This window comes from Neopelma chrysocephalum, unplaced genomic scaffold (genome assembly GCF_003984885.1).
Source record: "Neopelma chrysocephalum unplaced genomic scaffold, ASM398488v2 Primary Assembly neopelma1_44, whole genome shotgun sequence".
NCBI lineage: Eukaryota > Metazoa > Chordata > Aves > Passeriformes > Pipridae > Neopelma > Neopelma chrysocephalum.
Window position 1 is genome coordinate 17,852,947 of NW_020897703.1, and position 72,089 is coordinate 17,925,035.

The 72,089-nt window shown below is 37.3% G+C and overlaps 1 protein-coding gene across 4 annotated transcripts; it reads right to left on the reverse strand.

Annotated features, from left to right (window-relative positions):
* Positions 1–8,699: 8,699 nt before the first annotated feature.
* On the reverse strand, positions 8,700–36,498 carry TANK (TRAF family member associated NFKB activator). 4 transcript variants are annotated; one of them, XM_027678761.1, is made up of 11 exons: positions 36,376–36,498; positions 35,692–35,832; positions 33,907–34,006; positions 31,808–31,954; positions 28,883–28,991; positions 27,942–28,054; positions 20,378–20,557; positions 18,990–19,066; positions 16,704–16,822; positions 14,529–15,109; positions 8,700–10,208 (listed from the first exon to the last, which is right to left on the reverse strand). In XM_027678761.1, the coding sequence occupies exons 4-11, from the start codon at positions 31,904–31,906 to the stop codon at positions 10,041–10,043; spliced, it is 1,446 nt and encodes a 481-aa protein (XP_027534562.1). In that variant the 5' UTR covers positions 31,907–31,954; positions 33,907–34,006; positions 35,692–35,832; positions 36,376–36,498; the 3' UTR covers positions 8,700–10,040. The 4 variants fall into 4 exon arrangements, with proteins under 4 accessions (XP_027534562.1, XP_027534563.1, XP_027534561.1 ...); XM_027678762.1 differs by having other exon boundaries at positions 33,907–34,009; XM_027678760.1 differs by lacking the exon at positions 33,907–34,006.
* Between the last annotated feature and the right edge of the window lie 35,591 nt (positions 36,499–72,089).

Genomic DNA, 72,089 nt, shown 5'->3' on the forward strand with positions numbered 1-72,089 from the left:
GGACCTTGTTGTGACCTAGAAGCTAACTATATCATCTTCGTCTACAACTTTATACCTGGTGTAGCAAAGCAATAGCAATTTTAAAATATCACTTATTTGTTTTCTCACTTCATGATTGGTCCTTATTTTGCATTAGTGTGTTTTGATACACCACTGCGGAGGAGGAGGTGGGGAGAAATGCAAGTGTCAAAGTAAATTTAATTGTACGAGTAAGTCACCCACATTGCTGCCGAGGTCACAATGTCTAAACTTTTTCCCTTGTATGTCAGAAAGTTAATTTAGCGAGATGTTGCCCTGATAGTTGAATGTAGCTGCTTAAATATCTTAAAAAGGCATGGTGGAAAGCCTGACTCCTGACGTAGCTAACCTAACAGAAAATAGACTTTGTTTTCCTTTTTTAGTTGCTTGCTTTATTAGATTTCTCACTCTCGCAGATTATCCAAAAACTACCCATTGATTGATCGCCCGTAGAGCTGCATTTGGTGTAAAGAAAAACTTCACAGCTTTATTGGCTCCCAGGAGACAAAACAAACATAACAAGATATTCGTATTAATACAAACAATGCAACAAATGAGAAAACCATCACATTTAAATAAGACGGTAAAGTCAGTCCAGTGTACATTTCAGCCTTTGATATAGCAGATATGGCAGTTCAACTACTCACCAGCGCTCTCAGGCATGGGTCCCCATGGGAGTTGCATTATTGCTCACAGCATCTCATCATTGTGAACAGTTAACCTAAGGAAATGCCACCGAATAAAACTTTAAGAAAGCAGTTTAACGGTATTTTACTGCAGCTTTGCAACTGCAAATGTAAAGGTTGAGATTAGTCTGTTTCTGAAAATATATTTTGAATGGGGTTTTTTCGTGTGTGTGCATGCTTGGACCTGGAAGCTGTTGCTCATTTTTTTAGGGCATCACACATGTGATCTTAATAAGGTGTTTCTTTTGTGAAGAGAAAACGAGAAGATTTGAACTTTCTGCCATTTCTTCTGAATAAAAAAAGGAGACCTGTCCCTTTAGCCTTTGTCAAAAAAAATCCAAGGAACAGTTTTATTTTTAAAGAAAGAAACTTTCCCTCCCAGCACAAACACACCCACGCACTCCACGAACATTTTGTTTAAAAGAAAGCTAATGCCCTCTTATCTTTGTCTCAGAAATGTCACAAAAGGAAACGTACTGGTTTTGAGGACAGCCAGCTAGCAAGTCCACTCTGTTATTTCTTACAAAGTCTTTAGCAAAAGACACAACCAGCCTGTTACATAGTAACATTTTCTTCACCAGCATTTTCTTATAATAACCATTTTCTTCACTCTTTAATGGAAAAGTCACTTAGGCCCAGTGGGAAATACAGACCTTCTGAAATGCTGTGAGAGTCTTATAATCCATATAATCTTGCTACCCTCACTCAAATGGCTAGGTAATTGCTCTTCTGCCATTCTGATGATACCTTTTTCTGGTGATCTCTGTGATAGACTGACTAAATCAAAGTGAAGCTAGATTTGGTGGCCATATGATTCCCTTGAATCCCCTAAGAGATCTGACAAGTCTGAGAATTGCATCACCTTCCAGGTCTTGCATCCATTTTCCACCGGAGGGTAAGGTCGAAAAACACTGAAGGGACTGCCTCTTCTTTCTGTGTTTGTAGTGTCAGCGGGCATTTCTTGGCATCTCTGCTATTCTACATGAAAGAAGGATCAAGCACACAATTAAGTAGTAATAATTTAAAAAGTAAAACTAAACAAACTTTATAAGAATTTGTAAAGCATACAGCATTTTCTTCTCTTAGAAGAGGCATTCACAGGTTACTACACATCTTCAAAGAGTTGCACTTGCAATCATGACATATAATGCCAAGTTATCACTACACAAAGTAAATTTTAAAATGACAACTCTTAATACCTTGCTAAGGTGTAGGAAGATATTTCATAACAAACTGATATAACATTTCATATTACTTTCCAGCTTTGTATTCTTTGCAAATTTTCTTGCCTGAAATGCATATGTGTGTACGCAAAATTATATGGAATAAAAACTTTGCAGAAATTCTGGGAGTAGCGTGGTCAAGGAGATTTTGGAAATCATATGTAAGAATGGAAGGAAGTATTAATGGTGGAAGTAAACCTGCTGTTGCTCTTCCCTGGACAGAAGGGGGGCTAAACCCGGTGGCTTTATGCTGTAAGACTTCTATCATTCTTTGAATACTTAGGGACACAAAACTCCCTGAATAAAGAAATCAGATAAATCTCTTCTAATTAGGGATATTCCTGTTGCTACTGTCTTGTATCACTTGAGGCAACTGGGAATCTATAAGTAACAAGCTTATTTGATCTGTATTAACTGCAGTTAAATGGACACATGGATGAGAACTCTATTAAAAAATCAGTGTATGTGATTTTGGCTGCTGAGCCTCCGTGGGCTTTCACATCTCTGATGGCATGGAGCCCGAGGTTTCTCTCCAGTGATCCTATTGAGCTTGGACGTGGCTTTTACTACGCCCCCACCCTTATGTCCAGAGTTATGTACATGTTTCCACATATTAAAAATGTAGTCTACACTGCTCAGATCTACAACACTATCAAAGCCTTTTCAGAGGTATCCATCACCAGGTCTATGCGAGCTCTGAACGGTATCACTCCAACCAGCTGGTTCCACTGGGCTGGTTCCGTACTGGCAGAGAACTTGCATAAGTCTACAGTGATTTTTTTCGTGCTCACTTTGCGTTCTGTACCTCCTCCTACAATTACTGTAATCCCTTTAACCCCATAGAAACCTCCAGCACTCGACTGTTGATAAATTGGTAGGTCGGATGGCCTTTCACCTGGTTGTCACCGCTGGAAAAAGTGCTAATGGACATTTGTAGAGAGGATTGTCACCCGACCAGAGGCTCAGTTTCTGCTGTGCAGGCAGGGGCTTGTCACACAGTGGCTCGACTCCACACCCCGTCTGTCCGTGTACACTTTTGCACGCGCACTGACCCCAGGAGCAGTTGCTGTGTTTTTCCAGGGCAACTGTTACAAGCAGATGTTCTAACAGTCTCACAGTCCGCAATCTCAAGGACTTGTTTCGTTCCATTATCCCGTGTAAGTGGAGTAACCCGTGCACAGGAAGCTTGTGATGGCGAGAAGGGCAGTTGATCAATTAAAACAAACAAGCAAACAAAAAACCCAACAAACCACCCCTCTCCCCAAACAGAAAAAAAAAAAACAAAACACCAAACCCCAACCATTATTTGTCACTTCTTTGCTGGTGGTCAATTATAAAGAGGAAACTTTGAATGACTGCATGTCGGCAATGTCAGGAGGGGCAGCAGTGCAACTGTACGGGCTGCCTTGTTTCATCCGTCATTACCTAGCAAATGAGCCGACTAGCTTGTGGGCAGGTACAGAAGCACTGGCAGGCAAGCAAGAGAAGAGATTATTTTTGCATATCTTCTGTGAATCTCCAGGGAATGCAGTGGCGTTCCTTATCTCAAGTGCTCGTAATTAAGAGGATGGCATCTTTGGGCTGGAGAATTCCGGAGAAAATCATTTTCACAGTACCTAGAGGGCTTGATGTCGCGCTTGATGACAGATGGGAAACCTTTATGAAGGCTCCGTAACCTTTTGCCCTGAGAGACTGTACTTTTGACACTGCAGAATTGGGAGGATATAGATGTTTTTACTCGGGCGACAGTGTGGTGATTTTTTAAAACAACGAGCCATTTATTAAAGTATTTTAATGAACTATACAAACAGCGAAAACCTAACAAAGCTTATGTCACTGCTGAAAGCGAAAACATAACTATTAACTATAAGAGTGTTTTGCTTATGGGCACTCTTATATTGCACAGAAATAAGACATAGGAAAAGACTAGCAGATAAGATTTCATGTTTCATCTTTTCAGCTCGTAACCGCACGAATGTCATGCCCCTTCCATTAATCCTTTTCTCAACTTAAAGATCCCTGTGAATATGAATAAAGTTGTATTTTAAAAACGAAAGAAAGAGAGAAAGAGAAAACAAGACTCATTCACATTCCGAGTCTGCTTTCTGTCTCACACGTATTACATTTCACAAAACAGATAGAAACAATAGAGCTTATTAAGAAAAACTTGTTTTGAATGGCAAATTAAGCATAATGAAAATACACACGTTTTTACAAGTAGTTATTTTTTCACCAATTGAATATTTTAAACCTTTCTAAACTATACACTTGTCTCTGCAAAACGTTTTTCTTTTAGCTTGTTTTCACCATATCACCTTGCTACATGTGTCTATTTAAAATCTTTAATTTGGTCAGCTCAGAGACCTCTATAAGCATAGCACCTTTTCTGTGGCCGGGCAGTAACCAATAGGGGTGGCCTACCTACCCTGGCTATTTATGAGCAATTTCAGTGTTGGTTTCCAGGCTGAACAGGCTGATACACAGATCAGTCCACACTAGGGCTTCTTGGGCAGGAAGAAAAGTTATTATACGTGAGAAGATATCTCGGCATTCATCTTTGATGCAAATACCTTTGCAGTGCAGCATAAATCATCAAAATAGATATAATACTTTGTGGCCAGTTTGGAAAATTATGTGAAAACAAGAAATAATCCAAGAATCTTTTAATGAAAAGTAAACTTGACCTAATGAAAACTCACTTCCTCCTTTCATCCTTATGTACAGTTAAAAAAAAATACAGATAATAGCAAATGCAAGTCTTTATCTCCATTCCCCGTATCTCTAAATTCAGAAGCACATAAAAAAGGGCACAGAGTTTTTCTCAAATTTTGCTTTATACTATAAATCCATTAAATCAGTCTTTCTGATATGCACCAACTTGTGTATCTAGTATATAAAATCTCTTTAAACATAAAGCACTCAAATTTCAAGCATTAAGGTGGACTACATTTTTCTATTTCTTAGGTATTGCAGCGATCTGGGAATTTATTTTTACAGCCTGAAATGTCAGTATGCCACAGAAGCATGAAAATCTCACCATCTGTATGCTCATGGACAATCTCATCAAGTACACTCAACGACAGACTTAGAATAACAAAATTTAAATGCTATTACTACCACCTAGCCGTACATGCACTCAAATCTATTTTAAATAACATTCAACCTGAGTTATCATGCTGCCTACCTCAGGCCTCAGTCAGTTCATTTCCTTTCAGTGTTTGCTCATCCCTGTGAATCCTGCTATAAACCAGGCACATGCTATTTGAAATAACATTTGTTAAATTAAATGTGGCGTTACACATAGATGCATATAATTTAATTTGGCCCAGTGCTGATCCACAACCCAGTGAAGGTTCAAGAGTTGAGCAATGGCTTCACCTGGCACCTTACCTAATGTGCTGGGCAATGTCCTTCTGGATATGTGTTACTTGTCAGTGCCAGGAAACAAAGATATGTTTCAGTTGGAACTCTGTTATAGCAGACACTACATAGTTTAGATTAACTCCTTTCAGTAGTACAGCATCAATGTGTTATTGCCTTAACATAAAACATACAGATTATGTAAATCTGTAATAAATACTATTTTGAAGTGTATAGTAATCAAAAATCTTTCAGGGCAGGATGGAATGGAAACTGAGAAATATTGGAGAGTAAACATTCCAACGCTCATTCCTCTGCTTCTCCCTGGTAGAGTGGAACACTCGCTGTAGCTGGGCTGCTAATGCTTCAGCCCTAGGGTTTGCCCTGTGAGTCCTGCGAAACATATACTTTCTGGGAAAACTAGGGCCAAAATGATCCCACACAAAGCATTTTTAGTGTCTCTGCAGACCTTGTTGCACTGTTTGTGAAAGGGAATGGTTTTTCCTGGTCTGAGGGAAGGCTAGCCCTTTTTGTACCTCCTCACAAGGTGCACGCTGTGTACGTGAAGACATTCAGGCTTGCAAGGCCAAGCAATCCAAGAGGCAAAAGGCAGTGGCGGAAGAGAGGCCGTACCACTTGCTTACTACATGTTTAGCATTTCGGACTCAAGTGCCCGTGCAGAGGTAAGAGGGCAACGGAGCCCCTGGAGTCCATCAGTAACTGGCACAGCTCTGCATTTCCCTCACCTTTGTGAGCCTGGTCTGCGGTGCGGCAATAGATTGTCTCTTACCGGGCAACCTGCTGCGCTGCCGGCTATCGTTTGTCCTCTGTCGGGGATCAGGGCTCCAGGAGGGCAGCCCAAAGAACCCGCAAGACTTGTACAAAATGCTCCTCGCCTCTGCCCCTTGCGGGGACTCATACTGACGGGCTCCTGGCAGCCTGGGCGCCGAGGGCGAGGTCTGAAATCTGCCACTGATACCCAGCAGCCTGCCAGGTCCCCCCGGGTGCCGCCAGCCCCGCTGAGCGGTCCCGCTGGAACTCTCTCTGGGTTACCACCCATGCCGGGTGCGGTGCCGCCTGCTGCGGAGGGGCCGGATCGCGTAGGGCTTGCCACGCGGCCAGCGAGAAGGAGGGATCGCGGCAGGCAGGCAGGCGGAGGGAAGGAAGGAAGGAGGCCGGGCTGATTAGCATGCAGCAGCGCTCGCAAGCCCGGCTCCATTGTTTTAACACCTCCCCTCTCCTCCGCGCCAATCTGTCACCGTTCAGCAGGCGAACGCTGCTGCCTCGAATGCTGCTCTTCTCAAATGAGACGGATAATTAGCTGCCCCGCACGAATGGCGCACTCTTCTCACCCCTGATTGCTATCACCTTCTTGCTCCTGGCAGTTTTGACACCTCGTAATCAGCCTGCTGCTTTTTCTCTTTTCTTTCCCTATTTCTGATTTTTTCTCCCCCTTCCCTTTTTTTTTTTTTTTTTTTTTTTTTAAATGCAATCCCAGTTGCCATTTGGATTGAGACTCCTCTGTTGAGTTAACCTTGTACGATTGCGGGGGAAAGGGGAATGTACGGTAGGGAGGGAAAGAAATCGCCTCCTCTGAGTCTCATCTGCTGAGTGAACCATGGGTGGGGGGAGAAGCATCTCGGCTTGATCCTCCAGTGCTTTTGTTCGTAAGGGGGAATAGCCTCTCCTGAGCATCCTCTGAATTAATATTATCTCGGATGGGGAAAGACCGTGTGTTGAACGACTCCTCCACTCAGGCTGGAGAAAAGACTGCATTTCTGTTATCTGGTTAAATACAGCCATATGAGGAAGAGATTTTAGAAGTAAGTTCACAGGCCAGGAAGTTCCCTCTTCCTCCCGCTTAGGCAGGGAAGGAAGGTAACTCCTTGAGCCTCTTAGAGTGAATTCACTGTTTCATGGGAGTTGAAAGAGAGATCTGATTGGAGTGCGAGATGGCAGAGGGAACTTCTTCCCTTTTGATTCTAGAGAAATAAGAGATCTCAATTAATGCTCTGGTGATTTCTGCGAGATCTTACAAAACAGAGGACTCGTGGAATCTGTCATAGGAGCGTTTTCCTCTCCTCTAACAAGCACTGACAGTCTAATTACTGGAGCTACGAGCAGCTGTCGAGTTAGCCGGAGAGACAGAGGAGCTACATGTGTTCTACCCGGCCGCCGGCACTGAGCCTTCGCAGCAGGCTGAGGCAGCCGTACCGCCGCAGCATCCCTCAGAGACTTCCCGATAGGAAACGGGAGCGGTTTTTCCTCGCCAGCGCTCGCGCGAACGCTGGCTGTAAGCAGGGGGGGTTCACGCGTCGCGCACCGTCAGCGCGGGGCGGGGTGACAACTCAACTCGTACGGGAGCCCTGAAACTGCTCCAGCCCCGGGGCTGCTCCGGTAGGGGCTCCGCTGGTCCCGAGAGAGGAGGCATTCGGTAGTGCACCTTGGCACGAGTTTCCTGCTCTTCCTTTCCTCTCGAGCTCCTTCCACCATATTTAATATTTTTAATGAAATTCTACTTCCCATTTGGATTCAACCTCCTCTTGTGTGGAAGAGGGAGTGGAGGGGAGGAATACTGAGCCTCCTCTGGTGAGTGTAATAAAGCAGATGTCCGTGCTGGCAGCAACAGCCTCCTCCAGCAAAGCTGTATAAATGGGGCCTACTCAGGGACGGCACTTGCCTCCCACTTCGAGTCGCTCACAACTGCTTAGCGTGAGATTTATTTATTTATTTATTTAAAAACTAGACTGGTGCCCCTCGCAGTGGTCTGATCGGTGAGCCTATCTGGATGCCCTCAGGCAGCAACAGTTTTACGCACGCAGGATTAAACAGCTTCCTAAGACGCCCGCACTAGGCAGGAGCTCTCACAGTGGGAGATGGATTGGGTTCTGCTGGTTGTCGAGACTTTGGTCAACCGTGTTCCCCCCACTTCCTCCCGCCCTCTCCGCTCTATCCCGGGCTGCAGGGGACCCCAGGCTGCCTCCAGCAACAAAAGCCGTGGCCCCGCGCGGGGACTCGGGCTCGGCGCAGGACTCCCTGCTCTGCCAGCACAAGGGCTCTTGGGGAAAACGCATCCACGCTTGGAGGGCGGGGGAGAAAAATAGATGACTTTATTTTCTTCAAAGGTGATTCGCAGTTTGTTCATCTCTTAACAACGTGAGCTTCTGAGCTCGAATTTCACGGTTGAGAAGACGAGTCAGTGTTGTGTGTCGGGCTGGACGGAGATGTGCGAATCCCCTTCTCTCCTCCCAAGCCTGGAACTTCTGCCTCTCCCGGGAACCACCCCCAGCCGTGCTCTCTGGGGAGGAACTTCACACGCCGCGCGGCGAGTCCAGGCCCGAACATCGCCTCTTCACCGCTGGCGAGCAGCGGGGGTATACAGCTCTGAACAGTAACAAACTCTTTCTCCAGGTCATGTAGCAGACATGCACTGTTTATTACAGCACACTCTGTTGACAGCCCGTCACAAACATGACATGTTTAAAATAGAGAAAATAATTGCAGAAAAATCCATTTCTAAAAATTATGCAGGTGTTAATTCTTCCAGAAATTTATCACCTGCGAACGAATCTTTAAAAAGAGAAAATGTTGTGCTTTGCTGCTATGAAAATCTTAATGCTAATTATCAAATATCAGGACTAAACCCTATCTTCAGTTCAAATGCAAAAAGCAAGCACCCTTTATCATTAATTTAAAATACTTGGTACCCCCCTACTTTTTAATTTGATATCAAGAAATCCAGAAAATGTGCAAACTTTATCAGGCTGCAATGTTTCAGCTAAACACAAATTTTAATTGCATTGAGAAAGCTGCTAAGCATATTCAGGTTAAAAATGAAGTCACTGAGATTTGGGTGATTAGGTTTTTGCCTTTGCTTTCTAGTCTGTACCAGACTTGAGCGATCCTTCAATCCTTCGTAGCAGACCAGAAGAAAAGGCAAATAATCTTTGGTACTATTAATTTTAGGGAAAGTTTTACCTTTTCTATCCTTCATACTAATATAATCTTTTTCCTGAAAGCATTTTTAGTAATTATTAATGCTAAAAAGGTACACAAACAAATATTTTTTTTAATAACATGTAACAGATATTCATAAAATCATTACTGTTACATTTTGGCAAAAGGATCATTTATGTGCTGTTTTTGATTACTCTCTCTAGTAAACAGTTCTTCTGGGAAAGTCAACCATTCATTTAGGTTACCAGTGAACAAGCCCATTCTAATTTTGGCACGCCTGGCATTAGGTTACCATGATAATTTTATAAGAATCTGAATTAAGAAGTTCACTATTTTAAGTTAAATTTGGAAATTTTATAATAGAAATGAAAAATGAGAGCCTACTTCTCTTCCTGTTTACTTCAAGGAGAATATAATCACATTGTTGGATACTGTGAAAAAAATCCTAGCATTACATCAATTTTGCCAGTCATATTAAGGCATTAATCCTGCAAGTCTACACTCATAAATATAATCATGACTTTGGGCCTATCAGGCAAAGATTAATTGGGAAAAAAAAGTGTTTGACATCACTCTTGAAGTTAACAGTGAGGCATAGCAAGCAATAATGTGAATTACAGTACTGAGTGACTTAGTTTCATTTTACCTTGTCAAAAGACAACTAAAAATGTGCTTATCTGACAAAAATTTCAGTCATGAGTTCTTGTTACAAGAAGTCTTAATTCTTAAATTCTTAGCGTATCTATTGAATAAAAAAAAAGTATGCAAAACCAGTGAACCATTGAATTCTCATACATTAAGACTGTACTTTAAAGTGGGAATTCAGATGACGAAGAAAATCTTCCTTAGATGTTGGAGATGGTGGGAAAACTTCTCGACAGAATTCACATATTCTACACTGATTCAGTTCAGAGTCTGCATATGCTTGTGCCAGCAAATCATTGTCTTGAGGCTGCCAAATGATCTAAAAGAAACAGAAAATTATTATTGCTGTGGTTTACAATGTGGTTTACATTATGCTGTAGCTTATATTTATATAAAAAAAAATATCTGTCTCTTTAAACTAGGTATCCTTTACACCTGCCTCACCAGGGATGTTAGCTAGAGAGTTCTCATTTAAAAAAAACAAGACAGAACTTAGGTTTTTTTAAGTTCTGTAAACACACTATCCTTGCAAATACTTAAAATACCTTGGTATCTATTAATGATAAATACTGCTATAAGCAATAGTCTGTAATACCAGTTTGATATGTAATAAAGCTTTTCTTTAACTCTGCATTTGAGTATTTTACTGTAGAAGTCATAGTACACAATAGCCATTCAACAGAAATAAGAAAATACATTTTTACCTTAGAATAAAATGTTTCTTGTACAGAGTTAATATCTCCATTCTTATTGACACATAACTAGCTTTCAGTTTACTTACAAAATTATTAAAGCAATATCATGTGGCTTAAGGTACTTATTTGCTCTGACTGTCTTTTACTGTAAATGTGTCTCAAATAATCTGGTTTGGGATTCCTTCGGCCACGACAGCATCAAACTTGCTGGGACCATCTGAATACATACCCATGGACTCAGGCAATTCTGTGAACTGTGCTGTATTGGGTTCAGCAGCTGCATTGCTCTTGGTCCCTGAGCTAGTTAGCTTAAAGCCAGCAACTCTGTTTATCTGACATTGGAATTCAAGGCACTTAAGTTCTGGAGACTACGTGTGCACTATTTAGAATCATACCAACTAGGAACCAAAAAGTCTTCTATCAGTTTTCAAAGCAAAGTTAAAAATTCAATTTCATTACTTTAATATTAGCAACACAAGATCAAATAAATAGTTATGTTATATGGCCAGGACAATCAGGTTTTGAGTAAATTGAAAACCAAATGCATACTGCTGTGACTGCAAAGTAGACAGAATGGCAGCAAGCTGGTATGAGCTCTATGTGGGGATGGAACCTAGAAGAGAAGAGCGCCCTACAGGGGTTTTTTTGGCTCAGTTTTCTTCCCTCTTGCTTCACTCGCACATGAAAAGGCAAGCAAGAATACTCTAGAAAGTAGTTTCTTTAGAAGTTTTAAATTTCTTGCTACTGATACTTACCCAAGATTTTTAATTTTCAGCTCTTCCAATTTCATCATGTCAAATAGTTAGAATCTATTGTTTATTCCTGCCATGGTAACCCACTGTACAACTAACCTGGCTTTCACTGCGGTTAAACCTTCTTTTTAAACCACCCTAAACTTCTTGGGAGTCAATTTCCTGCCTATTTGGTATTTAAACAGTGTTTAGCTTATCACATAGCAATAGCAGATTTACTGTCTTTCATTATGGTCAGCAATCCATATAATTAAATTGACTAATTAGTAATTAAGTGCAATCACACCACTTCTTTTCAGCTCAAAGAGTCTACTTATTGTATATTGCTGGTGTAAATTGCATATTAAATCTATCTAGACACTGACACGCTTAAACATAAGTTAACACACTTAAACACACCACATAATTGTGTTTAGAATTACTTGTTTCTGATACCTTATGATGTAAAGCATAATTTGAAAAAGAGATAAAATAATATTGTAAAAATACTATATCTCATCTTGGAAGCACAACGAGGGGAGGTACTCATCCAGCAACCCACAGATGCAGGCACTTAACTTCCATTTCTTTGAGTGCTAAGCATGCACTTAATATCGTTTTCAGAATAGGAGAACTATTTAAGCAGGTGTTCCATTTCAAAAACATCAATATTCGGATTAAGATTAATAGACTGTTGATTTGCTTTTAAAATCATGAACATACTTAGAAATATTTCTGGTGGAAACAACCCCCTCAAACTGCAGATAAATACAGATAAACACGTGCATCTATATGAAAGTCTCAGTTAAATGTAGTCTGTAAAATCCTAGGTTCACTAATATCCATGTTTATTTTAATCTGCTGCTCTTTTCAGTCACGTTTTTTTTTTTTAAATTACATCCTAAGAAAACAGTACTGAGTTTTTAGATTTAGTATCCACATAGAAGGAAAGAGCTAAATTTATTACACCAACTGAGAACAGTTCCAAGAACTTACTGTTGCCAAATCTACTGCATTTATGGGGTTTTCCATTTTATAAGTTAACATATGTAGTAAATACTTGAAAGTTTTATCTACGCTAGGGAAAAAATGAGGTATGTTATTCCTTCCTATTGGAGCTTCACCACTGGAAGGGATGATAGAAGCCGTATGCAGGATAACTACCTTTAGAAAGGTGGTAAAAATACTAAGAACAAGTTTATACATAAATTTTGCTAAGGTTAACACAATGGAAAGGGCATGTATACAAGTAACTTCTAAAAAAAATTAGTGTTTTAATCTACATATATATTATCTGTGAATCAACTCATTAGCACAATTAACAGTCAGAAAAAATCTCTAGAGCTGAGTCCAATTCACTGGGAAAAATATTTAAAAACCTATTTTGAATGCTGCTGAATAAAGGTGATGGATCTTTAAATACTGATATACACAGATATACATTTAACGGATTCTAAAGTAATATTGGCTTGTTTCAAATAAGCTTGTAGATAAGATGTAACATTTTAATCAATGCAGTGCTATTGTAGATATGACTTACAAATACTGAAACAGTTCACCATTAGCTTTCTTTTTCTCTGAGTGTTAGCATTAGTACATTTTTCTCCAAAGTAGATAATTCACATTTTAAATGATAGCTCCAAATTAATTTCCTTATTTTGCAGAAATACCAATGATCAAAGGCTTATTGCTATTCAACCACTGTTCTGTACTTTTTAAGCTGCACACTCCCCTATCAATTTATAACCACACACCAGCTGTTTCACTTGCTGTAATGTACAATGCAGGGTGCCATCTATTGAAAAATGAATACACATACTAACTACTAAAAGGACAAGCTGGAGAGGGAATTCAGGAAAAGAGGATAGTAACAAGCAATGGAGTGAATGCTTCACAGCTCCACAGCAATTCTGCTGGCAAAAAAAAAATGTTTTAGTTTGTTTAACTCAATCGCAACTTGAACTGAGGACCCAATGAAAAATAAAGAACAATAAAAGTTGTGATTAATAAGTTAGTATAGAATTGAGATCTCCTATATTACAAATAGATATTTAAATACCTTTTGAAAAATCAGGCTTATAGTTTAAAATACAATGATGAAGAACAGCAAACTTTCCATGCTTTAAGATTTTCATGCAAAACTTGTTCGTGATAGAAAATTAAACTAGACTGGGTAAATTTTAGGAGAAGAAAACATCAAAGTTATCACGTCCTACAGACACTTTCCACATGCTAGTTTTGCATGTCATGCAGTGGCCAAATGGAGATGTAAAGCTCTTCTGCTGCACGCACCTTGTCATTAGAAAAGAACACAAAACTACATCAATGTAAATAGTAAAAATATGTGAAATCTAGGCTCAGAGAATTCCTAAATATCACTATTGTTTATTCTTGAAAATCTGTTCTTTCACAAGGTGCGAGCAAAGCCACAGAAAAAAACAACCAACCAACCAACCATATCAGTCTATAAAGCTCCATAATTTTGCCAGCTTTCAGATGAGACAGGATGTTACACAAAAGAAGCAAAGTATTCAAGAGTTGTGTGCCAGAACCTGCCAAAATGTTTTTCTGCATTACAGCAACTGGGTCTTGTTTTCAGAAGCTCCCATGGACTTCAAGCTACAACTGAAATTCAAGCCGAAATTACCTACATAAACCTAAAATAAAGTATTTTAGTGAACTTTCCTTCATTTGAAAAAATGCTTTCCTCCTACGATTAAATAATTTAAGTTTTCTTAGAGGGGAGGAATAGGGTGTTGTTTATACTTCAGATTGACATAAAAAGTAGCATAGTGGAAGTATTTATCTGTTCAGCTTTTTAATTAGTCCATTTTTCATATTTTCTGCTGTACATGAAAAACAATTAAAACAAATTTGTGTCCTATTCAACCGAGAGCAAGGGTAGAAGGAAAGCAATCTAGGGGGCAACTTAGGATTAATGATAGCTTTGAAATAGATATAGAAGCAATTAATATCGAGATGAACTGAAATTTGTACAAGAATCCAGTGCCTACGTCTGCTTAAATTCCTGTCCTTTCACTGGAAAAGTGACTTGTATACATATACCAGTATTAGGAAGAAGAACTGATGAGAGATATTATCTTAAAAAATTAAGACTGATGAATATAGAATATATTAATCCTGTCTCAAAGCTCTTTGCAAAGTGTGTGTCTGAACCATTTTTTGAAATGTACACTATTTATGGATAGATACCTGATGAGGACCTCTGACGGTTGTTCCAGCAGCTTCTAAAGAAAAAATTGCTTCAGGTACACCCTGGTTTGTGTGCTTAGGTACAAATGTGAAACCACTGTCTGTTGTTTTTAAACACGGTTTGTCACGGATATTTTCTATAGGCACGTTTGCATGATCTGAGGGGTTTGTTTTGTCAACAGTAGTTAAGCTTTGTAAAGCTGAGGTCATGAGATCAATGCCATGAGCTTCAAATGAGTTAGGTTCCAATTTACTGAGGTTAGCAGCACGGTCTCTGTGCTCCAGGTTAAAATGATGATCTTGAAGCATGTTTTCAGCTATACCGGTACAAGAAACTGTTGGTTTTTCCTGAGTGCTCTGCAAGAAAGCAGAGTCATTGTCTGTAGGTGGAAACTTGACATTAAATTTAGAAAGTGATTCTACAGAGTTGTTGTCCTCATCTTGGCCCACTCCTCTTGGTGTGATAGATGTGATGCATGATGCACCTCTATTTATATCCTTTATAACCCGAGGCTTAAAAAGCTCTTCTGCTTGTTCATCAGTTTTATCAGTACACTGTATCGGCATGGAAAACTGTATTTCTGTGAAGAAAGAATGAAGAAAACATTAAATAGTCCACTGAAATACAATTATTAAAGATGTGGTGTTGGAGGTATTTTTCCTGCGGGGCTTTTGATCTTCCTTCTTGGTTTTTTTTAATTGTTACTTTTTTATCCTTAAAATCAGATTGAATTCTCTATCACAAACATGAGATCTGACACAAAAACTATCAGAACAGAATAAAAGGAAATAATTATGTTCTAGTAATTCTATTTCTGTTTGATTTATGGCTATAAACATTTTCATTTTATTGAAAATTATGTTGTCCCATACCCTTAACACATACTTGCATATATTTACTGAAGTGTTCTGACAGAAATAGAAGCTGGAACCCAAACCATTTCACACAGTGCCAAGAACATGCTAGGCACCATGAGCACGATTTTAGAAGGTATTCAGGTACCAAACTCCCACTGGTTTCCAAATTAGTTAAATATTTAAACTGAATAACTATTCAGAAATGGGACCACATTTTCACTTGTTTTGAGAATTCTCCCTTCATTTTCAGCACTTTATTAACAAAAATGATAATAATGTACATGGTTAATCCTAATCAGGTGAGAGAATAAATTCAGTACACATTGATTGTACAGCACTCTTCTGGCATCACTCAGCTATTGCAGTAAAGTGGAACACAGAAGTAACAGAAATCAAACAGATTAAATCCATATCATGTATAGCTTTTCACACTGTTGAGTTAGGCACTTCTTCAGGGAAACCAAAACCATCCTCCAAAATTTCCACCCCCAAATAAGAAAGCCGTTAACATATATAACAATACAGTTCAGACATAGCAATTTGAAACCACAAGATACACATTAGCACGTCATGTAACAAAACTTCAGTAATGGATGACCTAAATTAAAAGAAAGCGCTGAAATCAGCATATTTTGCATCAACTGCGTGAGTTTGGCAGGTGTTTATTGAAATCACTTAAGAGTCTGATCCTACTATTCGAAAAGCTAGTAGAGAATATCTACAGTAGCTTACGTTATATTAAACTTAAGCATTAGGAGAACTGGATATCCAGAATCTCTTACAGCTGCAACAAAAATTAAGCCTTTCTTTTGTTTTCAGGAAGTGTCGGATGAAGTTCTTGTCCCATATAACAAAACAGTATTCAAAAGTCTGCACAAGGAAGTCTAGAAAATAAGTTCTCTGACTGTCCTCAGTCCGGCAGTTTTCCTCTAACAGATATGGGGCCAGAGACATTCATAGCAGACATCTTTTGAACTGACAGCTAAATTAAAAGCAAGCAAGTGCTGTCATTCACACAGTATGATGGAATATCACATGTAGTAAGTACCTGCCCCTCACTCCAAGGGGCAAAACAATTACAAGAGCCATTGATGTGATGACTGTCTTTTATAGCATGTGATTTGGAGCATTCGTCATAGAATGCCAAAACTGGCGGTGCTTTTTCTTGGTGAAATACTGAGCACCATGTGAACAGACTTGAAAAAGGCAGATGGTAAACAGTGGAAATACTTCTATGTATGTGTAATTTGCAGTATTTTCAAATATAAAGCAAAGCTTTCAAACAGTTGAATCACAATAAGAGCTTAAGTATATTACCAGTTTCAGGTTCTGGCTTTATCTTAAATTTAATCAGTTGGTCTGTTTGTTCTTCAGCTAGCATACATATTCGATGACATTCTTCTTTCATGTCCTGGAAAATAGTCTCCAGATTCTCTCTGGAAGATCAAATTGTAAATTAAAGAGTCAACCAATTCAGCTTGTTGTGACCTTTAATCTAGTCATACCCAGAACCCAGAGAAAAGCAATAGTATAAGCTACTTTTCTTGCAGATCTTGTTCCTCAACATATGTATACATATTTTTGTTCTCCTCATAAAAGCAAGCAGAAAAAGGAAAAGAAAATGTTATCAAAGAGCTGTTTAGTCATATCATACACACATGTATTTGAACTCAAGAACTTAAGTCCTCTGCAAGGACTGCCCCCAGAAATCCAGCCATTATATTTCTTTCAGTTCCCTCAGGTATTTTGTGGAACAGTTTATCTTTCCCATGGGTACTGTTTCCACCTCATTCTTGGGAAAATATGATTCTGCCACTATGAACATTGTCTTCTGTTGTTGTCTGTGCACTTCAGACTTTGCAGAAGAAGGAACACATAAGCCTTTGTTACTGTTCTTTCCATTTCTGTCCACTTCTCATTTTGGAGAGGGGCTTGTGAACTCATTCCCTCTCTGTTTCATACAATATCATATGAATTTTCCTTTTATTTTGAGGGATTTTTTAATTATATCTTTTCCAGAGTATCACATGGGCATCTGATATTTAGTTATCTGCACTGAGAATGGTAAAAATAGTTCATGCTGGAGTGAGTTTATTTGCCCAAAGGCATTATGTTATTCAGTTATTGATGCATCCATAGAATTCCATTGGGAAATTTTGATAACTTTGCTGAGTAATTTACATTTCTAAGCAAAACATAATGGATTTTATATAATTAACTTCAAGGATGAAAAAGTGAAGTTCGAATTGTGTTCTCTTTTGCATCTTTGTATCAAAAGACCTCAAAAGGGATTTTGCTTTAATTCACTGAATTGTTTTCCTTTTTTATTGCTTATTCGTATAGCAATCGGGCTGTGTTCCTACTTCTGCCGTGCTTCTCTTTTTGAAGAGAATGTCTTACAAATGTCTATTTGTATCTCTTTGGAAAATAAGATTGGCAGAAGGAGTTAAAGTTGCTATTTTTAACATTCTCATTCTGACAATTTGTTCAGATGTTTTAATACATAACAAATTATAAAAGACTCAAGTCTGTAATCAGAGCTTTCAAATATACATAGTATTAGATGAAGCAATCTTAATTTGCTAGACATTTGTGATACTATAATCTTACTAGTGTAAGATTACCAGTAATCTTACCAATCACATACCTCTTTCCAAGAAAACAGTAAAGTAAGCGAGCTATTTGAGAGCAGGGAGACAGAAGACAGGTAAAGGTTTTTCATTTTTTAGATATAAATCAATAAAGACAAACAAGTCTTTCTCACATCACATTCTTATTTCCTCTCCTTCTTATTCTAAAGGAGTAGTGAGCCAGACTAAAGATCCATGCACTTCACCTAGCCTATGTCTGGGAGTGGTCAAGAGAACATCGGGGCAAGAGAATAAGGAGACAGCAAGAATTTACCATACTTTCCCTTAACACTCCCCTAACCTCACCTTACAGAATCTTCTACCTAACTTCAGTAAAATTGTTAAAAGTGGCATTACTGCCTATCCTAGGAAAAATGCAAACCTAAGACTTTGGTCAATACTCTTCCGAAATCACTGGCAGAAGAGGGAATACTTCCTTAGGAAATCTACTGCTTTTGGTCCCTTGGTCATAGCAGGGGCTGACTGGCTTCACTTTACAGATAAATCTAGTTTCAAACTCTCTCATTTAGGATGGATCAGGCCAAGAATTATTTCTTCATACTGACTATCAGACTCCCTCCTGGCAGCACAGCAGCCTTCTCTGCTGTGCTGCCATCAGTTAATCCATTATGGTTGTACATTCCTGTCCTGAAGAGAGTTAATGCAAGGGAGTCAATGCTTATCCAAACTCCAGCATTAACATCCACTGCTGATTCCCAGAGTTTAACCTTCTGCTGAACCAAGTGGCTATTTTTCTTCCTCCCAACTTATCCCTACATACTTGTAAAGCCCCAGCTATGATTCCACATAGTTGCTGTCTTTATTACCTTCCCACATGAGCTCTTTGACCTCTGATGCTCCCCACTTCCCACTTCTCCCCATCCTTTTGTTAAGGTACTGTGTAGAAAAGAGGGCCTTATTTAATGACAGAAAAGACAAAAGCAAATTTTAGAAATGCTGCAAAAGTATTTACCTTTCAGCCATAGGTGAAATACCAGAGATCCCTAGAGATAATTCAGGCTTATCTGGAACAACTTTCCTACTTTTCACCTTGAAGTAAAATATGAAAATATTGAGCACATGTTAGCATATTAATTTTGCGCTTCACCTTGATATGAATAAAAATGTCATGGGGTCCTTCACCTAAGTCCTGCTGGAAGCTATCAAAATATTCACAAAATGACAAAACCAGTTTTTTAATGTTTGTGTGAAATTCCTATTTTTAGTTTAACAGTTTTTAGTTTAATGCAGTATGGCATTCCTCTGCTCATACTCCCTTGAAAGTGAACTGATCCTAAGAATATTGCTTGACTGTAATTCTTTTTCAGTCATGTATAAGGTAAGATTATGTATTTTGTATAAGCTTGTTAGTGAAGTGTCCAGCTATTTTAGCTCTTAAAAATCAATTTATTCACTGAGCATATCACAAGCTAATATGTCAGAAGTTCTAGCAGGTTTTTAAATAAGTTATTAACTTTGACTACCACCGTGTGGTTCACTCCAGTATTACACAGTTTTAAATTTGCCAGGCATTAAGGAAAGTTTTTGTAACAACCAGTCATTAAGCTGCAGTTCCACTAGAGCTGGATTACCAGATGGCCTGGGTAGTTCATATGTGCTCCAAATCAGACATGAACTTGATCACACCTGCCAAATCAGCTGATTTCTAAACTGTATAAGATTAGAAATCTGTATAAGCTGATACATTGCTTATAACCACAGATCCATAGCCTACAGGTGTGTCTTACCTTGCACTGAAGGGCAATTGCAGCTCCTGTAGACACATTTGAGCTGCCTTATACTTAGTAACATGTTTTACAAGTGCTTGCCATAGTAAGTTAACCAATGCCTGCGAAGTCTAATAGCAACAACTTATGCGGTGCTGTACTCCCACCCTTACCTGTGTTCACTTTAAATTAGCTAGCTAAAATATGTATACATGGTTAGATTCACATCAATGACTGCACTCCAGCTATCCCACAAGGACAGAATAGCACTCTGGATGCTATTCTGTAACAAAAATAGGGTGGCAAAAAATGAAAAAAATCAACTCGGTGTTGGTGAAAACTTTCAACTGAAATTTATAAACCAGAAATTATAATCTGGAGTTTCCACAAATATGAACATTTTAAAGACATAACATAAAATAATTAACATACAAACCAACTAATATGCATTTAATGGTATTCCCTGTGTGTTTTATATACTTTGACAATTTCCTAGTAATTATACAGTGCTGAAATTTAAAATGTGCTTATTAGAATAATTAGTATAAATTCCAAACATTTCCTGTTTGAAAGAAGTAATAATTTACAAATGTTTGTCTTTTTCATTTTATCTCCACTTGGTTTCTTATCTTACCTCCCTTTTATATATTGGCATCTGTATACTCTTTTGTGCTTCATTTAATTCTTTCAATTTGCTTTTCAGATTTCTTATTTTATCTTCTTGGTTGGAAATAACAGATAAAAGCTTCCTTTCCTTTTGATCGCTTTTGTCCTCAAGTTGCTTCAATTTCATGCTCTCACTTTCTAACTGTTCCTAAAAAATAATTTTAGAAACACCAGTACAATTAATAGAACTGAGACTCGTGGACTACCACTATTCAGCAGTCTGGAATAAGCTAAATTAAGGTTTTGCAACATAAGTAAGGGTCAGTCTTATTTATTACATTATTGCTTTTAAATTGATAGTAAAAACCTTCTACCACTACACATAGATGTAACTTATCACAAATTATTATTCAAAGCAACTGTATCTTCTGGATTTCTGAAAGTCATATCAGTGTTTATAAAAAAATAAAGACACTTGGTTCAATTACTGTATAATTTACATTAAAAAATTATATATTTTGCATGTACAATACATAAAATAATAATTCATGAATTTCAATCTTAAACCATTTTGAAGATGGTGATAATTCTGCAGCCACCTTAATTTTTGAGCAAACCCAAAAACTCAATAATAGACTCACAGTATATCTCAAATTGGAAGGGACCCATAAGGATAAAGTCCAACTCCCTGGTCTTTGCAGGACTACCTAAAACTAAACTACTAAGAGTGTTGTCCAGACACTCTTTGAATTCTGACAGGCTTGGTGCCATGACCAGCTTCCATGGAGAGCCTGTTCCAGCAATCAACAATCCTCTCAGTGAAGAACCTTTTCCTAATGTCCGACCTGAACTTCCCCTGACGTAACTTCATTCCATTCATTCCTTATGTCCTATTACTGGTCACCAGAGAGAGATCAGCACCTCCCCATCTGCTGCCCCCCTTGTAGAAGTTGTAGACTGGGGTGAGGTCACCCCCCCGGTTCTCTTTTCCAAGCTCAACAAACAAGTGACATCAGCTGTTCCTTGTAAGTTTTGCCCTTTAAACCTTTCACCATCTTGGTCACCCTCCTCTGGACACTCTCTGATAGTTTGATGTCCTTCTTGTTTTGTGGAACCCAAAACTCATCACAGTGCTCGAGGTGAGGCCACACCAGTGCAGAGCAGAGCAGGACAAACACCTCCCTTGACCAGCTGGCAATGCTTTGCCTGATGCACCCCAGGACACAGCTGGCCCTTTTGGCTGCCAGGGCACATTGTTGACTCATATCAACCTGCCCTCAACCCAAATCTCAGATCTCTTTCTGCATGGCTGCTCTCCAGCCTCTCATCCTCCATGAGGATTGTATTGCAAATATTTCAATCCCATAAAGATTTGTGAAATAAAAAGCACTGGCTGTCCTGACTTTAATGATCCATCTAGTAATTAATGGAATTTTTATGTATGTTGGTTTTTTGGTAGAATAGCAAAAAATTTTTTTAATATGCTCAATTTTTTAATATGCTTGAAAATTGCAAACAATTGCAAACAGTTAAAAACTGCTGCTATGAAAACCTTATAGTTGTCAGTTTATGAAATCTATAGAAACACTAATCTTGAGCTGTCTCAAGTGTCACAAAAAGTGTCCTGAAGCCCCATGATTGTCTCTGTGAGAGAAGTACGCCCAAAAGTTAACTCTTCCAGAAGAATGTCAGTGAAATGCAGTGAGAGAGTCTGTAGGTAGGTCGGGCAAGGTTAAGAGGAAAGAAGCAGCTAAGTGCTTTTCCAAGACCATGTTTTATTTTCAAATGGAACCTAAATAGGGTAAGGCTGTGCATTTGGAGATTAGGTAGGTAGGTAGGGCTACTCTACTTGACAATGACAGCAATGCAAGGGTGGGTCCAGAGCTGCTTCACCAAGACATCAGCTTGTTAAGCATGGATGTGTGTACATGTAGCTGACACAACTGTTTAGCCTCTGGATTAAAAAGAAAACAAACCACAAACAAAAACCTGCAGAAAAATACCTTTGAATCATTGGTTTTTAGTCTCAATTGTGACTTTGAATAGTAAACCTGCAGTAAGAGCTTCAATGCAACTCCAGACCTGGGTGGTATCTCAGAGATCCAGATTAAGCCTCTTCTGCTCAGTGACTTCAAAACATTACCTAAAAATGGCATGTTTCTATCACAGCAAAACTCCTTAATCCTAGCCTTTCTTCCACACTTTGCATTTCTGGCAGGTCAAATTCCATTTCTCATTTAAAAAAAGCCAGGGGACACAGTTTCTCCTGTATTTTCTTTTGATACTAATGGAAAATCCAAAAATGTAGGAAAAAGCTTTCCTCAAAGATAACGCCCTTGAAGAACAATTGTATCTTAAGGACAGTAAAAGAACTCTTTCACTGAGCATGTGATACAGCATAATTTACGTTTGGGACTATTACAGCTCCAATTCCCATGTGGGCTTTCAAAAGCCTTTGGATAACTGGAACCACTGCAGCAATGGCCAGTAGTTCTCTTCCATTTCTCCTATATCTCCTGCAGAAAGTGAGGACAAGATTTAAGTAAGCAGGGAGAAAAGCCACATGAGAAGAACCATTGCAACATGTTGCAATGAGGACATATCAGTACATACTGATGGAAATCATTCTTGCGCCCCATCAGGATACCAGGAAAAGCACTGGAGAAACCTTTCAGGATGTTTCAATAATACAACTGTTCATAACTTGATGATCTTACAGTTTCCAATACTGAGTTTGGTGGTTTGCAATGATTTGGTAACACTTATAAACTGGTGGAAGTTTTATAAACTTTATAAGTATGTCACACAGGTCATACCTGCTCAGTTAAGTACTTTGCAACACATTGGATCTTTTAAGCATGCTGGTATTAGCTGCCAGCAGAGTAGTTACATATGTATTGTGAACACAGCAGTACATTTTCTTTTGGAGAGGCTTTATAGGATCAGAGGATAATTGAACTTGGAAGGGACCTCAAGGGTTCTCTACCTTCTAATCAAATCAGGATCAGTTATGATGTTTGATCGGGTTACCCAGTTTGGTCTTGAATTCCCCAAAGATGGAGACTGCACAATCTCTCTGGGTAACCTTTTTCAATGTCTGGCTGTCCTTATGGTGAAATATTTTCCCCTATGTCCAGTTTGAACCTTTACTGTTTCAATTACCCATTGTATCTTATCCTCTTGCCATGCACCATTGTTAAGAGCCTGGGTCCATCTGCCTGCTAACCTCAATGTAGGTATTGGAAAACTATTGGCTTTCCCTGAATCCGTCTCTTCTCCAGGCTGGACAAGTTCAGTTTCTACAGCCTGTTCTCATGGGATATGTACTCAAGCCTCCAGTTATCTCAGTGGAGCCTCTGCTGAACTCTAGTTTGTCCAAGTCTTTGCGGTACTAGAGGTCCCCAAACTGGATGTAGTATTCTAGATGCAGTCCGTGAACACTGAATAGAGGGAGATACTCACTTCCCTGGGTGTGTTAGCTGTGCTCCTGTTAATACAACCCAGGAAGCTGTTGCCCTTCTTTTCTGTCAGGATATGCTGCTGGCTCATGCTCAGCTTGCTGTTTAACAAGATCCCAGCTCCTTTTCAGCAGAGCTGCTTCACAACCACTCAGTCACCAGTACTGCAGTAAAAGCAGGTCCTTTTATTTTTCCCTGAAGTGTGCTATAATGGCCTATTTCAGTGGCTTCCTACAACAAACAAATGGTCATACGGTTTCAAGGGAAACCACTATTCAACTCATGTGAACTGTAAGTGGTCTTAAGGAATATTAAGCGTAACTTCTAACAGTTTATCCGCAAACTCCTCGTTATTATTGAGTAGAGATAGATTAAACAGATGAAGCAATAGGAGAAAAGGCTACCGATACCAGAATTTTTTACGTCTGGTTGCAGGGCCTAATCCTACTGCATACATCATACCAGCAACAGACAACAGTTAAATGTATAAAATTATCAGCTAGCATAAAATCAAGTACAGCTTTCTTTGCATTAAAGATAGGAAACAAACTGACACTAGAGAAGCTGGTATTGGCTGGAACATGCTACTCTGCAAGACTGTTGCAATAGCTGCTCTTAGTTATGTAAGTCATTTTAGGACCCTTATTTAGAATATAAAGATGACTACCATACATCTGCCATTCCTCTGTTTACGTCCTGCACAAAAAAGAAGACCTAAACATTTATTGCAGGATGAACAATTTTGTATAACATATGCATCACTCATTCCTGACACACAGTTTCCTCCTCTTTTTCATGGCACAAAACACTCTGACGAACAAATTAAACAAATCAGTGTTTAATACTGAAATTCTTGAACCAGGAAAATGTGATCATGAGCATGTTGTCTTGTCACAGGTGTTGACTTCAGCTTCATGTTTTATTGAATTTATAAGAATTCTGATGTCTGACTGTTCTAAAAAGTAGAAGCTTGACATTGTCTCATCTCTAAGGTTTTCTGTTTGCTGGGCAGCTTTGGCTCTGAGAGAGTAACTGGATCCAAATTTTTCCTGCTGAACAAAGTCTAGCCAGGGTCTCAAAACCAGGCAGCAATATAGGGCCCTTTAGTCTTCTCAGGCAGGTGACTGAAAAAATCTCTTAATCTTGTATATATTTGGTACTGACCAACAAGCTAATCTGGTCCACTCACCTCTTTCAGTGAAGAAAAATGTGAGCAAAAAAATTATTACAACGTTTTATGACACATAGGCAACAGAACATACAAAATACATAAGTATGACCAACTACTAGAAAACACAGAAAAGACAGCCCCTCCCTCATTTTAAACCTCTGAAATTTAAGCTCTAATCATGCACCTATTACAATCATTTTGGGATTCCTATTCATTTTACTGCAGGACAGAATACAATCCACTGGAAAATCCCACTGAACTTAGCAAAAGACAGTTTCAGAAAGTATCTATAAATCCAGGCACCTCCAGCCATGGGAGAGACTCTGAGGAGGCTGTAAAGGACAATGACTGTAGGCATAATTTATTTGGTTTAGAGCATACTGTGGATGGAGTATGACTAGAAAAATACAGACTTTCAAACAGAATATTTGAACTTCCAAATTTCAATACCTGAAAAAGCCAATACTTTATTGAATTAGGTATAAGACAACCATATTAGGCCAGTGAGAGCATGATGGATTTTTGATCTAACAGACGTCAAAATATGATGTCTAGGGGGGAAAAAAGTACAAGAAAACAGGAGACATGCATGATACATCCTTTAATAAATTCCCAGATCTTCTTAGTAATAGTTTCTATGTATTTACTAACTCTCAACAGATTTTTTGTGCATGAAGTTGTCCAATTTTCCCTTGAAGCACGAACTTCCACTGGCTGACTACCTATTCTGTGGGGTTTTTTTACTTTTACTTCATTTATTGAGAAAGACAGAGAAATAGGAACTCTTGGGTTTTCCCCAACTTGTTTCACACATTCATTCCATGCAGTTTATCCATCATACATCAAAAGTTCTACATTTAAGAAGTACAAAAATTGGCAGCTGTCACAAAGGTATATAAAGCATTTAACACAACACAATTAATTTTCCATCATCTTCAACAGGAAGTTGGGGTTATATGGTTCTTCTCCCTTGAGTTTATTCAATAAAATGAGAACTTCTGTAGAGAGACTGCTGTGTATCTTACTTGTAGCCAGTTCATGAATGGCATGGCCAAGACACAGCCAGAGCTAGTAGAAGCGTGTGTGCCCCTGCTGTGCTGTCTGGACAACTTTGTATCCTTTTGCCAGGTTAGTGAAAGTTTATCAGACACAATATCAAACATTAGGGTCCTTGCATCAGAAGGATAGTGCAAAGATATCGTGTGCCTCTGCAGAAGCCAGCTTTTGTCCAGTCAACATTCTTCCTCAAGCTCCATGCTCTCAACACAGAGTAAGAGAGCTACTACATTCCCCTGAACAGGAACATAGAGTAGGCTGGGTCAACCTGACTTTGCATGGGTTTGACTCCCTACACATCCCCTCTGAAAAGACCTTATTTATATAGCACTATGCTTGGGTTTAAATGCAGACAGACGGTCTAGTTGATTCTGCACTGAGTTATATCAGCAATATTTCTGTTCGTGGCACAGAAAGAGAAGAATCACGATGAAATACCTATTGCTGAGAGGTAGCTGCAGTAAGTGACTACACACAAAAGTATGTAGATAAAGACAAATAAAGTACATTCCATTAAGAAAATAGCTCCTGAAATAACGATTCCAGCTTCTCATGCACTGCCTAAAATCTCCTGTACAGCTCACATAATCTCAGTGTTTGTTCATGACAAAAGCAGATAACACAGCTTCTCCTTTCTCCTACTCATTATATGACTAAGTTACTTTAAACTATTGTTCTTTAGCAAGCATTCAGAAACAACAGTATGAAATATTAGACTTGATCAGGTCTTCATGCATAAGCGTAAGGCATAATTTTTATCCAACTCAAGACAGCGAAATGCAAAAATATGCAAAGATGTTCCATCGAAGAATTAACCCTTCAGCTGTGTTCTAATCCAAATAAATGCAAAGAATAGGAAAGAAATGACATCTTGTGATTACAGATTCTAGTGCAGAAAAATTATATAGAGACCTTTTTAAATAGAAAAGGAGTGTATATATAAATATTTTCTAACAGTACATTTAAAATGTTTGCAAAGGCTTAGTCTCAAATGAGATTCCTTCAGGATAATTAAGCAAGCATCAACAATCCAATGAAATTACTTTTCAATTAACATTTCTGATAAAAAATGCATTTCTGTGCATTAATTAATTTGTTTAATTAATTAATTAATTAATTTGTTTCTAGCTCAGGTTTATGAAATAAATCCTGAAATAGATTCTTTTTAAATATAATGCTTGATTTCACACAAGGATCTTTTTATGACCCTTACAGGGTCCTGCTATGGAGCTATGGAGATTCATATTCAAAAATAAGAGATTTTATGCTACAAGACTGTTCTCAAAAAACATGAAATGACAGGATAAGAATAACGCAACTTTGTGCATCTCTGTCACTGTCTTTTCTTAATACGTAAAATTAAGTCATATTCTGCACTATTGCTTTACTCTTATTCCTGTTACTCTCAATAGGCTGTAGTAAAAATCTCAGTGTTACTTCAGCAAAGAGAGGCAGAAGAGACATTGTCTTAAACCTGGCTATTCAAATCAGCAGCTTATCCAGAGCAATGTATGGTTCACTTTCTACTCCATCACTTTTTGAGAGCAGATTCTTCATTTCTTGCAAAAATACAGAGACTGGTTGCAATGTGAAATGATGTTGTAAGAAAGAAAAAGCCCTTTTCTGACCACTGATTTTGGCAAATTAATAAATAAATAAGCAAGTAAGTTCCTACTTACTTATGATCAAAACTATTCTAGGGAGCTTGATGGCCAAACAGAAATTTCATTGCTAAGGATCAAAGGTAGATGCTTAGTTCACCTAAACAGACCTCAGTGTCACAACACTCACGCACTTCAGGTGTAGCTCAAATGAACCAGTAAAAATCTCACTTACCTCTTAGGGTCTCATAGTATAATTACAGCACAAATGTGAACTTATGTTAAACATACTGCAGGTGACCGTACCTTTAAGAGTTTTTCTCTTTGCTTTGCTATGTTCAGTTTTTCAGAGAGCTGGCTGAAAGGTAAGTTGAATGTTTCAATGTCTTCATGCATCATAATGTAGGGATGTGCACTACCTTAAATTAAAAAAAAAAAGGCGACTATCACTGCATTTTTCACAGCAAGTTTATAAATACAAGCAAAATTACATGAAGCATTAACTCCTTTATTTTCTTTCAGCAAGCCTTCATATTAAACAAGCAAGAGAAGGCAAATTCAGTGCTTGGAGACAATGCAAGACAAATCAGCAATAAAGGATGTACATGTACCCTAAAAATAAAAGTCAGCCACTTTGCTAGTATTTATGAAAACCAGGAGTGTTAGGCTAGTGTGAATAAATATTTAATGAGCATGGCAGATTAACACATGGTTACTTTGACTCTTTTCTCTTATTTGTGTAATACAGTCAAACAGTGAAAAATTATCCATCAATGACTATTTGATTTGAACAAGAATTACCTGCTTATAAAATCTGGTTATCCAATAAGATTAGCATCACAAGAGTCATCTAACACAAAAAACATATAATCATAGCACTCACATCTAGAAGAACCTGAGATAAACTTATTAACAGATAAGTGTAAAATTAATATGAAACATATTTTTATAATTCTAGTGAATGATTTGAACCATATTTTCATAACTTTTATTGGCTTCAGTGTAAGCAGGTTCTACCTCTAAAGAAAATCTCACCATTTCTTGAAGAGGATAAAGAGAGACCCCAGAAGTGTTGCATTTTATAAATAGATCTCGAAACGGCACATTTGTGTTAACTCTCACATTCACAGAAAAGTATGATACTCATTTCAGATATGTATATTGTAAAAACTGAAGAAACAAAGTCAGAACTATTCATCAGAGCAACACAGCATGAAAAGCAATAACGTGCAAACTGGAGTACATACCTCTATTAGCATTCAGAGCAGCCAACTGTGATTTCAGTTTTGCAATAATGCTGTTTTGAAGCTCTATCTTTTCCTGCTGTTCACGTATTTGCTGCATGTAGTTTTCTGTCTGCAAATACAATATAATTAGCATTAATCTTATACTGTTTTGACTAGGGGTCTCCTACTTGGCATATAAAAAGCAGCTCTGATTTTTAAAGATAAGCGTAGTTGTGGTCCTCTACATGAGTCCATATTTTTGGGACTGCACTGATTAGAAAAGGTATTATAGGAAATAAATCCTGAGCTTCAGTAACTGTTTCAACTGTGGGAGTGGTAAAAGGTAACTTTTAAGTTAGGATTCTTAAGTCAGGCTTAAAATTAAAATTTTAGTATGCTTCAGAATGCTGGTCAGTTAGTTTAACTATAGAACGGAGTAATTTTCTTCCTCCATATTTGCTAACAAATTGAACAAAAAAAAGGCTTTTAAAAAGATAGATTTTAAATGCAAAACAACAACATTGCTTATTCCATACAACAGATATTCTGTAAATCATTTTGACTGCCAATGAACAGTTTTGTCCGTTTTTTTAAAAATAGTGGACTTGTTTTTCTACCCCACATGAATGGGACAGGGAGAGAAGGCAAGCAAACAGTCCCATCCTGTATCTCCTATACTCCATCTCCTGCTATAAACAGGCCATAGAGCCTCTAATAATACTGCCCATATTTCACCAAAGTGTATAAATATTGCTAGACAGTCTGTTAATTGAACAACTGGCCAGGTGGTAGGAAGATGCTAATATTCAAAACCATTCTTTCATTAGCACATGCCTAATGCTGAAGTTAGAGCAGTGCTAAAAACAAGCAAGAAAACTTGCAAAATCACAACAAAAAAACACTCAGATTTTTTTCTGAAATTAAGAATGTGTCAATTACTGAACAGGTCAGCACCTGTCACTGCCTGGGAGAAGATGGGGTATTATTCTCATGTCTTTCATAGTTTATCCATATTGCTATCTAATTCTCGAATCTCAGCCACATTTAAATTCCATACTCTCCTACTGTCCAGTGTGTTTGTCTGTAAAGCAGGCAGGAAAAAAATCTAAAAGCAAAATTTATTTTAAAAGGCCAGGTAGTAGTTGTTCTATGAGAGTTTATTAAAAGAAAAAAAAAGTGATCAAAGAGCAGTACACTCCAGCAGCTAGAAGAGACCTCATGAAGCAGAAAAATCACTGAGAACCAAATTGAAAATGTACAACAGCAATGTCTTGTCAACACTTCTGTACAGAGCACAGACATGACAGCTAAAACAGACAGAAGAGAAGATGCTTTTGACAGCCAGTGTGCACAAATTATTCCTTGAGTCAGATGGCAGCAACAAGTTACCAACTAGAAGATCTGCATGACAACCAACCATCCATCTGTATCAAACACCATCTGGCCGAGATGACTCTGGCTTCTGTGTGCTTGACATGGCTCCCAGCTCTAGAGACTGGCAAAACAAGTGGCCTATCGGTAACTTAAGTAGTAAACTGTTAACAACAGCATGGTGGACAATCCAACAGTGTGTGGAGGCCACACAATGAACAGAGGAAGTTGCTAGAGTAAAGCACTGTACAAAGGTCATTCCAAAGCCAGGAGTTTTGCTAAAAAAACCCAAAACCAACACAAACAAAAAACCCCCAAGTAATTACAGTATCAATTCTTCTTGAAAAAATACTTTTGTTCTTTTTTGAAGTCACAAAATTCATCTCTTGAAAGTTCGATTAGGACAAAGATTTAAACTGGTAGTAATCCTTTATCAAAGGCTTTAATTTTTAATTTGTGAAGGAGCAAAAGTGCAGAGAGAAATCTTGCAAGCATTTAGTTCACTTAACACTTATGATCCCACACTTCTCTGGTTTTCCTGCAAAGATTTTAGAAGGGCTATCAGATCTTGTACTTGATGTCTTGTTTCTTGGGCAGAAGTTTCTTTCATGTACTGTTAGACGACTCAGGAGTATTAACTTTAATAGTTTTTCTTCAAATAGTTAATTGTTCATCATATGAGACAGAACTTAAAAGATCCCTTAACACTTTAAAATGTCTTGCCTTTTGTTAAGTTAGTTGCAATTTCAGCACAAAAATCACACTACTTTTGCCTGTTATGTATAGAAATCTCTACAGATTTACAGCAGCACTGCTGCAAGACTATGAATAGAGACAGACTGCACAGTGGATGATTGCACACATGACTGATTTGTTATGTGTTCTGCAATGCCTCAGCTAGTTTATTTTGTCGTGCAAGGAGATGGCAAGATTGGGCCCAGATATCAGAATATTCTCTAGCAGACCTTTCCCTGCTCCCAGTTCTACTACTGCTTCCATAACTTGACACTGAATATGGTTCATCTGCCCCTAAACAAAGTCCCAGCCTACCAGTTCTACAAAGTATCAGAAAGTCCTGTAGCACCAAAACCATTCAAGGCTCCCTGTAACAGAGGTTCCATTGCTGGGAAGAATATGAATGATAAAACTACTATGACAAAGCCAACCCCAACAGCTTTGCAATATGTTGTCCTACTTGATGAGAAGTTCAAGAGGAGTTTTGACTGAACTAATGTTTTCTGCAAATTAAATTTCAAAAAGGTAGGTAAATTTTATATATATCTTTGTTGTTTACATTAGAAGACTTCATTAATGCTCCAAAACAGACAACAATTTTCCCACCTTTAAAATGAAAAAAATTAAATTAATTCAAGGTCAAAACCCAGAACCCACCTACTAAATTCACAGCTTAATGAGTTACTCTGCAGTGTACTAGCCTGGTTTCATAATGGCAATTTCCAACTTTAACAGATGCACTGAAGTGTACATAGCTAAAGTGAAACTGAAATCTATATGTACTACCATCCTCCGTGGGAAGGATGGCTGTAAAGATAGAATTCAGAAACCAACACATACTTTTTGCTGTAGTTCTTTCACAGCATGGTCCCTATCCATGCATGCTTGTCGATAGGCTTCATAAGCTTTGTTTAGCTGCTCTCCAATGTTTTTGTCCATAATTCCCAACGTTGTTTCATCACTGGAAGGATGGTGGAATTAACAGACCTGAAAAGTAATCAGAAAGAAAAAGACAGAATGTTAAGAAACAGAAGTACATGACTAAAAACATAGATCGCATGACTTGTACTAATATCATATTCAAGTAATACGTGCAGTATGTTTGACCGTTAACTCACATAATAGCTTGAATTATAGCTCTGCTCACCTCAACATTTAATTTTATGTCCAGGGATAGTTTTAAACAAAAGCCAAACAAAAGCAGGTTAACTCTGGATCAAATTCTGGATGTACAGAATGTGGAAATATATGTGTAGTTACAGTGTTTAGGACTGAGATATAAAACTGGTGCAGATCACCAGTTACCTGATTTTATGTGATCTCCAAAAATTTCAGGCTTACATAATTGTGAAAAAACAGACAGTATTAATAAACAAAACTAAACTCAGCTTTTGGCATTCTATGCAATATTTGAAAATGGCAACACAAGCTACACTACAAGGTGAATTAAAACATCTTTTATCTAAAAATCAGCTATACCAACCAGTAAGAATTAGCAAGACTTGGACCTTTTCACACAATATTATAAACTTTTTACACATTGTGTACAACTTCAGTAAAACTCCCGAAACTACAGCTCATGAACTTCAACACATGAGTCTACAACACTAGTAAACGTCACAGACTCCAATTTCAAGAACTTTGCAAACACAGGTCCTTTGCTTCTATAGTAATATATGACATTAATTTTAAGATCAAAATTTATTATAACATAAGCACAGTAAAGAATAAGTTAGTGAAGTCTCAAAAAAAACCACCAAAAAACCAATGTACCAGCATTAAGGAAAAAAAACTAATAATTTCATCCCTCCTGGTATTTAAAGCATGGTTATCTCACAGTAAATGGTGTGCCACTACCATCTCTCACTATCTTCTGGGATTATGCATAAACCACAGATACTGTTAAGGAAAGTGGTGCAGTCAGATGAGGATAAACCAAGCAAGAAGGGTACGAGGATAATTTGTCTTGGACCCTGGTCTAAATTCTGAGGATTGCAGCTTGAAGATTTTGTTCATGTTTTCTGGCTTTTGAATATCTTCCCTATCATAGGGCTTGAATACAGAAATGTGGTTTGACTTTCCTAGAAGGTGCAACAGACTACTGTAGAGATATCACACTTTTTCATCCTGCAAATTTTAGTTTAATAGTGTACTGCAAAAGCAATTGTATCTCAACTCTGGCATGGCTGTCCTTTAATAGTGGCAAAGTGAATTCTTTAACAACTTGGAATCATTTGGGGATCCTTTGAAGTAACAAGCATTACTGAAATCCAAGTTTGTAAGTTTCACATAAAACGCCTACATTGTTTCATATGAAAGTTCTGTTTGTTTTGACTTGTTGGGTTTTTTGTTTGTTTGTTTTCCTTAACACCAGTACAGTAGTTTATAATCTTGGGTCCTTGCATACTATCTCAGAGTGTTTTTTGTAACACAGGCTACTTCATCCACCCCCTTCCTCCCCCAAAGGGTATCCCTTCACTAAATGGAATATTCATTCTAATACCTGAGGTACATCTTTAACTAAACAGGTAGGCTTTCTTTCAATTTCAAATGAAGGACTGTTTTATGTAGTTCAGTGAATAAAATCCTGCTTTCAAGGACAGGTGCTAACCCTCAGAAGGCATTGTTATGGCTGAAAGTGTGCTCTCACTTTCTTTAAAACCTTGCAAAGTTTGCATCAATGTTGACTTTGTACTTTTCTGAAATTCTCCACTGACACTTGTAACAATTTACCTAGTAAATGGCATGTCTTGTACATATAAAACATAACTTCAAAAAATGAGTCCAATGGGATTGAAAACACTGTTCAGATACTAAGAGAGAGAACAGGGCTCAAAGTTCATAGATAATGAAGGTATTCATTTCATTCATGCAAATTCAAATCTCCATCTGAAAAACAGTATTTAAAATTTATACCTAATTTCCAGTCTTATACTTACTCACTGACTGAGACTGGGAGCATTAACAAAGAGTTCTGCAGTCATCTGGACTGCTGGTAATTGATCCAACAGGCAGAATTGTAGCACTGCACCTGATTTTCTACTCGGTAGGGAAAAATAAGGAGAATGGTTGCTACTTTACTGGTAGCTCCCTAGAATTCAGACTCCATGCAGTAAGAAAGGGTCAATGAAAGTCATTACTAGCAACATTTTAAGATAGAACGGTAACTAGAAGAATTGGTTCAATATTTGCTCCATACCCCCTAGACACTCATTTCTGCTTCCACCTCACCCTTCCCTTTCTTCCAGCATAAGCAACCTTACAGGAAACCGTATCAGCAAACCGATCCAGTTTAAAACTAAATACTAAAGGTGTTTCTGCTGTGTTAGTTTTAATCAGATCAGATCCACAGAGCACTTCAAATGACATGATAACACAAGGAATCCTGCACAGGAGCAGAAAACATCAGCAAAAGGCAGATGAACCCCTGTGTTCAGCAGCAGCATTGGCTTTGAAACTGTAACGTGAGGTCACAGTTATGTAACAGTGATGTAAGACTGTCCTGCCACAGAGAAGGATACCTGGACCTTACCCGATCTCTGGCCATGTATTTTTGCCACTTACTTGTACCAGTATTAGCATTTCTATGCTACACAGCTGAGTATGCCAAAGTAGCTCCCTACTTCCTCAAAAAAGCAACAACAACCCCCGTAAAAAAACCAACTTCGAAATTAAAACTGGAGCTAGCTCACTGCAAGGCTGCTGGAGCACTACTACCAGCACAAGAAGGCAGTGGGAACATGAGACTAGCCGTGGGCAGGACTGCCGCAGTCTAGATTTAGATTGGATTAAACTACTCTGTAGTCACACCCTGGATTGCCTGTTGCTGGAATAAATAACTGCTTCTTATGTTATATATCTCATATCCAGAACTCCTTGCAGTTAGAAAAGCTGGCTTCTTTTCCTGCTTCTCCTCCATAGGCATCAATATTTATCAGGGAATTTGCCAACTGTTCCTTGTCATTTACCCTTCTCCCTACATCCAGCTAAGAGGAAAAAACCCCTCCCAACAACCCTAAAATAAAAAAACCCAAAACAACCCCCAAACCAAGTATCCCACTATTTTAACCAATCTTAGTTATGCTATGTTCCAGTTGCTGTATTCCATACGTAATTCAGCCCAAAACTGACAACCTTGATCTTTAGCAACTGACATTCTAGATATTCGTTAGATCCTAAAGACTTCCACAATCATTAACAGCAATATGTAGTCAGCGGAGATGCAGCAATCCAAACTGCTGAATTTATTCTAACAGGGTCAGAATTAGAGGAAGAGATTAGCTCCAGAGCTCAGCCTGCAAATGTGAATACCTGTGAGTGCTGTGTTGCTGAAGCTATGGCAATGAGAACTAGAATTTCATATCTGGGTAAAGACTTGAACACCGGAAAACAACTGGGCATAGTAAACATTGTAAGACAAACTTTTAAGTAAACAAACCAAATAAAACCTGCAGATTATCTTAAAATACTTCCCTCAAATGAGAAACATTTTGCTGATATAGGTGGGAAAAAAAAGAAACAGTAATATGAATATTCTGAGTCAAATGCCAAAAAAGCTCCAACACAAAGATTAGCAGCATATTGCTGCTGCAGTCTCAGCTCCACAGCTCACTAGAGAGGCATACGACTTTCCTTAGTGCCTCAGAAAACACCTTTAATTCTGAAAAAAGATTTTAGCTAACCATGTGCATATATATACATTAATTCGTAATACACATGCCTACCTCTCATAGGTTCATATGAGAGATGAGAACATAGGTGCCATCCAGCAACAAGTAATTCTTTACATAATTCTGCCTTCAAAACAGCTTTTTCAATGGAAATATTTTGTAAGTTACACTGCCATCATCTTGGGAACTGGAAACCTGTTGAGGTAATAATTTGTGAGAGAATGTGAGCTCACTGCACTTTCTTTCGATTTTTTTTCTTTTTATCCCCCCTTATTTTTTCTTAGTGGACACAGTTCCTGCTTTGCCCGACTGCGGAATGCGTCGGGAACACGGCAGCAGCCCCTCCTGCCACACCAGCGCTACAGCTGGGCCGCCCCTCAGCGCTCAGGGAGCGGGACGGTGATTCCCGGAGCGCGGGGGTTCTCTCCCCCCGCCGCGCCGCCGCTGCCCGCGGGGACAGCGAGCGCCTCTTCCTGCTCCTGCCATCGCCGCCCGGGCCACGCCGCCCGACACTGATCCCGCTGACCCCGCTCCCGCCGCTCCGGGAGCTCCTCCTCGCGCCAGCGCTGCGCCCCCGGCCCCGCTCGCTGAGCCGGGCCGAGGGGGACCCGGCGCCCCCGGGAGCGGGGGGCGGAAGCGCGGCCCGGGAGCGCCCGGCCCGCACCGCGTTCCCGGGCCGAGCGCCCGCCGCCCCCCGCGGGACGGCGAGCAGCGCTTCCCAAAGCCACTCAGACTTACGAGCGCCTGGCGGAGCCCGCGGCCGCTCCCGGCACAAGGCGCTCGCTCCTGCCCGAGCGCCTTAACCCAGGAACCAGAACCGACTTCCTGCCGTGCCTCTCCCCGCCCTGTGACGGGGCGCTGCCCGCCGGGTCGGGGCAGGGCAGCGGCCGCCTGAGTTCGCCACCCCGGGAGCGCCCAGCTGCCCTCTCCGCAAGGATGGGAATATTTCTGCTTTCCTCTGCCTTGCAGTGCCTCTGCCTGGCCGCAGCCAAGCACCCGCCTCAAGCAGGATCTGTGGCGCTCCCGACTTCCACTGTCCTTCCCTATTTCTGTCTTTCCGTGTTTCAGGGTGATTTGTAAATAACAATATTTACATTTGTAATATACTTTTCATGCTCAGAGGAGTTTCTGTCTGAAGTGGTTTTTTTTAGGTTACTACGCTGGCATTTTCCCCCTCTGCACTTATTTCATGCAGACAATCAATTTTATACGTAAGAATATAATGGAAACATACAGTTTTAATTTTGCTACTGCTACAAGCCCTTCTCTCTTTAGGTCACATGTATAAGTACAACTTTTTTCCCTGAAGGTGTGTAGGAGAGTGGGACCTGATGGGAAAACTTGAGGCGTTTGTTACATACTTGCCCAGGATAGTCACGGAGCCAGCAGCAGAGAAGCATTACAGATTTTGATTTAATCTCGGCCAGCTCTGAACCCCAGTGAACATATCCACGCAGCCAGGCTGTAGTGTTTCTTCTGCTAGAGTGGAACTTTCCCCTTTGGCCCCTCACAGATCAGAACCTGCATTCCAGCTATTGCAACCTTACCTTCCCTGTGTGCATGCACTTGGAAGCCTGAGGACTGAGTTCAAACATAGCCACAGGAAAACTGGCCAGGTGTTTTTCTCTGTGCTCCTCTGAAGGCTGTTTCTACTGTAATTTACCTTTTCTAACAGATCTGTAACAACTCTTTTATTCTGTTTTGGTCTGTGCTAAAGCTAAAGAGACTTATAGGCAGATGGCTTAATAAGCCTATAAATATACTTCCTATTTGGACACTTTTAGTAACTTCAGGTGAGGTTCTAATGAACTATTAAGGTGCAGAGAGGGCTTGCTCTGTTAACATAGTTCCAAGAAATGGGAATGAAATCTCTTTCAGAGACAGTGTTGGAGACATCCTAGTTAAGGTTTCTTTCAACCAGGTCTTAAAAAAAAAAAAAAAAAGGTGGGTGGGTGGGCAAAAAAGACTATGGTTGGTTGTTGTTTGGTTTTTTAAAATTTAATTTCTACATGTTAAATTTTTTTCAGTTTTGGCAAGTAGTTATACACTTAAAATTGTAATGGTTATCTCAGTAACTGAAATAAAACATGCGATTTTTAAATTCAGATCAATGTATGTAAATATACTTTAACAGACACTATATATAAACAGGGATAATGTGCAGAAAAGTACAAGTGGGTGTTATCTGATATAAACATGTATCAACTAAGTTTATGACTACCTGAATTCATATGGAACCAAAACATATACACCATCATAGCATGTTAGTTGTTACAGGGAAAAAAATTGTAAATTCTAGAAATGTGCTTAATTTGTTGTGAAGGTCTCAAACTCAGCAAAGCAAAAGTGACAACCATCTACAATTGTGTTTATTATTTTTGTCTTTGTCTTTAGACACAGAGAAAGTCATATTTTGACTACTTACACTTAGAAACTTTTTTTATTTTGGGGGGGGAAACAAGTTGATACTTTTTTCATAGTGAAAATTCAAATTTGCTCTGAGTGGGTAAATCAGCCTATTTAAGTACCTCACATCATCTATATGCAGTTTGCTCTTTTACATTACTTCCGAAATGGCATTTTAACAGGAATTTTACTTAGTCTGTGCTGGTATGTTAACAATGTTGGTTACACTGTGCTGAGGTCTTGGAAGGAACTGACTGCTCTCAGCAGAGGCTGGTGCTGCAGCAGCTGACAAAAGGCTGTAGTTCATCCAAGGTTTCATCTGATTGCTTTATACAACTCTATAAGCTTATAAATACAAGTTGGCTACTACCAGAAAGAGGTTAAAATGTTTCTTGCAAGTTGTTAATGTAGCCATTTGTTCAGACACTAGATGGCTCACGTCAGATGTTAAACCTTTTCCAGAATTTATAAAACTATGGTCCCAAAGCAGTGTGCTGGGTGCTGAAGGAGTCTCTGCTACTCTATGGTGTTTCTCCATTCTTGCAGTCGGTTGTTGTTGCTTTAACAAAATAAAAAGTGAGTTCTGAACTTGAAATGCCTTTCCTGGTCAGAAAAAGAGAATTGTGGCTTAATTTAGACCAAATGTTGTCATATCATAGTATGAAGGAAGATGAGGCTGATTTTTTTTCCCCAACATCAAAAGTTGATGAGCCTGTGGAAACCCTAGTATGTATTTTGCCAATGGGTGGTAACAGACAAAGCCTGAGTTCAGGAAACTAACTAAATGTTATTAGTCAAAGTGCAGACATAAAGATTTGGTGAATTATAAGCAACATAAACATGGTGCTTTATACTTTTTCTATACATCCAAATGCTGAAGTTGCTAAGTATAATTTACTCATTGTCTTTATGAAGTGTAGGAACCAAAGGTTTGCATTTTCTTTTCTAATCTCTTTGGTAAGAGTACAGAAAATTTTTATGTTGCCCAGGAGGTGTGTAAACAGGATTATGAAATGTGGTTTTGTACTTCAGTACTGCTTATGACTAATATTAGCTGGGAACTTCCACTGAGAAATACCCAACTGAAGAACTTCCTTAAACATAACTGCAAGCAGACAGTCATTCTCTAAAACGGAGACTTTAGCAGAAACAACCTGCAAACTGGCTTTGGACCCAGTGCAACATTGCTGATTTCCATAATTAAGGTCAATGGGTTCTGGAGGCTCACTACCTTGGAATAAGTTTAGCCTTCATGAAAAGGGAACAGTGCAACTATGCATGCGTGGGAACAGTTAACATACATAGCAACTGTTGTACCAAATATAATGCATGTTTTTTAATGTATTGTGAAGAAAAAGCCAGTGATGATAATGACACCAAAAGAAAGTAGCAACAGCTTTGCAAGACAAATGCTATTCCTCTATATAGAGTATAACCTGTGTTACAAACACAGAGTACAAGATGGAGAGTGAAATACTTCTCTGAGAAGACTAGCCAATGCACTGATTCTTAGTTAAGATCCAAAGAAACTTAATTATGCAAACCCTTGAGTTCTGTTTTAGTTTTATCATACTTGTGTCTTTCCTCCCCTTCCTCCTCAAACCACTGTACAGTGAAACTGAGTTCTGTAGAACAGTGTAGGGAAAACACTTAGCTTGGAAAATTTGTTTTCTCTAGCACAAGTGCCTTTTTGCCAGAGAAACAAATATTCAGGAAATTTAACATATAAACATTAATTCCTTAGATCTGTCAATGTGAAAAAGTGAGATATTTTGATATCAACTACATTACATAGGCCTTCTCCCTCTGTTCCTTGTTAAAATTTCATAAATCTTGGTACCTGATTTAGATAGAACTACATTATATTCAGTATCTAATTTAAGAAAATAGTTGATATATGGAGCCTTTGCATTATTTATTGAATGTTATTTGATCCCAAACCTCTGTTTAGGTCATTAGTGTGGAGTAAGAGTGGAAGAAGTCAAGAAAGATGTATTTGAAATACCACATTCCATTTCTGGAATCTCTTTTCCTCTTCTGCAAAAAGGAGAGCCATGTCGTGCAGCAAGATCACAGGTTCCATGGTATTATTTTTGTTTCTGTAGTGTCATAAAATTCCAAAGTTTGGGGAAAAGGAAGAGACAGGTGTTGATGCAAAGTCATTAAGTTAATGGACCTGCATTAGTATACCTATGGAACTTGTACAAACTGTTCGGGATGTGAAAATTTTGGATGTGTTCAAGGGGAGATTGGACAAGTAAATACTTGAGAGATTCACTGTGGGAAACTAAAGAGACGGGCAGCATCAGTCTCAGGAAGTTCTCTGACCTGAAAATAGCTGGCAGCTGGAAGAAGACTCTGAGGAAGTATTACATATGCTTGCCCTGTTCTTATTCTTCCTAGGGCGTTGATTTCTAGCCACTGCTGAAGAGAAGATGGGTCTGAACCAATGTGACATATGTTCTTATGTTAATGACTTCATGCTGATACAAATGTGTAGGAATTTCTCTACATTAAACAATCTCCTGTAAAAGATAGGATTCTCTAGAAGGATAGGGAACATTGCAATTGCAGAAGCTCCAAGAGATATTAGAATCCATTCAGAATTATTTTTTATTATTTTAAAATATCCATTTTAAATATAAAGCCTTTGAGCAGGTTTATTAAAGATAACCAGTGAGGTTTATCTGGTTTCTCAAAGATGCTGTTTATAGTTTGAGTATGTTTCTAGTTAAATTGTGATGACCAACAGATCAACTGCATAATATCATTCTAACTGCTCACAAAGCTTAACAGAAGGTACGTCTATGTAAATACACAGCAAGGTGACCTTCTTGATTGGTGGATTGAAAACAGATCTTGAGAAAAAGACCTCACAAAGAATAGTAGTTAGAGAGATTTTTTTTCCATTCTTTAAGTGGAGGCAGCATCTAACCATTTAATGCAGTTTATTTAGTGCAGGGGGTTTGTGTCTCCATATACACCAGTTAATGTTGTCCTAGTTAAAACTGTACAATGGAATAAACTTCCCAGGTTTCCTCCTAAAGTAAAATTTAGAGGAACAGGTAGTAAAATGGTTCAATCATGTTTAATCTTTTAACAAAACCACAAGTCCTTCTTAAGTATTTTTACAAGATAGAGCAACTGAAACCATATCTATAATATCCCTGATACATGGAATTGGTATACATTTCCACATTTTTCTTTCAACATTATTTGATTGTATGTTATAGCAGCGTTTGAAAATAAATAGTTCTGTTTATCTGCATAGCAAAAAAGTATTTTGGAATTATTCATCTCTGTCTTGTGATACAGTTGTTCGAACTCCTCATGTTAATTTTTAAATAATTTTATAAATGAAAAGCTAGTTTTGTGACTTCAACAAAGTGCTTTTCTTGATTTTTACTCCTAGTCTTCCTATGAGAGTTTGGTGGGTCTAAGCTTGACTAATTAGAGTGGGCAAGACAAAATAAGATGGTCAAATGAGTGTTTCTGTAAATCTTAAAATATATCATTGCAGTGAAGTTCTATAACCAAGTAAACCAAAAAGATTTGAGCAGTCAGGCTGCTCAGGTTTTGACTAAAATTTCTTGATATCTGCATACACCAAAGATAAATCAGCAGCTGTGCCTGATGAATTTTATGGTAAATCTTTCCCAACTTGAAGCAAAGAAAACTTGAAGCCATGTGCTGTGTAGTGGCTCACTGTGTGTTGACACTGTCCTTGGTTGAATACAGCCTCATTGTCTGTGAAGATAAGTGGAGTAAATGACAATAAAAGTTCAGACCAGTTTCTTGCAAATAACATTTGTTCTTACCATGCAGTAAACAGGAACATGTGCACAAAGCATAAAGAAAAAAAGAGGATGATTCATTGTATGTTCTCAGTTCTAATACAGAAAATGCATCACTGGTAATAACTCCAACTTTCTGAAAGAGCTGTCACACTTCAAGATTTATTCCTGGTGAAATAGGGAGAGAAACACATGATCAATGGGTTTGGGCCTTTTTGCATAATTAGTGGCAAAACACGCGTGCACACACACATGCACACACACTCGCTTACTTCGTCTGGCACAGCTTCAGTCTTCTTATTCACCAGCTGCTAAGACATTTTCATATCTATAGCTGCTTCCTCTAACTGAAAACACACCTGCTCTTCCAGCATTGTATCCATTTATTGTTGACTTTCTGGAAGAAAAAGATGCAAGAGAATTTGGGCTTGTATCAGAGATCTGAATAAGAACGGGATAACTCAAACCAATCTTGTAAAAGCTTTTATACATTAATTTCTCTGTATTAATTAGCAGTTTACATAAGCAGATACACACCCAGGGTCTAGAATGAAATGTTCTAAGTGACATTTTGCTCTTATTTTCTGTCTCTATGACATTTGGAAATAATCTTATTTGACCAGGTTTTGACTATTGCTATAGTGTCATCATATAACTGCCAGTGCTCCTTGATTGCACTGCATATGTATTAAATCAAATGGTAGAATTTTAGACAGAACTGAAAAATCATTCCCTGCAACAGTGAGTATCAACTGCATTTTAGATCACAAAAGGAGGTCAGGCAAAAAGAATATCAAAGAAAGGCAACTCTTAATATGAAGAGGAAAACCAGGAAAGATAAAGTCATAGATGTCAGGTTAGTTGGGAGTAAGCAAATGAAGCACCAGAGGCCCTCCTTCCCTAGTACTCGGCTTTACCTTTCCATTCATACTCTGAAGTACAACCTAATTGACATCTGTCTTCAAATCCCTGTTTTAAAATATTTGATCTAAACTATGGTCTGGAACTAACAGAGGTGATCTTACTTTTTTTCTCCAAATTCTTCAGAGGTAATAGACTAATAAAGTACTGTTCTATCAGTCCAACCCGTGATACACTTGTATCTTCCAGCCTATCACTTCCTACTTTGTTGACAGATGGTAGAGTAGCTAAAGACAAGAATCACAAAAACATTTAGGGTTATGGTACCAGTGGCTTCATGGAGGCTGCTACAGCCTCTGGTACAAAACTTTGCTGCACAGAGTAATGGGGCTTGCTGAAAAGCCATGTTTTAAGCATAGCTGCTGTCTCTGGGTAATACTCTCTAGTCCTCAATCCTTTCTAGTCACATCTCCTGGAGATGAAAATTAGATTTTGCATGGACTGATTGGGGCAGATAACAGAGATTACAGTCCTCCAGTCTCATGGCTAAAACAATCTTTGTGTTCCAGTCTCCTTCTAACAATATTTACATGTTTTATGGCATGGTAGGCAGTAGGTCATTCCCACTTTGCTGCTTTTGACAATCAGTTTTACTGATTGGTTTTCTACTTCACTGGTGCCTAGAACAGCCCTCTGAAGATACCATCCTTGCCAAAGGCAGCATCAGCTTTACCTAAACCATTTCGAACATATGTTTGCCTGTTTTGAAGATCTATATTGGTGATAAAGATTTCACAGCCTCCCGAGGGACCTTCTGTTCTTTCTTACAGATTTTTTTTCTAAATCTCTAATTATTCTTCAGTTGAACCACATTTTCCACAAGGTATACTGAACAAACTGGACAATATGATCCAGCTGAGACTTTCCACTGTAGTTTTCAACAAACACATGCTGGCTGTTTTAAATCCTTAAAACAGAACAAAAACTTAAGCTTTTAAGCAAACTTGTTCAATTATTTGCTCCAGTATTTTTTTCAGAATGAAAATAAAGAAGAACGGTATGTAATTTCCTGATTTCCTCTGTTCTCTGCTCTTAAAGATAAACATGACATCTGTCCTTTTTCTTTCTTTTAGAAGCTCATCTGTTCTTGAAGATTGTTGCTAATGGCTCCAAAACATCTTTATTCTGTTCTCTAAATATTCTGAGAGGAATTTCTTCAAGCTTATCTGATTTGAAAGTATTTTATCTAAGCCTGTATTCCGTCCCCTTGTCTCTGATACTGATGATTTTAGCCAGATGATTGAGGCTGACCCTTCTAGTGAAGAAAAGTAAAAAAGGTATCACCTTTTTGATACCATTCCTAATCATACTTTTTCTCCACTGACTAGCAGATCTCTCTTTCCTTTGTCTTTATCTTGCTACAGATGTATTACCAGAGTAGATATTTATCCCATTTTGACTTTTCTGATTTTGGCATCTTTTTTACATTGTTGCATTATTCTTTTACTCCTCGGTGACTTTGTTGAGCTTAAGGTAGCTAAAAAAGCCTTCCCACTGTTATTTAGCATTTTGGGATTTTTCAAAGCAAATTTCTTATTTTGTCACTAGCAGCGGGGTGGTTTGTGTTATCTCCTTTTTTTCTAAAGGAGATGGAAAATCTCAAAAACTCCATTTTTTGAGGATCAAAATGATGCCTGCACACTGGATTTAGGACCTAAAATGTCTGTCAGATCTAGTCCTGACTGACTCATCAGAAGTCAAACTGTATGTTTCTGTTAGAGATAGGTCTGAAGCATAGAAATGTCTTGCTTAAGTCAGTGGCTTCTGATTCCTGCTTAAGTTTTGATCTGATTAAAGCAGGATTATTTGGTTACTATCTGATTGGTGTAGGTTTATTTTATGCTAGCAAATTTCCTTACTTACCAGTTCTTCTTTGCATGGCCTTCATTGTCCTTGATTATTTCTGCATTGTCTTGTGGGAATAAAAAAAAGTAACGAATTAAAAAAAAGTTTCAGTATGTATTTTTCCCATCTGGTTAGTCCAGCACTCTTCTTAATTAGTAAAATGCCATCCTGTCAGATTCTCTCCTGCCAGGAAGGCACTCAGCTACGAAATCACTTCTTCACCTCCATTGTATATTTTAACATTTGAAAACAGCAAAACTCTAAGATATTGTATTCTTTCTTACAACAGAAAAAGCAAAATCAGCTACAGCATTGCTAATTAAGTGTAGTTTAGGATTAATTTGTATTTAAACAAGGCCTCATGGGATTTCAGAACATGTACCCAGAGTGTCATAAAATGTGTAACAACACTTCTCAATTAATATTCATTCACTTGGGAACAATGCAAAGCAGTCAAATAACTACAACCTCTTCCTTACTCTTTCCCTGAAGTTTATGTGATGTCCAGATTGCTTTCCCAAGTCCAAAGGTCAGCTCCTTCTTATTTTTGAGCAATACCACTCTATTTCCTTTCTTGAGTATTAAGCCTCTTTTTCCACTATAAAGATACTTAAAGATGATGTATTGTCTATTAAATAATAAGTCTACTGTTTGAATACATCAATTGTGTTGCAAAAACATAATTATTGTGTTTCTTTTCCATTGTGCCAAATGGAATGCCAGCCATTTTAAAATTAGTGTATGGTTTAACTATTTTATTTTTGAAATTGTCATATCAATAAAAATATTTAGATCAGTTCAATACCATCTTACTGATTACAGATGAGAAACTTAATAAATGGTAAAATTAAATGTTCTTTCAAAAAGAGAGGACAATCTCAAGCAGAAACCTAAACTATATCTGTATTCAGAAAAATTAAACATATAACTAATAATTTTTGAATAGTTTGTAAGCAATTAGGAAACATAGGAAAAACACAGTTACAAGCCTTCATGTACAATTTTATGTAGAATTTGCTGTAGAGGAATTAAATAGAAGAGAATTCTGTATATTCATTTAATTTCAAGGTAGGTTTTTTCTTTCTTTGTTAATTTTTTGGTAACTGCTACAGAATATGTAACAAAAATCTGTTTCTTTTAAGATCTGTAGGAATTTTTGCTTTTACATGGAAGTAGTCTGAAAATAAATATTATCAGTAATTACACTAACCGTGTATTTCTACCAAAATATTCTGACTCCTCTGTGGTGTGGGCTTTTTTCTATTTTCTGGATGGCTAGAAGGTGTGTTAAGTGAGTTTTAAATAAAATGGAGCAGAAGTAGGAAAGGTGAAGTACACTACTGAGAGAATCTTCCGTGCATAGAACTCACTTCCCTAGGCATCCATTCCTAGTTACTGTTGGGGGTCTCTGAATCAATAAGGGCATTCTTATGCGGGAACTTGTACTTCCATGGAAGAAAACAAGGGAAGACTATGTGACTGTGGCTTAGTAAAAGGTACCATTGCTTCTGCAGATGTGACTGATCCAAGGTGTGAGAAAGCTGGGAGGGATCCTTGTATAGACCTATTAGGTTTTAGGTTTTAACACTAGTATCCCAGCAAAGAATGAGAGAAATTATGGTTTTTGTTCCGCAGTGTAGCTTGTGAAAAGTGGTGCTAATTGAATGATACAAATTCTCTTCAAGTAAAAGTCATGTCCATAGTGTGGAGCCAGTTGGCCTGGCTCCACACCATGTTATATGAATGAAATGCAAAATCTAATGCTAGTTCAGCATAATGCTTATTTTTGCTTCAACCCCAGCTAAAGAAACTGAAGATGCATAGGCACCACTTTAGTAACTAAGCAAATCTTTCTTCTTGTTTCCAGCAACAGAGCCATGTAAGACATCGGCGTTTCAGCCAGTAGGCAGAGACCCAGTGATTATTCCTTGGTTTCCTGAAGCTCTCCCTAGCATACTTACACTGTTTCCTCATACTGGATTCACTCCAAAAAATAAGTATGGCAAAGCCAGTATTTTAGAACATGGAAACGACCCCCCCCAACAGGTCTTTATTAATCACTGTCTCTTTGGATAGCATTTTGCTTCCCTAAGTGTTTGTCAGATTTGTACCCCAGGCATGCATACTCAAGAAATAGTGTTTTATTTGAGTATTAAATAACATAATACACCTCATTAGTAATAAGCTGCTTTTTTCTGACAGAACATAACACTTATTAAACATGACTGTTGGGTTCATTCAATGTCTAAACAGGACCTTGCTGCAAATCCAAATCTACTTGAGCAGACATACAGTAAAATGCCATGGGTAATATCATATCATTAGGAATAATGATAATAAACAGCAATAATGAATCTCTTGGCCTCTTTTATATTAAAAGAAATGAGTATAATATACGACAGGAAAAAACCCAGCAGTTGATGAGAGGTTAAGATGGGTATACAGTATAACGAAAAAGGTTAATTATAGAGAGATGTCAGACAGCAATTATTTAATCTATAATAGTAGTGTTCAGTTAGATTATAAATATAGCTTTCACTCCTATTCCTACCTTAGGTGACCAACTAATGTGCAAAGCATCCTAGAAATTGTCCTCTATATTTGGAATTTTTTGCCAACAAAGCTGAGCAATGCTAGGTAAAGCTTCTTTTCTTTCAGTATGCATTGATATTTCTGTTTGGTCTTTTTCCATTCCTTCTAGGTCCTCCCGTCTTCATCTTCTGTTGCTTATGGCAAAGAGTTTCTCAGTTTTTGCTCTGCTTTTCCCCTGACTCCACCAACCCTCTCTAACTCAGCTGCTCCTTCCTATTCTGCTATACCTTAGAAACCTCCCAGCTTTTTAATTCTATGGCCATCACTACTTTTCCTGGTTAAATACTTCACAATGTATGTTTACAATGTATGTGTATGTTTCTAGCACACGTACTCTTGCATGACAAACACCAGTCCCATGGACTGGAAGCATTAAGAAGCTTCCCCGGTGCTTGAGATGAGGAGACAAGAAGATTTTCTTCTTTTGCTGCCTGAATAGTTTAGTAGAAAAATACATGAAGTGGAAAAGTGGTGCAAAAGTAGTATGTAAAACAGGAATTTACCTGCCCTTAAAGAGATGACCAAAGAGGAAGAAAAATAATGAGATGAAGAAAACTTCATTGTAACAAGGGATTCACAGGTACAGACTGGGGTATATGTGGCAAGATCAACCTATATGATTATGCTGGTTTAAAGGTAAACCAGAAGGAGAAATGAACCCAACTCAAAAGAGATTACACAGAGTTACAATTTAATAAAAATAATACAATAATACAATTATATGGACAAACAATTGGTTTTAACCCACAAAACCTAGATGTATAACCCAGCACCCTGGGGCACGAACAGTTTGTTGGTCCCTGTGCTGAGCCCCACGTGGTCCCCCTGAGTCCAAAGTAAAAGGAAAGGAAAAACCTGTTGGTGAGAGCGCTGGTTGCAGTCCAGTCGAGGTTCTGATCCTCCTCTGGATCCAATGAGTGGGCCCAGAAGTTCCAAGACCCTAAGATTATAAATACTCCGGTTAGAGTGGGAATGCCCAGTACCTCCCCCAGAGCTGGGAGTTCCACAATGGGTGATTGTGAGTTGTGAGATATTTTTGGAACCCTTGGTGGCCCTTAGCAGACATAACCCCTCAGGCTGGGTGGGGAGGTACTAATGACTCCCTGGAAGGAAATCATCACACCTGAGTCATTGATGTGAGGATAGGAACATCCTACTATCTCACAGGCTTCTTAACACCCATCTTATAGCCTGAGGGGTCAGGTGTGCTTTGGGCAGCTGCTGCAAATGGTCTATTGTTAACAGTTCCTGGGAAATTACATAGAGGGTGTAGAATACACAGTTTGGGTTACACCCACACAGTGATGAACTGGTCCCAGCTGCTCTAACTAGGACAATGATGAATCTGATTTTTCAACCAGGAACCTGAAGGAGCCATGGCTGTTGCCAGCTTTAAGTCCTTTCCAAAGAGTGGCTACAGTTGTAAAAAGACAAATCCCATTTCCAAGATGCAGGCTTGCTCTTGACTGCAAGAGTAACAAAGGACACTGAAATGTGGAAGATTAAAAACGAAGAGTCTTGAAGCAGATTTTAGCAGTGATAGAAGGTAAAGAAAGGATTTCTTGGGTTCTAACCTGCATAGCGCTTGTTACCTCTCTGGTCATCCTTACCTTTCCCTGTCACGCGAATTTTGCACTATCCTATTTCTTCCCCTCCACAACATTCAGGGTAATGTTCGGACTAAATCTTTAAATCCACTCAGTATCTAGAATATATGAGATGGGGTTTTTAGCCAAATTATTGTTGTTTAAACCTATAAGTTTTCAAAATAATTTGACTTGAAAGCAAACTTCTATTTACGCTGTCTGGATGTCTGACAGCCCTAGAAATGTCGGCTTGGCAACCAGGGTAATGAATATACAATTATTATTATTTATTTTACCAGATTTATTTCTCTTCCTTATCTCCACCCCTATTTCATTCTGACTTCTGAATGTATTTGGCACTAGGGTATTGTTAAAAATAACCCTAAAAACACCTTGGCTAAGATTGATTGAACGGCTTCTGAGTAAACAAGATCTGACTTGAAGTTTGGGGAAGATTTTGATTTAAAAAAAATGCCACTTACCTTAAGCTTATCCAGTTCTTTTGGGATTTTTCCTCTGTGCTGCAGGTCCCGTTTCCCTATTATTTTAACTTTTTCTTGCTAATGCTTGGAGATGAGCATGCATACATTGCTAGTAAGCATATCTCAGCTTACGTCTACATGAATAATACAAAAGGTAAAAATAGGTTACTGGAAAATACAAAAGCACTAAAAGATTTGAAATGCTGTCAAATACAAAAGGTATTTTTGGAAATTATTTAAAATGCTGCCCTCTTATGACATTCATTTTCATATTTTTATATGTGTATAATAAAACAATACGATTCATTAGATACATAATTTGTCATTTGGGCTCACCATAAGTTTTTGAGTATCAAAAAGACAGAGATACCACCTCAAAAGTATTTTTAGAACATGCGTTGAACAAAACATTACAGATGGTGCTTATTTATTGCTGACAAAATTTCAGGTTTGTAGTTTTCCCAACAATGCTCTTAAGTGATCTAATTGATTTCAAGACTTTGTGGGTCATTGGACAGGGATGAAACCCAGAGTTATTAAAGTGTAAGGAATAATATAGAGCACTGTAAATTTCATATGTGGAAAATATTCTCAGGTTAATCAGATTTTGCATCAACACTGTCTTGTAACTTGGTCTGTCTCTTGCCCATTCATAATTTCATAATTACCAATTGACAATCCCATAACTTCCTTTTGGCAACTCAAGCACAAAAAGATAGTGTATAGGAGACATAAGCATGGACAGGGTATCAAGGAGGAATATGGAAACATTGCTTGGGCATGCAAGGATGGAATTCCAGCTAGATGTTGAGCTGAAACAGAAAGGAATATGAGCAGAAAAAAAAAAAAAAGCCAAACAAACTTGTGTGGGTACACTGGCAGCAGATGGAAGACCTGGGAAAATGTTGCCACCTGAAGAACAGGGTGAACAATCTAATAATGAGGATGAAGGCTGACACCAATGATGCCTTTTTTTCTGTCTTCATTGGCAAGGTCTGCCCTCAGGCCTTGCAGGTTTCTTCCCAGCAGCAAAGTTCGTGGTAGAAAGTTACTGTCCACAATAGGCAACTGAGTCAGAATCAGTTTGAGTAAACTGGGCATATGTAAATCCATGGAACAGATGGGATTTATCTGGTGTTGCTAATGGACTTAGTTGTTGTCGTCAGTGTGAGGCCTCTCAAAATCTTTTAAAATGTTGTGATGATTAGGGAAAGTTCCTGCTAACTAGCAAAAGGACAAATACTGTACCTATCTTCTGAAAAGACAAGGAGGAGAATCTGGTGAACTACAGACCGGTATTCCTATCCAAAGTATAGGAACAAGGTATTTACAAACATGTAATTTCTAAAGCGATAGGATGGTGTGTTCTAAACAATAAATGTTCATAACTCTTTCTTATTGCATTTGCATAAATAGATTTGGGCTCTTGATTTTCTTTCTGTCATAGTTCTTCCTGCAAAAATTCCTTTGAAAATATCTCCACGCGACAGCTGGGTTTCACACTGAGTCTTTTCCACAGAATATTGATGGCCAAGGACTATAAACTGAAGACTTGTAGGTGGGCATCAGCTTGGATATAACTTGCCCTTGGAACTATGGATTCGTCTCCTGGCATTGTTCAGTAATCACTTGCCTGGTCTAGAAGAAAGTTAAACAATTTAATTTTGGTATTTGGCTTAATGTTAACAAAGCAGTGCTAGCCAGGAGAGAGAGTGGGTTCTATTTTGTTTTTAAATGAGTTACAGTTTACCTTCTGCTTAAGAGATGACAGGCTCTTGTCTCCTTTATCTCCTTTTCTGCATTCCTCTTTTTCACCAGTGATGGATGGATAGAGCAGCACTTGCAACCTCCGTTTATCTTTCCTTTCTTTTGGCAATAGTCTGTGTGATTTTTCTTAAGAGCTAAGACAGCCTCAGGCTTGCTAGGGTGCTTTACGGTAGTTCTTAGCAAAAGGCTATACTATTGCTCCCTGACTGAAGCAGTGAGCCAGCATTTGAGACCTTGTGTGACTGGTTGTTACATGAAGATATTAATTAATGTTTGAGAATGTTTTGGAGTTCTTTGTTTTGTTTTCTGGTCAGGTAATACAAAGTCTTTTTTGTAGTGAATATGAATAAACAACAACAGACAGTTTGCTAACAGCTTCTGCATCTGACTTCTCAGTTACTCCTGCTCCCCTTTGACTCCCTTCTAAGGTCTAGCACATGACTGTCCCACACTTTGCTGAACCTTTTTTTGCCCTGTTTAAAAATTGCAGCCAGTCCAAAGAGGAGCCTTGGCTTATAGCATCACTGTTTATCTGACCTGTGTACAATCTAGTGCCATTTGTTTCCATGATAGCTTCTAGCTGCCTCATTAAAATGCTTCTTTCAATTAGGATAATCAAGAAATACCTGACTCTAATTAGGTTTCTGTTTGCTTGCAGATCAAACACAGGTTTGACGGCTTTATGATTTCCAGTATAAATATATGCTAAACATTTCTAGCTCCCAGAAATGTGCATAGATTCCACTTCCTCCCAACTAAAACAGAATTTCTCGATTCCTCTTCACTTCTTCTGGTTTCTTTTTTTCTACTCCTGTAACTTAATATGCAACTTTAGATGGGTATAATCCTTGTTTTGTACCAGACTCTCTCTTGATGCTTGCTACATTCTCTGCTCTCTTTGTCTATACCCAGTGTACCAGTATTGACGATGGTAACTTCTTTTCTTGGGCACACTGTGAAAGGGAGATTTGTAGTTTATTCACAAGGGAATAACAACATTCTGAAGATGCCTTAAGATTCTTCAAGTTTTTTGGTTTTTCTAATTTTTGTAAGCTTTATAAGTAGTTATATAAGTAGAAGTAGATTTTAGAAGCAGCAGCCCTTATTCCTTTGCCCTTTAGCACAGTAGTTTACACATTCCTCAACCCCTACATGCCCCATTCCATGTTCCCATATAATATCCCCTGAATTCCAGTAGAAAATGTTTAGTCTCTCTTTAAGAGTAGGCCCTTTTGTTTAAGGACATTTTTGCTTTGGCCTGAACCGCAAAAGTACAGTCAAGAACTGGGTGACTGTGTAGCCTTTGTGCTCTGAAGAAGATGATGAAGAAGAAAAGCCCTCAACCCCAATTCCAAGAGGGTGGGACGGAGGTGGACCAGGGCAAAAGCTACGGGGTGGAAACACTTGGGATTGGACAAGCAATATTATAAATTGTAATATCTGTACGGGGGGGGTGCGTGTCATGTAATCTCTATGCCTCAAAGGCACGAATTAAAATCCTTTCCTTATCTCACCTCCAAAACTAAATTGCCTTGGAGTTTTTTTCTCCCTGCATTTTCTTTAGGCATCATTGGGCACATGGTGTGACTCTTGGGGACAGTCCTGTGCAGGTCTAAGGGTTGGACTTGATCCTTTTGGGTCCCTCCCAACTCGGCATATTCTGTGATTCTATGAACGTCATTAGCATTGCAAAATTACCTTTTTTTCATCACAAGTAACACAGAGGATGGGTGAGTACACTGGGAAGTCAGGGTTGAAGTTATATGCTGAAAAGAACTTCTGCAGGAAGAGGTGTGATAGAAAGAAAACCTATAATCCAAATGTATTTGCACAAAGGTAATAGTTAATAGAGAAAGACTCTATTATGAACCATGGATTTTCATAAGAAGCTGACCTATTCCTTGAGAAATGACATGTCTCTAGGTGCCTCTGTTTCTATACTTTGAGTGGAAAAAGAAAGCTAAATCTTGAATACATAAAACCCCAAACAAACAAACAAACAAAACCCCAAACAAAACAAAACAAAAAACCCCAAAACAACAACAACAGCAAAAAAAAAACCAAAAAAACCCCCCAACAACCAACCAACGAAACAAAAAAACAAACAAACAAAAAAAACCCCCAAAAAGCCCCAGAAAGAGCAAAAAGAACTGCAGTCTCATAAGATATAAGAAAGAAAAGAATCCATGTCTGACAAAAAGAGTGAAGAGAAAAAAGTGATACATGCTTTGGTGAAAATCAAGTTTCATATGGTTAGGGTCCCTTTTTTCCCAGTGATGTGTTCAGGTCATGCCAAAATAGCTACATTTTCTGGCATTTCACTTGGCATAATAAAACATTACAGGATCTCCCCCCATTTCTCCCATAGCACACTTACTAGATTAGTCCAAACTCCTTTACTCAAATCTGGTAGTTCTGGCCTATGGACCACCAGCTGCCCATAAAACAGTGGTTATCTTCATTTTACAACAGGAAGAAAGCCTTTTTAGTGAAGCATTATACATATATATACATATATATATATGTACATAATCAGCGTGCCTATTTGTATTTGAGTTTCTGTCTTATCACTCAAAATATCTAGATTTTAGATCATGAGTTTTGAATTGTTTTGAACTAAGCAAAATCAAAAAGACTTTTCAGCAGTGTGCTTCAGCTTAAGATATCATGGGCTGACCTATGAGAGACAAAGGAGAGCATCATACCTATCCCATAGCATTCATCTCAGGCAACCAAGGGATGTTTCTCAAATACTGAGTGAGGAGAGGTAAATTCAGGAAAAGCTGTCTGACCAGAAGTATTGGTAGAAGCTGAAGAATACTGGTTACTGCTACTATTTGCACAATGTTTTAAAGCCAAGTAGCCAGGAGAGTTTTAAAATACCAATGTTTTTGCTATTTCTGGCTAATGTGGTTCTTCTCTGACTTCTTCAGTAGACCATTCATGGAGTCACTCAGAAGACTGTAACATTTCTAAAATATACCAAAAATAATGAATAATTCTAATACATTTTCTTTCTTCTATGACTGCAGAAATCACTGACTGCAGATATTAAACTGTAGAGCTTTGTTTTCTTTGGTACTGTGATGCTATCATTTGTGCTACTGGATATAAAACTTTTAGCTACATTTCCTGTTCAGAGACTGTCAGAAGTTTCAGAATGGCAGATGGGTAGTTTTTTAGCCTACAATGAGAAGTAAAAAGCAGCAGTACAACACTCACAGGTTTCTGTATTTTTTTACTGATATAGCAACTATTGAAATGTCATTATCTATTCATTAGATTTATTTATCTGCACCTCCATAGGTCATGGATGTCCTTGGCCTCTTTATTTTTTTTTATCAGATGGCAGTCTCAACTGCTTTTTCATCTACTTGTTCTGTATTTATATATTTTAATCAGATTTTTAAATGGATGTCATGGCCTAGTGTGATCATTCAAAACACTTACATCAAAAACATTTTCCTCCCATATGTTAAGAAAGTAGAAATAAAAGATTCTTCCTTAGCTATTGCATTCTTATATTTTTTCTCTGAAATTCTGTGAGATAGACTTCACAGGAAATTATTCTCTGGATATCATATCTTTAGAGATACATAGTTTGAAAATCAAGAACAGAAATGAGTGAATCAACTCTCAGGCTCATATTTTCGTCCCTGGGGGTGGGAATATTAACAAAGCAGACCTAGGCAAAAAGATGAGATACGATGAAGAAAAATAATGCACCTCTGTAGCATTATACTTACAATCACGAAATTTTTTAAGTTGGAAGAGACCTCTGAAGGTCATTTAGTGCAACCTCATGCTGAAAACTGAGTCAACTTCAAAGTTAGATTGATTTTCCAAGGAACTCATCCATTAGAGTTTCAAATATGTCTAAGTGGCAATTCCACAACTTCTTCCAGCAACCTGTTCCAGTGCTACACTACTTTTCTAAATGTCCTAATTATGCCCTTCCTAATACAGGCTTTGTCACCATAAATGCACAACTGATGACTCATGTTGAACTTGTTCAGCAGGATCCCAGGTCCTTTTCTGCATGGATGCTGTCTAGCTGGTTGTCTCCTGTCCTTTTCTGCCCTCCACTCCTCCTTTCCCAATAACATTTCACTCATTTGCTTTTTTGTTGCTGTTGTTGTTTTTGTTTTGGTAAGGTCTACTGGTTCTGTAAATATAAACTTATCGTGCATGCCTTTTCTTTGTTATAAAACTTCCTGTTCAGCCTGTGGGATTGTGAAGGATTGTAAGGGCTATGCATTTAGTTTTCCCTTGGTGAATCTTCCAAAAGCTGCTGGTCTGAAGGATCTCAACCACCTCCCCGGAGATGAAATGGAGGCCTCACGTCCTCATGAAGAAATACATAAAAGTTCTGCAGGTGTAAAAATTATTTTTGATTTGAGATGCAAGAACTAATTAATTAGATTCTAGAAATAGTCCTTGGTTTCATCTCGCACAATTCACCATGTATGTATTTTGTATAGGTAACTTCTAGAAGTGTTTAGGCGATTCACCTTAGAAACTATGTAGGAAATACATTCAGTATAACCACTAAAACTTTCAAAACAGATTTACCTATGGATAGTATAATGCGGACAGTGAAAACATTATAGGAACACATGCAGTAGTAGCAAAAGAGTAGAAAAGCTATTGAACTAATTGTATAATAAGTTATTAAAAGAACTGCTATGGTGACAGATGGAAATAAACACTGCTGCATGAATAATAATCATGTTTTTTCCTAACCAAAGATCAACTCTAGACATTCTGTCTGAATTAATTTTGCTTTAAATTAAGAGAAAAAAACCAAACAAAACCAAAGAATGAATTAAATCCCTGCATATGTCTCCTCTGTAATACAGTGTATTAACTATGCTTCAAAAATGGAAGCTACCCTTGTGTACAAGACATTTAGAAATATACATGTATATGACATGAAAAGCAGGGAGCAATAATATACCTCATTACACCAATAAGAATTCAGACAATAATTGCAGCTAAAAAACCCCAAACTGTATCAAAACCACCCAAACAAAAAACAACCCCAAAACCTGTCCAAAAAATATATTAAACACAAGAAATAATTACAGGAAACAGAAGTACACTCTGTATAGAAATCATGATCATAGGAAAATAGAGGACACATACCTTTATGTATACTAGTACTTCCCCTCTCTCTGTATAAATAAATGACCCTCACTTTCTTATTTTCTTCCTCTCTTCACATTTTCTTTAAATCAAATTAAAATTTTTATGATACTCAGTATTGTTTTCTGTGTATTTGTACAGTATATGAACTCTCAAAGTCTGAGACCTCTAGTGTGCTGTCATAACAGAGATAAGAATTGAAGTAGTAATCATGTAACAGAGCAGAGGGGTAATTATGTAATTTTTATGTAAGTGTAATTCACATTGAATTTGAAATAAGTTCTGCCAAAACATTAAGAATACAGGATTAGACGAGTGGTACTTCAATTTTTTCTGTGTCAGTTCTGTTTTCCAGCAGCCAAGGTTAATGTGTTGCCTATTTCAAAGTAGGAATTTTTTTATTTTCCATTTTGTAAATCACTAAGCATATTCTTTGGCATAAATAAATAATGAGTCCTAAAATAGATGTGTCCCCCAGACCTTGGCTCTCAGGAGTATGTACTGGTCTTGTTTGTATTGTTAGATGGTTCAACTGTGATTTGTTGTATTGTTAGGTCTTTAAGTGTGTGGGGTTAAACACCTGAAACTGTTTTAGTTTCTGAATCTTGCAAAGCTAGTCCTATTGCAAAAAACAGGTATTTTTTATACCTAGAGGTCTGAAAAAATTCTATGTCTTTGCAAAGTAATTAGCATGATTTTCCCTAAATGTAGCATATGGCAGGTGTACTTGTAAACATAACTTAAGATGCCCTTTTTATTGCTGAATTCTGAAGTGAGCTGCTATTCCTTATATTTATACTGTTTTTATATGATAGTCATTACAATTACATTCATATTTTAATATTACTTATGACAACACCAGCTCTTTTCTCTAAAAGTTTTGTCACAACTATAACTTGCATTCAGCTGTAGGTTCTGAAAGCACAGCAAACACAAGGCTTCCCTGATCGGTCTGTCCTGAGGTAAAGATTAACATGGGCTCCACTTTCAGGGTCAGTATAGCAAGTGAGTGAGGGTCTTTCAGAGATATGGCTGAAGAACAGTCATGTATTAAAGCATGAGAATAGCTCTGGGGACAGACTAAATGAGAACTGAATCCAGTATGTGTAACTGACCCTCAGGAGAAATTTAGCACTGTGCTGAATCCCAGCTGGGACTGGGGCATGAAACTGTGTAAATTAGGTACTGAATAAATATAAGTTGCTTACTCATCTTGCACAAGTCTCCCTCTCTAATGCATGTTTCACTCGGAAAGCAGTAGGGAAGTCTCACACTGCTTTTGTTCATTGCAGGTTTCAAATGCTGTGTTTGTTCCTTGGTAACTCTTACTTCAGTGAGATTTTTGGAAGAAAAAAGTAGGCTGTCTGTAACAAGATTCAGTTAGATAGTCCAACAGAGTTTTATGGGTACTTTTTATAGATATTTAGACATGCTAGAGATGTAATTTTGAGAAACCAAGAATTTAGATAGTCATACTGTCACCACAGGCTATAAATTATCTCCTTTTTTTTTAATAGGAGAAGTCTTCATTGCTATCTAATACTAGAATAAACTTTTCACGTGACCCTGTAAAAACTCTTTTTTCCTCTTGATATTCTCCTTCTCCTGATTTTCCTCTGGCTGATGCTTCATGCTTAAGCTCTTAATTTAATTTAGATAGATAATTCTTCAGTACCAAAGAATTAACTCTGTACTGCAATGTTCTTTATACATTTGCAGCACATAAAAATGACGAATAATACCATAATCTTTCAATGAATAGCAGACTTCTACATACATAGAACAATTAAACTTTTATCTAGATTTTATGTTAAAATCAAACGGGAGAAATAGACTTTTACATAGCTACTTTACACAGTAAAGAGAGAAACCTCTTGCACCTGCATTAACTTTAGAACAGAAAATGTTCTGGCTTGGCTCCAACTACTGTGAGCAAACCCTTGACTACAACTTTGAATGGTGGGAAACCAGTTTACTTCAGAACTGATGTACTTTGTCTCTCCCTTTGGAAAATCCCAAATTACAATCTCCCTTCAAAATACAATCTAAGAAAAACGTATATTTCAAACGTAGTTCTGATAATCTTCAGACACATAGAAACTCAAGAGAAGGTTGAACTTAAAGCAATTAATCAATTTGTTGGGGCTATTTTGTTTGTTTTATTTTAAGTGTCTGTGAGAGTAAACTCCATGGGGGAAGAAATCCAGCAGAAAAGAACAATTTAGTGACCACCATGATTTCTGTTAAAAAATTGTAATCCCTTGACATCATATAGACACACTTGACACCCACCCATTTTAGGATTATCCCACATTTAGCACTGCTAGTTTCTGCAGTTTCTTAAGCCTCCAATTGCTATTTTCTGCACAATAAAAAATTGTGTGTCTGTAAAGGTGCCGTGACTTGAATGATCCATTTGCAATTAAAGTAGAACTATAATGCAATTTCCCCACCTCCCACATACCTATTTTTACCACTTTCCTTGTTCTGACTCACAGAAGATGTGAAAAGAAGTGCTGAGGCCTTGCCTAACATTCAGTGTCCCAGGAAACCACTGCCCTCCCACTCTGTTTGCCTCTGCACAGGAGGTACTGTGAGAGCAAGTTACTGCCATCGCGTGCTGAGTACCAGATTGTGTCTTCACCCAGCATCCAGCTCCTAATAGCAATATTGAGTTCTCAGGACTCAGTATATTGCTACTAATTCAGAAATTTGTGCTAGTGTATCGTATCTACTAGGTACCTCAATTCTCAGAGAACTCTAGGAATTGGAAACTGGAAGAAACTGTTTTTACTGTATACAGATCCCACAATGGCAATCACAATAGATGGGACACTGTATATTTAGTGAGTAAAATAATGAAGAAAGGGACAGTACACCTACATCAGTGTTAAAGGAGAAAGGCTGTCTAAAAATTTGCATGTCTTTACATTTGGGGTGTTTCCCTCCCACACCATGTTAGAAGTTTAGATACTCAAAATTCCTAAATTTCAAAGTTTCTCAAAGAAACCTTTCTTTCTACCATTCCTTGCCCATCCCAAGAACTTATGCTCTATTTCTGTGTTTTACTGTACTAACAATGAAAAAAAGAAGCAGTCCTGTAGATTAGGGACCTACATGCAGGTTTCCCTTCTCTGAGAGAAATACTCTTGTCCCTAGTCTCAAGTCAGGTTCCTGCTCATAAGTTTCTTTCCTGGCTCCTAGAAACCAGCAGTCAGCAGGAACCATGCAGTACCTCAAGTGCCTGTGCTCAAACCTCACAGCTATTCAGTGGAAATGAAAGTGGTCTAAAGAAAAACTCCTGGAGAGGAAGACTCACCATATTGGTCCATTTCTGGCTTTATATTTGTCCTTAACCATTCTTGGCTTTGAACCGTTGTGTGTGGTTTGTGTCTACACATCAAATCCAGCCCAGCCCTAACCATGGATATGTTCTGAGGCTCCACAGCCTGTAACAGGCTAAGCAGACAGGATATATAGTGCTGAACTAATTCTGTGGACACGGGCAAAAAGTGTTTTGTATTCACATACCAAGATAGCAAAGACATATGTTCAGGTATATATTTTTGTAACATTGTTATTGAGTCTTACAAATGCATAAGTCGCTCTTATCAAGCCAATATATAGTCACATTACAATAATTTCAGCCAACTTGAAAAGCATATAAAAAAATATTAACCACTTCAAGCTAATAACACTTTTGAAAACCAACTTCATGGAAATGGAGTGAACTATATCCAAAATATAATTTAAATTGAACCATGAAATAAAAATTGCCATTTCTTTAGCTTTACAGTTAATATACTGACCTTTCTTTCTAACTGTGATATATCATTAATTCTAATTTAAATATTTCTTCTCATTTACTGATGTTCATATGTAACATATGACTATTGACGATTTTGGACAAGAGCATTTAACTGATTTTCAGATGAGATGCAGAAGACCCCAATGTTGGTTGCATATTAAATGTAATATATGCAAAATAGAAAAAAACCCCAAACCTAAGAATGTCCGATATTAGAGAATGTCTTTGATCATTTAAACTATATTATATTTATAATGTGGAAATTTTTTATAAAAATCATTGAAATTAAATGTATTTGCTGATATGTTGCATAAATACTGAACTTCAGTGTATTTATTTTTTTAGCCTTTCTTAATTTTACAATTAAATCTCTTTGATGAAATGTCCATCTTCTGTACTTATAGAGCATAAAATGTACCAAGTATGCAATGTTTTTATCTCACTGAATGACAAATACTATCACCCGCATTAAGGTGCAAATCTATTCTGCTGCTTGACAAAGTAAACCACGATCACTGTGTCCCAGCAGTTTCCACTGAAGACTGGAAAAGTCCATATTTTTGCAAGTTGGAGCTAGAAAATGATGTGCACTTTTTGGCATAAGGGAATAATATCCTGGAAATAGCTGATGCAGTAGAGGACTATGTCAACTTATCAGGGCAGATTTTGAAATATAGGGCTCTGGTGTTTGCCCCTGTTCACTAAAGAAATATATAAAGAAATATAAAAAATATTAAAAATCTCAGAGATTTAAAAGCCAGTTTGTACTGCCACAGGAATTTCCATAGGAACCATTGTCAAGTTTGCCCATTAAAATCTCAAGTCTCTTTTTCCCCCTAATGTCCAAGACTCCATATAATGGAGTCATATGATTCAAGGCTGGATATGGGACTTGTAGCTGAGCAAGTCACTATGGGGAAAAAAACTTTAATATCAAGCTGCTGCTGTGGGATGTACCTTCTAGTATGACTTAGCACAGGGTTCTGCCAAGTACCAAAAATTCTTTTGTGGTTTAGTGAAGCACCACAGCTTCTCTAGAGAGATTTGAAATTATAGAATCATAGACGAGGTGGGTCACTTTACACCCTGTACGTTTGGTCACAGAGCAGGGAGTTCTACCAATGAGGGTTGCACAAGGCTGGATGGCCTTGGGGGTAACCAGCTCTCTGAATCTCCCTCTTTGGCAAATCTATAGTTCTCATTAAGTTCTTTGTTTTGTGAAGCCTCTGCACTGGAGAGACAAAAATAATTATTTTCTTCAAATATATGGGGCTGACTGTGCTGGCCTAATAATCGCTTTCCCAAAAACCTTACTGCATATGATCTATTTCTAGCTGCTTATCATTTTTCATAATTTTAAGTGTTACTGATTTAACTATTAGTCACTTAAGTAGAGAACATCTTCCTCCTCCTAGATTTTCACAACTGTTTAGAAAAAAATTCCAAACAGTAGTCATTTATTAGAATAAGTAAAGGGGGAAAATACATAATTTTCTCCTTCTAAACTGAATGGAATTGCCTTTGTTTGGGATGTGAAATGAATTATGAATTAGGGCAAGGACTGAGAATTTGACTGAAACTATACTTTTTGGCATAGATTTTGTCATTCCTCTGAAAATTCTTCTGATTCTAGTTTAGTTGTAAGCATTCTGGCAGGTTTAAATATTTGAATACACCTTAATCTAGAAATTAAATTGGTTAATTTAGAAATCAACTAAATCAACTGATTCTGGTATGATGTCTCTTTGTGATGACTGGGCTACCATCCACACAAAATGACTGTTTATGTTGTAACCCGATGCACTCGGCCTGAGATGAGCCCACTTTCTTTGTATTTAGTGCAGTCATCTTCCTCTTATGATGTTTTTGGTTCAGATATAACACCTACTATCTTTGTGAATATTAGGGAAGAAAATACTGGATGAAAAATTGAATGAAAAAGGAAGCAACAGCTGGAATAAGTGGGAGAATTGTGGACTGGAGAAGGAAATTTAATGACATTAGTAGAAAAGGAAAGCTGAGAGTACTAGATGGGGTGGGAAGTGATTCACAGAAAAGTTGTACGTTCAATACTGTGTTTCTTAATGGATATAATGTTCTGTCAAAATTTTTAATCACAAATCACTTGATTTTCTTCTTTGGATTTACTTGAGGGGTGAAGGTAACACTGCTTCCACTTTCTTGTTTTGCTGTTCACGTGCATTGATCAAATTCTGTATGAAGTGTTGAAAAGAAGTTCAGAGCTTCCTTATACTAAATGCAAGTGGCTGTCTTGTTATGATGGTTTTATGGTTATTGATATCATTTGTTCCTTGAAATTTTTGAGATTGCTCAGGTTCAGATAAACTTTTCTTCTCTGAAATATCAAAGAAATTGGACTGAAATGCTGTTCCAATTTACAAGATTGAAATCCTAATTGTTAGTGGACATTAAATTTGTATAAATTACAACATACACTCTAAAAATGAAATATTTCAAATAATGCAATTGGCTTAAATGTGTCAGGACTTCATGTCCCATGTGCTCCTCCTTAGAATTAATGATGCAAGAGCTTTACGTACGGTAAAGCGCAAAGAGAAATACAATCATTCTTGCACGTATTCCGGGCCATTAGAGCCTAAACATCTTAAAGAATGTTTTATATTAAGAACATGAATCTTATCTTTCCTCAAGGACTTGTTCAGAATTGGAGAACTGGTGAAATGTTGATATCACAGGAGAGTGATGTTAGAACAATTAAATGAAAGAATTTTAGTTACAATATGTTCTTTTTGACCAGAAGGAAAGGATGCCATTTGAATAGTGTAGAGAGTAAGCAAATTTTCTAAGAATTCTTCCAGCAAAATCAAAAACCAGGAGGTAGAAACACAAGAATTTTTTTTCTCCATGTTTTTTCTTTGACACACACACACACCAAAAAAAAAAAAAAAAGAAAAGAGAAAGGGAAAAGAACAAGAGCAATTTAAAATGGAGATTATAGTTACAAAAATTCTATTCTTTTTTTGTATATTAACAACCTTTTAAGACTTGGCAAGAATCACTCTGAGCTTTGAAGTCAGGTTTTAGCAGAAAAATAAATAAATACAAAACATCCACAAGCACCTAATTTTTCAAAACAGTGTGAGGGATATAGCTTTAACATTTCAATATTTTAAATTGCTTCAATCTGAAATGGTTCAAATCCATGACTTCCAAGTCAATACAGGAAAGTACAGAGTGCCTTTCTCTTAACTCCCCTCAATTTTGAAGTCTAGTTGTCTAGCTTTATCGATGTGAAGTACATAAGGCAGGGAGAATTTACTGCACATACTGAAAAAAATTATAAGCACAGAACCCATCTCTTCATTTGCCAACAGACTGACCTGGATTTTGCAAAGCTGTCCTACTTGCCTCTGGAATTCAACAAAAATAACTGCAATTAATATTTTTTCTGCCATATGCCATCTTACAGTAGCAGACTATTTTATTATTACCTTGTTTAAAATTAGGGTTTTTAATTGATGAACTTTTATAAAATAAAAGCATTGTTCATGGCTGCCAGGAGGTGTATAAACAAATGTATGAAGACCAGTTGCATTCAATTTTAAGACTTGGTAAGTCAGATAATTATGCAGAACTAATTAATTCAAAATCTGTTTATCAACAGTAGTCTGTAGCTGCAGCATTTCATCCCAGAGGCATTAACAAAGGCTTGTCACCTGCTTTCTTGATGCATTTTATCTCAAAGGCAAATCAATAGGCAGAGTATGGAAAAAATGCCATTCCCACAACTAACAGTTTACTAAACTTGCAAGAACTTTTAATATCTGTTACCAGTTAGTTTTCTAAGCTTAAATTAAGATAAATTCTAAATGGAAATGGGATGTGCTAAAACAACATTTCTGCTTCTAATACATAGAAAAGATATGTGAAAATGAAATTTGAAATAAAAAGAAATATTTAAAGAATTTAAAGAATTGTTTAAGTATTAGTCAATTGTTCTTGGCAATGTTGTGAGTGAATTAAATATACCCATTAAAGAACTGTGCTGATGCTATTGGGTTTATGACTGTCATTTTTGCTTCACTTTTCTCATTTCACACAACATTTTTTTTTATATTGTGCTTTGAGGCCCAGGTTACATTCGATATTACTTGTACTCCTGTAGAAATGTTAAACAACAAAAGTAGAGGTATACAAAGTGCTTCCCATGAGTGCTGTTTCACATTTTTCTCCAAGTTTGTTGTATATCTTAGTATGAAAATAATTTAATGCCTGGTATTTAGTGTGTGAGGTCTCAAACATTCATCTAAGAAAATGTAGTTCTGAAGCTGAGAGGTTTGTATTTCTGTTCATCAGTATATCTAAAGCATTCTGAAAAAATATATAATTCCATATTTTTATAGATCTAAGCTGCAGAATAGCAAATTAAGCTGGCTTCAAGGCCTGCTCGTGGAGTTTCTTCAGCAAACTCGGTTTCCAGTCTTCCTAAATACTAAAGTCTGATTGACCCAATAGCTATGGCTACATAAGTACAATAGTTTCTTTTAGAATCCATAGAAGAAATCCTGTTCCCACTGAAATCAGTTACATAAAGTGGTTCCAGCATGACTCAGATACCTACAAAAGGTGACTCATGATCCTGCAGATACTCACATGCTCTATTTACATACATGTAAAATTAGTCATATACATAAATGTTGACAAAGTTTCAATCACTTTCAAAAGGCTATTGTGATAATGATTTTTTTTTAATAATCAAATCTTTCTCTAATTTTTACACCTGTTGGTTACTATTTGTTAATAACTTCCCCCTTTTTGGAATATACCTCCATTCTAGAGAGATCAGGGCCTATATATGTTTATTAACAAAATTGTAGGCTGAGGCACATTTTCATTAATATTGCCAAATCATATCTAAACAAAATTTTGGAGTAAAATGTAGTTGTTTCATCAGTGTATTCTAGTCATTGATTAGTAGTGGAGAAGAAAGTCTTGTTCAGGAGACATAAATACAGACTAACTGGATTTTACTGCAGGTGTGAAGCACATTCCCTTTTCCGCATAAGCCATATTTATTTATATAAGCTATATTTACTTATATACTAGTCAAAGCATTAAGATTTATGGAAAAAAGCATAGCAAGAACTATGCACTCTGCTCAGTGTAATATAACATACAATAAATTCAACAACAAAGAAATGAGACACTTCCAAAAGTACATTGTATTGCCTACTCACAAGAAATTATAGGTAAAGAGAAGTGACAATCAAGGGTTAAATTACGAAATTTTGCAATTTATTTCTCATCATTTATGAGATTGTTAAATGTCAGAAAGTGGACTTTTTTTTTACTATCAGTATAAAATTGAACATACTGTGAGACATAAGGTAGCAGGTGTCTTGGCTCTAAACTATCAAGTCTGTGGGCATTCTGTTATAACAGGTGCTCCAAAAATTTGAACAGATTTTAACAAGAGCTGTATGGGCTTTTTAATTAGCCTGGTTACTCAGCATGTGGAGAAAGCACTAGGTATGTGCTTAAAACACCATTGTATCTTGCAAACAAATGTTTCTCATACCCATAGTCATTCTTTTGATTATCTTAAAATTCCTTTCTATCTGAGGCTAGCATTTGATCCTTGTATTCATTTTTCTTATAATATATCCTACCTGAAAAGAAACATCATACAAAAAAAATGTTGAACAGCATATAGTCTTCTCTTTGGAAGAAAGAATTTAGAAACTTGGATTTACCTGATACTTAGCTGTGATTTTACTTGGCATTATAGAACTATGAGAAGGCACACTGAAAAGGAATTCGGTGCTCTTGGTTTTAACTATGAAATGTCTTCACTTGCAGTTAGGCTTTTCCCATTATTATTAAGTACATCACAAGATTTTTTAGAAGAGACAATGGTACAAATCTTAAAATAAACACAATGTAGTAAAAAATGCTTTGATTTTACAATCAGTATGATTGATTAGATGTGATTTGAGAAATTACTATAAATGTATGACTATAACATGTAACATAAAAATAATGTCAGATAAATTAAATTGTGCTATAATGTTGGCTTAAAAAGAATAAGCCAAAGAATGTCACATTACAGGGAGGAGAAAAAAGAAAAAAAGTCATGGCTTACACAACATTTTTGTGCAAACTGTCCTGTGGTGAAAATTAAGATTTTAGTCTATAGTTTTATTTTCATACAAAAATGATTTTAATAGTTTTGTCTGTAATACTGACATTAGTGTCTGCTGCCTGTATTTATCTAGAGATCTTTACATCTTTTGTTGTTATAAAGTTTAGTATTGCATATCATAAATTACAGAAATCAGGGTTGTTTTTTAACTCAAAAGAGATTGTTGAGAAATTATGTGGAGGATTTCACACTTGAAACATTTGCGTCAAAATATCTTTAACCACTTGGCCTAAGATTAAAAATACCAAGACACGTTTTGATCCATATAAAATGCACACTTTTTAAAGTGTGCTTAATTTAAAAAATGCTTATATCTGCATTTTGAAAGGAACTTCTCTCTTACATAAATTAATGTAAGAAATGTACATTTTATGATTTCACTGTGAATTCAGTCTCTTTCCTTATGCTATTATTTATTTGCTCAGTAGTAAAGAACGCAAGTATAGCCAGTCATCATTTATTGCCTGAAGTAATAACTATTCTCTTAATATACCGTGTTTTTTAAAATTTAGAAATCTCATCTAATTTATAACCTTGATGGAAAACAAAGATGGGGATATATTTATGCTGCAAATGAAAGGAGTACTTATTACTGTAGATGCTAGTTTGCAGAGGTAACAATAGTGGTGAAAACAGCAGAAAAAAATGTTAGCATGGGTTAGCCATCCAAAATCCCTATAGACTTCATAATCTGTTTTATGCTGCAGGATGGGACCCTTGCCATTGTCTTTCTGTGAGGTAACAAGGATAAGAAATGCCAGTTACGGTAGTGTATATTACCCTTGTAGCTGAGACTATGACTTGAGCATTGGTTGCTTTGGGCACTAAGACTACCTTGATTTCTGGCTCCTCCAGTTCCCATCACCAGCTCCTTCTTATGTTCCTGTACTACATAACCATCTCTCAGTTGTGCTAATGCAGTTGACTGTGGATTATAAGGCAATTTTCCCTTTTTTTAGGGAGTGGATAAGCCAATAATGCTGCTGTCTTAAATGTATTATCAAACTATGGTCTCATTTTGCTGTGAAAATATAACCTACATGCAAATTAAGTTATTTGGGCTCCAGAAAATCTGAAAAACATTAAATGCATTCTGAAATGACAGATACAGATAAAACCTCTCTGTCAGGGAGACTTTGAAGGGGTAATAACTCAGAAAAGGTAGACTTCCCCTTTATTACCATATTTTTCCCTCAAATAAATGCCTTCCTTTCACTCTTTCAAGGGCTCAAGAACAGTGACCACTTTAGCCTAGTTTTCTAGATTCATCATGTTATCTGAATAATCATGCAAATTAGGTTGATTAGAAGTATCACCCCTGCCGGAGGATGATTTGCATTACTGAAGAGCCATGTAGGAAGTCTGTAATGAGATTCAGGTAGTAATGGATGAAAAATACAACAAATTAAACGGAAGGAGGACAGCAATATAAAGCTAGAAATAATAGTAACTATTAGTAATTACTAATAGTAATAGTAACTAATGGGGATTATAAAATGAAATATTATGGAGTTGCAGCAACCTATTTCTAAATTTGGTAAGGCTAGTCACTCGATCAGAATTAGAATAAACGATTTTTTTAGAAGAAGCCTTGTTTGTAAAAACTTAGCTATATCTTAATACAATATTTATCTTGCAAATGTGGAAGCTCTAATTGGGTTGATTGGATGTTATATTAGTATAGATGCTAAGTACAAGTGATGAGTAAAATGTTGGAAGGTGATGATTACATTTTTTAAACATTTGTACTTGCTTTCTTATGGTAAGATTGATTTTGTATGAGACAGATGTTTGTATTAGGCATAAATATATAGGTTAAAGTAAATAATAATATAGGGAATAGTAATATGTGTAGAATACCACCAGCGTTAAGAATTTAGTCTGTAAGGCAAGATTTGAGAAAGGCTTCAGTTTTTATAAGTTATAAGGAATAGACATGGCAGATACAGTTGTGTAATAAACCCCACGAAGCTGCATGCCCCATCTAGGTAGCTAGAAATCTAGGTAATCTATTTGCCAGTATAAATTCTGTGTATGGCAATTCCATTAATGATTATTAAAAATATTACAGCTGTAAAACCTCGTAAAGATTTAGGACCAAGTTGTGAAAATAATTACAATGCTTAGTGATATTAATAGTTCTATCAGTTTATATGAGCACAGGAGAGCAATATGGAATTAAATTAAGGCATTCATTTAAATAATTGCAGGACTACAGTCTTTGGAGAAGCTTTCGAAAATATAACTAAAACTTAGATTGTTGGGCATGAGCATGCTGTTTTCAAAGAAAAGTAAGTAATTCCATAGATCACTGGAAGAGATATTAAAGGGTGTGCTTCAAAGTCATCACTGTTTATTTCCCACTGAATTTCACCATCTCACTGACTGCTCCTTTTCAGGGACACATAATATAGACTTGCTAGCATGTGCCCAGTTTTGGTAAATTTCAGCCTGACAACGGCTCTTAAAGAAAAAGTTGTGATTGTGAAGAGCAGAAAAATTAAATGAAAAATGAAGAGTTAAGACATTAATTACAGTTAACTTTTTAAATATTTAATTTGGCAGTTCTCATTATCTCTTACTGTACAGTGTATGAGGTCAATTAGGATTCAGTTGATCTTGGAGTCAGTTGACAATGCTGTTTATAATTAGATAGAGGAAAGGGAAAAGGTTGATGTTTTCTCTCTCTTCCTCATTAGGACTGGCTGACTGAGCCAATTTTATTGCTATCTTAAAGGCAGTTAAAAAGGTCATGTGACTGTTTCCTAAATGAATTGTTTTGCAAAATACTGTTGCCTTTGTAAGGATACTCCATCGTTAGGATTGATAAACTGTTCTTATTAAAATTTTGAAGTATGCAATTCATCACTTTAATAGACAAAGAAAAGCATGTGAATTGTTTTATATTTCACACTCTTACCTAGGAACTGCAAGGATTCGAATTTTAAACAACTGTGTGCAGTTTTGCAGAATCTGAATGAAAGGGTTCACAGAATCTATCCCAAATTTAGTCTCGGATTTTTATCTTTAACATCTACTAAACAGTACCTTCTATGAAGTAATACAATTGATATGAATAGTGTCAGACCTTTAAAATCTTTGCCCTTTTTTAATAAACATTCATGGTAGCATGTGCATAAAAGTATTGAATTAAGTGCATAATATTCTAAGATCTGTTAGCAGGTAGAATTGACATACGTTTTAACAGCCTTGAAGCTACTTTTTAAATTAGCTCTGCATACTCATACTGCTGTGATATAATGTAAATAATCTTAATTCATGAATATTTTTGTAATTTTAGACATAATTCTTCTGTTAATATCACAATACTTTTTCATGTTTAGTGCAGCAGTGACTCCACTAATATTACTTTAAAGGTGGAATGGATATTATTTTTCAGAACATTTAGTACAACAATGTAATCATGTTTTTACTTTCATAACTCTTTTTTGATAATAAGCAATGCATATGCATTTATATAATGAGTATTGCCTAGCCATGATGATGATTGTATCATACATTATAATAATACTAATAGAAGATAAAAGACAGCAACCTTCTAGTTCAGTAATTTGAAATGAATGTGAACTGACATTTGAGAGCTCTTGATAGGAAAAAAAAACTATAAAAGATAAAAGAAAGAAGAAGAAACTGTAAATGAAACACGAGAGGGAAAGTCCCAACAGTTCTAATTAAAGACATTTCAACATTAGAACTGCAGCATCCACCCACATGTCATTCTTGCATGACATGTAACAGAAGATCATCAGTTCTGTCTTCCTTGTACAAAATATTTTTCCTATAATTGTTTATCAATAACAGCAAAAGTGAGAGTTTTGTGTAATCATATTCATAAATGGCACAGAAAAGCAGTCATTATAGTAAATCTGCATGTAACCAAAAAGTGATTCTTAAAGCAACTTTCAAGAAATGCTGCCAACCACCTATTATTCAGTATTTTACTGTCTACACTGCTTTCCTTCATCAAGTAGGAGATAAAGGAGCAGCCTGGAGAAGGTAACTAGCTCATTGCATATGTAAAAAAAGTAAAATGCATGTTTCCTTTATTTCACTCAGAGGACAGAAGTGAAAACAAAAAGCCAAGCATATTCATGACAGTGGCAGATGGTGCCAACCTTGCACAGCTATTTTCTTTGGTTATTGGCTACTTATACTTTAAAAAATGAGAGACAAAGCCAGAAAGCTGTGGTTCTAGAAGATAATGAAGTCTCACTGACATAGGTCATCATCCTGAATATCGTCCAGATTTGTTTTGTGTTTCTATACAATTTTTTTCAATTTCTCTCACTTTGTATTTTCTCTAGGAAACCACCTAAACTAAATACAGATCTCATTATGTGCACACCAATATTAGACAGAGTTTGAGATAAGGTGCAATAAATTTGCCTGTGCCATTTCAGAAAATATTAAATTATTGTATTCTTTAGAACTCCCTTTTTTATTTCAAAGAATAATATTAAACTGACAGTTGTCAGTATCTTATTAGTTTAACCACTGTCAAACAGTAAGTGTGGATTTTGAATTGAGAATATCCAGTTCTGAGAACTACATTTACTGTGCCGAATAATATGGAACAGCTTTGAAAAAAAATGAACACTGGATTCAGAATGGAGCCATTTTTTCAAGTGTCTAAGTAAACATCAGGAGGTTTTTGAGTACTTTTATTTATTTTCTTTCCTGCCCAGAAGATTCTGTATAGTATGGTCACAGTTTGATGCATGTTTAATGAAAATAAAAGCTACAGCCAAGTTAGAATGAAAGAGAAATTCTACCAAGGCCCCATTTATGATTATTGATTCTAACACTCTTTCAAACAAGAAAAATCCAACGGAGAAATGAACATCTTTTCAACCAAGTGAATGAATCACACTGCCTTTACAAAGGATCTAGAGAATGGGTAGGAGAGTTTAGGGCCACAACACTGAGACCAAATGATGTTTTTCCTAGCCAGGAATGGGACCAGTCAGACTCCTACTAAAGACAAAATTTCTTTTGCAGCAGAAGAAGAAAATTCAAGCAAACACAAATGAATGTTGAGCTTAGAGAGAGCCCTCACTAACAAAGAAAAAGTATCACAGTTGTTTCCAGAGCAGAAAAACATTGTATACAAATTTTGTTAGTCTAACAATGAGGGCTAAAGAGATTTTTATTACCATGTAAAGCCACTTGGATTTGTAATTCTTTTGTCTGGAGCAGTGTGCTCTACTGCTAACCACATTATAAACCTGTATGCTTATGCTGATGTGACTGTGTTACAAAGGAGACTATTTGCAAAGAGAAACATCAGGTCATAGAACCTATGATCCTTTAATATTTGTTTCAAATAATTATTTTGAAATTGGAAAACTCTGTGAGATGTTTGTATTTTAGTCTTAACCAATTGCCGGGTTTGATCACTCATGGTCAAAGAATGAAACAGGGTCTTGTAAGTGATACAGCTGCTCGAAGCTTATACTGTGAGATGCATCATCTTCTAAAAAGTTACAATTCCAGCTTTAATAATCCCATTTTACCTCTTACTGTAAGAAATACATCAACCAGCTTTTAACATACAACAGAGATCCTTGTGCTACTCTCTTTCTTCAAAGTTTCTTTGAACTACATCTAACAGATCCTCAGCATACAAATGTTTCTAGCAAAAATTGTAATCAGGGATTTAGTTTCATATTCTGGGATTCATATTCTGGGACTGTGCTGTGCTGTAATTTTCTATTGTGTCCATCTTTCCTCATCTGTTGCCACTCAGTTATGGGCAGTGCCACCTTCCCAAAGTAGGAGCACACAGAGCACAATTTTGTTCAACTTGCCCTTGCTATCCTAGTCCTGCAGCCTGGTCTTTAGGTGTTTGCTAATCTTTGAGGCACAGGAGAGAGAATGTGTATGAATCCTCTTTACTTTGCA

Excerpts from the sequence above, each read along its gene's own strand:
- TANK (XM_027678760.1), bottom strand. The coding sequence starts at position 31,906 with ATGGACAAAAACATTGGAGAGCAGCTAAACAAAGCTTATGAAGCCTAT. Across the intron at positions 28,055-28,882 it reads TGCTCTGAATGCTAATAGAG|GTAGTGCACATCCCTACATT; the intron begins GTATGTACTCCA and ends TTTTAATTTAAG. Across the intron at positions 19,067-20,377 it reads TGCCAATATATAAAAGGGAG|GTGAAAAGTAGGAAAGTTGT; the intron begins GTAAGATAAGAA and ends TTTTACTTCAAG.